The sequence below is a fragment of the Staurois parvus genome, unplaced genomic scaffold, assembly GCF_062004578.1.
Source record: "Staurois parvus isolate SC_StPar_1 unplaced genomic scaffold, SC_StPar_1.0 ptg001358l, whole genome shotgun sequence".
NCBI lineage: Eukaryota > Metazoa > Chordata > Amphibia > Anura > Ranidae > Staurois > Staurois parvus.
The window spans coordinates 1-56447 of NW_028319154.1; the positions used below are offsets into that span (position 1 = coordinate 1).

At 48.7% G+C, this 56447-nt stretch overlaps 1 protein-coding gene across 1 annotated transcript; it reads right to left on the reverse strand.

The window, feature by feature from the left end:
* Positions 1–16422: 16422 nt before the first annotated feature.
* On the reverse strand, positions 16423–55815 carry LOC149436405 (asialoglycoprotein receptor 1-like). Its single transcript, XM_089661640.1, has 8 exons — positions 55708–55815; positions 40245–40335; positions 39937–40050; positions 36981–37052; positions 27263–27331; positions 22968–23131; positions 21410–21516; positions 16423–20491 (listed from the first exon to the last, which is right to left on the reverse strand). The coding sequence occupies exons 2-8, from the start codon at positions 40330–40332 to the stop codon at positions 20347–20349; spliced, it is 759 nt and encodes a 252-aa protein (XP_089517766.1). The 5' UTR covers positions 40333–40335; positions 55708–55815; the 3' UTR covers positions 16423–20346.
* Positions 55816–56447: the final 632 nt, after the last annotated feature.

Consider the following 56447-nt stretch of genomic DNA (forward strand, 5'->3'; position numbering starts at 1 on the left):
GGATTAAAAAAAAAAACATTGTGGAGCCCCCACCTCCATAGTTTTTCTAGGACCATGCAAGGTGAGAGGAATTTCTAATATTCTAGGACCATGGAAGGTGAGAGGAATTTCTAATATTCTAGGACCATGGAAGGTGAGAGGAATGTAGAATATTCTAGGACCATGGAAGGTGAGAGGAATGTAGAATATTCTAGGACCATGGAAGGTGAGAGGAATGTAGAATATTCTAGGACCATGGAAGGTGAGAGGAATGTAGAATATTCTAGGACCATGGAAGGTGAGAGGAATTTCTAATATTCTAGGACCATGGAAGGTGAGAGGAATGTAGAATATTCTAGGACCATGGAAGGTGAGAGGAATGTAGAATATTCTAGGACCATGGAAGGTGAGAGGAGAATTTCTAATATTCTAGGACCATGGAAGGTAGGAATGTAGAATATTCTAGGACCATGGAAGGTGAGAGGAATGTCTAATATTCTAGGACCATGGAAGGTGAGAGGAATGTAGAATATTCTAGGACCATGGAAGGTGAGAGGAATGTAGAATATTCTAGGACCATGGAAGGTGAGAGGAATGTAGAATATTCTAGGACCATGGAAGGTGAGAGGAATGTAGAATATTCTAGGACCATGGAAGGTGAGAGGAATGTAGAATATTCTAGGACCATGGAAGGTGAGAGGAATGTAGAATATTCTAGGACCATGGAAGGTGAGAGGAATGTAGAATATTCTAGGACCATGGAAGGTGAGAGGAATGTAGAATATTCTAGGACCATGGAAGGTGAGAGGAATGTAGAATATTCTAGGACCATGGAAGGTGAGAGGAATGTAGAATATTCTAGGACCATGGAAGGTGAGAGGAATGTAGAATATTCTAGGACCATGGAAGGTGAGAGGAATGTAGAATATTCTAGGACCATGGAAGGTGAGAGGAATGTAGAATATTCTAGGACCATGGAAGGTGAGAGGAATGAAGAATATTCTAGGACCATGGAAGGTGAGAGGAATGTAGAATATTCTAGGACCATGGAAGGTGAGAGGAATGTAGAATATTCTAGGACCATGGAAGGTGAGAGAATGTAGAATATTCTAGGACCATGGAAGGTGAGAGGAATGTAGAATATTCTAGGACCATGGAAGGTGAGAGGAATGTAGAATATTCTAGGACCATGGAGGTGAGAGGAATGTAGAATATTCTAGGACCATGGAAGGTGAGAGGAATGTAGAATATTCTAGGACCATGGAAGGTGAGAGGAATGTAGAATAATCTAGGACCATGGAAGGTGAGAGGAATGTAGAATATTCTAGGACCATGGAAGGTGAGAGGAATGTAGAATATTCTAGGACCATGGAAGGTGAGAGGAATGTAGAATATTCTAGGACCATGGAAGGTGAGAGGAATGTAGAATATTCTAGGACCATGGAAGGTGAGAGGAATGTAGAATATTCTAGGACCATGGAAGGTGAGAGGAATGTAGAATATTCTAGGACCATGGAAGGTGAGAGGAATGTAGAATATTCTAGGACCATGGAAGGTGAGAGGAATGTAGAATATTTAGTGGATCTATGAGGAGAAGACCATGTTAGAGGGAGAGAACAGCAGGAACGGCTGTACATATGCAGACAGCTTCTCCAGTGAAGGTCACTCCCAAACATCTAGAGCTGGAAACCTTAAAAAGAACGGACTGTAGCATAGGACCATGCAGGGTAGGGGGGTCCCCCCAGGGAAACAGGACCCCAAAGGGCCTAAAGCAGCAACATTGGATGATGGAAGTTTGGATTAACTTTCTGGAGAGTCTTGATGTCCATAGATCCGTCCTCTCTGGTGTCAGAGGCTCATACAGAAGGGGATGATGGTGTACGTTCTCTAGGGGAACATCAGACACCAGGGATGCTTTTTAGAGTTTCACTCTTCAGAATATTGGTTGTTACATAGTTAGTCTGGCTGAAAAAAAAACAAAAGTCCATTCAGTTCAGCCATAAAAAAAACAAGAAAAACAAATTATTATTATTATACAGGATTTATGGCGCCAACAGTCTGCGCAGCGCTGTACAATATAAGGGGGGCGGTACAATTACAATACATTTCAGTACAGAAGGAATAGGGGATCCCGGCTCGTGGAGCTTACAATCTAAAGGAAGGGGGAGGGGATACAAAAGGTGATCGCTGCGGGGGATGGTCTGGTGGAGGTGATTCAAGTACAGTTCTTAGGTGGAGGTGGGGTAGGCTTCTCAGAAGAAGTGAGTTTTCAAAGATCGCCTAAAGGCAGACAGGGTGGGGCTGACCGGACATACTGTGGTAGGGAGTTCCAGAGAATGGGAGAGGCTCTGGAGAAGTCCTGGAGGTGAGCATGGGAGGAGGTGATGGGGGAGCTAGAGAGGAGGATATCATGGGAGGAGCGGAGCCGGCGATTTGGGCGGTATCTGTGGGTGAGGTTGGTGATGTAGCCGGGGCAGTGTTGTGGATGGCTTTGTATGCTGTGGTTAGTATTTTGAATTTTATACGTTGGGTTAGTGGAAGCCAGTGAAGGGATTGGCAGAGAGGGGTGGAGGACACTGAGTGGAGGCCAATGGAGGGATTGGCAGAGAGGGGTGGAGGACACTGAGTGGAGGCCAGTGGAGGGATTGGCAGAGGGGTGGAGGACACTCAGGAGGCCAGTGGAGGGATTGGCAGAGGGGGGTGGAGGACACTGAGTGGAGGCCAGTGGAGGGATTGGCAGAGAGGGGTGGAGGACACTGAGTGGAGGCCAGTGGAGGGATTGGCAGAGGGGGGTGGAGGACACTGAGTGGAGGCCAGTGGAGGGATTGGTTGGTAAGGTGTATGAGTCTAGCAGCAGCATTCATGATAGACTGAAGGGGTGTGGCCTGTGTAATGGTAGACCAGTGAGGAGGGAGTTGCAGTAATGGAGGCGGGATATATCCAAGGCGTGGATAAGTTGTTTTGTGGTGTCATTGGTCAGGAAGGGCGGATTTTGGAAATGTTCCAGAGGTTGAGGTGTCAGGATTTAGTCAGTGAGTGGATGTGGGGCCCAAAGAAGAGGTCAGAGTCTAGGATTCCTCCTAGCACCGCGGCATGAGGGGAAGGGCCAATGGTTGTGCTGTTGATCTTAATGGTAAAGTCATGAGTGGGGGATCGGGGGGGGAGGAAATATTACAGCTCAGTTTTTGAAAGATTGAGTTTCCGGTAGTGATATGACATCCATACTGATATGTCGCTTAGTAGATTTGTGATACGTGCGGAGACTGAGGGGAGGAGCCGGGGGGTGGAGAGATAGATCTCGGTGTCATTAGCATAGAGGTGTTATTGGAAGCCATGGGAGGTTATCAGTTGACCCAGGGAGGAGGTATAGAGAGAGAAAAGGAGGGGCCCAAGGACAGAACATTGGGGTACCCCAACAGAAAGAGGAAGCGGAGGGGAGGAGGAGCTGTAATTATAATCCTCCACCCACAGTTGATCCAGAGGAAGGCAAAAACCCAGCAAAGCACGATCCAATCTCCTCCTGCAGGGAAACATTCCTTCCTGATCCTCCGAGAGGCAATCGGATATTCCCTGGATCAATAATCGGATTATTCCCTGGATCAATAATCGGATATTCCCTGGATCAATAATCGGATATTCCCGGGATCAATAATCGGATATTCCCGGGATCAATAATCGGATATTCCCTGGATCAATAATCGGATATTCCCTGGATCAATAATCGGATATTCCCGGGATCAATAATCGGATATTCCCTGGATCAATAATCTGATATTCCCTGGATCAATAATCGGATATTCCCGGGATCAATAATCGGATATTCCCTGGATCAATAATCGGATATTCCCGGGATCAATAATCGGATATTCCCGGGATCTACTTTCCCTATAAATGTTATATCCAGTTATATTCTGTGTATCCAAGAAAGGATCCAGGACTTTCCTACAGCAATCCACTGAGCTGGCCACACCCACCTCTGGAGGGAGTCTATTCCACATTCTCACAGCTCTTACTGTGAAGAAACCTTCCCGTGTTTGGAGATTAAATATCTTTTCCTCCAGATGTAAAGAGCGCCCCCTTGTCCCTCTGTGATGACCTCAGGGGGAATGACTCTACACTCTAGCTCCTCCATGCCTCGTATCAGTTTGGTTGCCCTTCTCTGTACTTCCTCCAGTTCCCCAATGTTCTTTTTGTGAATTGGAGCCCAAAACTGAACTGCATATTCCAGGTGAGGTCTTACTAATGATTTGTACCCGGGGGGGGGAGAGGGGGGGTGATATCTCTCTCTCTGGAGTCTATACCTCTCCTAATACAAGAGAGGATTCTGCTCACTTTAGAAGCCACAGCTTGGCATTGCTGCCATTATTAGGCTTGTGATCTACCAGATCCCCCAGATCCTTCACCATTGACCCCCCCAGATCCTTCTCCACCATTGACACCCCCGGATCCTTCTCCACCATTGACCCCCCCCAGATCCTTCACCATTGTCCCCCCCAGATCCTTCTCCACCATTGACCCCCCCCCCCAGATCCTTCTCCACCATTGACCCCCCCCCGGATCCTTCACCATTGTCCCCCCCAGATCCTCCTCCACCATTGACCTCCCCCAGATCCTTCTCCACCATTGACTCCCCCCAGATCCTTCAACATTGTCCCCCCCAGATCCTCCTCCACCATTGACCCCCCCCCCCAGATCCTTCACCATTGTCCCCCCCAGATCCTCCTCCACCATTGACCTCCCCCAGATCCTTCTCCACCATTGACCCCCCCCCAGATCCTTCAACATTGTCCCCCCCAGATCCTCCTCCACCATTGACCCCCCCAGATCCTTCATCATTGTCCCCCCCAGATCCTTCTCCGCCATTGTTCCCCCCAGATACTTCTCCACCATTGACCCCCCCCAGATCCTTCTCCACCATTGACCCCCCCAAGATCCTTCTCCACCATTGACCCCCCCAAGATCCTTCTCCACCATTGACCCCCCAGCTCCTTCTCCACCATTGACACCCCCACATCCTTCTCCACCATTGACCCCCCCCCCAGATCCTTCACCATTGACCCCCCCCAGATCCTTCTCCACCATTGATTCCCCCAGATCCTTCACCATTGACCCCCCAGTTGTACCCCCCCCCCTAGTATGTATGATGCATGCATATTCTTAGCCCCCAAGTGCAGATCCTTACATTTATCACCATTGGCCCTCATTGGCCCCATAGTCCCCCAATTACACAGAGCATTGAGGTCGGCTTGTAAGTTGGAGACATCCTGTAAGGACTTTACTCTACGGCACAGCTTGGTGTCATCTGCAAACTGAGATCCCCGACACCATATTGTATATATAGATTACAGAGTAAGAGTCCCTGAACTTTGGGGTACACCACTAATCACACTGAACCTTGGGGTCCCTCACTAATAACACTAAACCTTGGGGTACTCCACTAATAACACTGAGCATTGGGGTCCCTCACTAATAACACTGAAACTTGGGGTACCCCACTAATAACACTGAGTCTTGGGGTACCCCACTAATAACACTGACCCTTGGGGTCCCTCACTAATAACACTGAACCTTGGGGTACCCCACTAATAACACTGACCCTTGGGGTCCCTCACTAATAACACTGAACCTTGGGGTACCCCACTAATAACACTGAGCCTTGGGGTCCCTCACTAATAACACTGAAACTTGGGGTACCCTACTAATAACACTGAGCCTTGGGGTACCCCACTAATAACACTGACCCTTGGGGTCCCTCACTAATAACACTGAGCCTTGGGGTACCCCACTAATAACACTGAGCCTTGGGGTCCCTCACTAATAACACTGAACCTTGGGGCACCCCACTAATAACACTGAACCTTGGGGTACCCCACTAATAACACTGAGCCTTGGGGTCCCTCACTAATAACACTGAAACTTGGGGTACCCTACTAATAACACTGAGCCTTGGGGTACCCCACTAATAACACTGACCCTTGGGGTCCCTCACTAATAACACTGAGCCTTGGGGTACCCCACTAATAACACTGAGCCTTGGGGTCCCTCACTAATAACACTGAACCTTGGGGCACCCCACTAATAACACTGAACCTTGTGGTACACCACTAATAACACTGATCCTTGGGGCACCCCACTAATAACACTGAACATTGGAGTACACCACTAATAACACTGATCCTTGGGGTACACCACTAATAACACTGAACCTTGGGGTACACCACTAATAACACTGAACCTTGGGGTACACCACTAATAACACTGATCCTTGGGGTACCCCACTAATAACACTGAACCTTGGGGTACACCACTAATAACACTGAACCTTGGGGTACCCCACTAATAACACTGAGCCTTGGGGTCCCTCACTAATAACACTGAGCCTTGGGGTACCCCACTAATAACACTGAACCTTGGGGTACCCCACTAATAACACTGAGCCTTGGGGTACACCACTAATAGCACTGAGCCTTGGGGTACCCCGCTAATAATACTGAGCCTTGGGGTACCCCACTAATCACACTGAACCTTAGGGTACACCACTAATGACACTGAACCTTGGGGTACCCCACTAATAACACTGATCCTTGGGGTACCCCACTAATCACACTGAACCTTGGGGTACACCACTAATCACACTGAACCTTGGGGTACACCACTAATGACACTGAACCTTGGGGTATCCCCACTAATAACACTGAACCTTGGGGTACCCACTAATAACACTGAGCCTTGGGGTACCCCACTAATAACACTAAGCTTTGGGGTACACCACTAATGACACTGAACCTTGGGGTACCCCACTAATCACACTGAGCCTTGGGGTACACCACTAATGACACTGAACCTTGGGGTACCCCGCTAATTACACTGAGCCTTGGGGTACCCCACTAATCACACTGAGCCTTGGGGTACCCCACTAATCACACTGAACCTTGGGGTACACCACTAATAACACTGAGCCTTGGGGTACACCACTAATCACACTGAACCTTAGGGAACCCCACTAATCACACTGAACCTTGGGGTACACCAGTTTTCTATCCATTTAATTACAGATTTTTTTTTTTTAGACATTACCTTACACACAGCCACCCCTCTGTCCAAATATACCATGTCCACTGCCACCCCTCTGTCCAAGCATACCGTGTCCACCGCCACCCCTCTGTCCAAGTATACCACATCCACCGCCACCCCTCTGTCCAAATATACCATGTCCACTGCCACCCCTCTGTCCAAGTATACCACATCCACAGCCACCCCTCTGTCCAAGTATACCACATCCACAGCCACCCCTCTGTCCAAGTATACCACATCCACAGCCACCCCTCTGTCCAAGTATACCACATCCACAGCCACCCCTCTGTCCAAGTATACCACATCCACAGCCACCCCTCTGTCCAAGTATATCACATCCAGCGCCACCCCTCTGTCCAAGTATACCACGTCCACAGCCACCCCTATGTCCAAGTATACCATGTCCACCGCCACCCCTCTGTCCAAGTATACCAAATCCACAGCCACCCCTCTGTCCAAGTATACCACGTCCAAAGCCACCCCTATGTCCAAGTATACCATGTCCACCGCCACCCCTCTGTCCAAGTATACAGTGTCCACAGCCACCCCTCTGTCCAAGTATACCACGTCCACAGCCACCCCTCTGTCCAAGTATACCGTTTCCACAGCCACCCCTCTGTCCAAGTATACCATGTCCACTGCCATCCCTCTGTCCAAGTATACCACGTCCACCGCCACCCCTCTGTCCAAGTATACCACGTCCACCGCCACCCCTCTGTCCAAGTATACCGCGTCCACAGCCACTCCTCTGTCCAAGTATACCACGTCCACAGCCACCCCTCTGTCCAAGTATACCACGTCCACCGCCACCCCTCTGTCCAAGTATACCACGTCCACCGCCACCCCTCTGTCCAAGTATACCATGTCCACAGCCACCCCTCTGTCCAAGTATACCACGTCCACCGCCACCCCTCTGTCCAAGTATACCATGTCCACAGCCACCCCTCTGTCCAAGTATACCACGTCCACCGCCACCCCTCTGTCCAAGTATACCACGTCCACCGCCACCCCTCTGTCCAAGGTTTTGCTCACCTCCTCCTAAAAAGAAATCAGATTTGTGTGACAACTTCTGTCTTTCATGAATCCATGCTGTCTGTTACAATATTTGTTTCCAGCAAGAACTCCTCTCTGTGGTCTTTTATTAAACTCTCCAGTATCTTCCCAACTATAGAAGTTACACTAACAGGTCTGTAATTACTTGGGAAAGATTTTGTCCCCTTTATAAATATTGGCCCCACATTGGCCTTACACCAATCCAGTGGTACTGGTAATGGCTGTGAGATGACAGAGCTGAATTCTGTAAGGCCCCGTGGGTGTCTGCCATCCGGTCCACGGGCTTTATTCACCTTTATTCTGTTCTATAATATTTCTGGATCATATCAATTGTGAGCCAATGTGGATGATGTGGGGGGTGTCAGTACCACGCCCATTATGGACAAGAGCCCCCTCATGCTCCTTTGTATACACAGAGCTGAAGAAGGGATGTCATACATTGTCCTTCTCTTTGTTCCCCCCCCAGATGGTTCTGTAAAGGGCCTACATGCTGGGACCGGACCTTTCTACTATTCATAGATTGGAGGAATGTTTTGGGGTGGTCCTGATATCTTTCTGTGGTTTTTTTTCAGTTTTTGTGCCTTTATTTCCTTTCTCCATCTTCTGTTCTATTCTCTGTAATGTGTAATCGATGATGGTGTTCCTTCATTGTTATCTGGAATAAAAGCTCTTTGTTAACCTTTTTATTCGGAGTCCCACCCACCTGAACCCCAGAATGACTTTTGTGATAAGACTTTCTATCAGTATTTGAATTATATTTCTCTTTCCTATAAAGAAACAAAGAAAAGAAAGCAAAATGCCTGAGATATGTTCCCTCAGAATGAAGCTGGAAAGGATGGAGATTAGGACTGTCCTATGGTCCTGATAAGAGTGCTAGCTCATGAACCAAAGATATGCTAGCTCTGCATTCCCCGTGATCTGCCTGATCCACGAACCATTGTCTGCTACATACCCCCACTGTCTGATCTCTGCCAATGAAGAGCCACCTCCTGCTCCCCCTATCAGTGCCTGCTCTCCACCAACCCTGTCTGCTCCACGCCCTCACTTCCTCTTTCCACAGAATCACCGCCTGTTCCTCACATCACTACCTGCTTGTTCAACACTACCTGATCCCACCATCAATGCCTGATCCCTACCGTCACTATCACTTCCACAGGGACACCACATGTTTACTACTACCTGCTCCCCACCACTGCTGCCTTCTCCACAGGCCACTACTTGTTCTCCACCACCTGCCCCTCAACACCATTGCCTCCTCCACAGGGCAACTACCTGCTGCTCACCACCACAGCCTCCTCCGCAGGGCCACCACCTGTCACCACTACCTGCTTCTCACCACCACTGCCTCCTCCGCAGGGCCACCACCTGTCACCACTACCTGCTTCTCACCACCACTGCCTCCTCCGCAGGGCCACCACCTGTCACCACTACCTGCTTCTCACCACCACAGCCTCCTCCGCGGGGCCACCACCTGTCACCACTACCTGCTTCTCACCACCACTGCCTCCTCCGCAGGGCCACCACCTGTCACCACTACCTGCTTCTCACCACCACAGCCTCCTCCGCAGGGCCACCACCTGTCACCACTACCTGCTTCTCACCACCACAGCCTCCTCCGCAGGGCCACCACCTGTCACCACTACCTGCTTCTCACCACCACAGCCTCCTCCGCAGGGTCACCACCTGTCACCACTACCTGCTTCTCACCACCACAGCCTCCTCCTCAGGGCCACCACCTGTCACCACTACCTGCTTCTCACCACCACTGCCTCCTCCGCGGGGCCACCACCTGTCATCACTACCTGCTTCTCACCACCACAGCCTCCTCCGCGGGGCCACCACCTGTCACCACTACCTGCTTCTCACCACCACTGCCTCCTCCGCAGGGCCACCACCTGTCACCACTACCTGCTTCTCACCACCACAGCCTCCTCCGCGGGGCCACCACCTGTCACCACTACCTGCTTCTCACCACCACTGCCTCCTCCGCAGGGCCACCACCTGTCACCACTACCTGCTTCTCACCACCACAGCCTCCTCCGCAGGGTCACCACCTGTCACCACTACCTGCTTCTCACCACCACAGCCTCCTCCGCGGGGCCACCACCTGTCACCACTACCTGCTTCTCACCACCACTGCCTCCTCCGCGGGGCCACCACCTGTCACCACTACCTGCTTCTCACCACCACTGCCTCCTCCGCAAGGCCACCACCTGTCACCACTACCTGCTTCTCACCACCACTGCCTCCTCCGCGGGGCCACCACCTGTCACCACTACCTGCTTCTCACCACCACAGCCTCCTCCGCGGGGCCACCACCTGTCACCACTACCTGCTTCTCACCACCACTGCCTCCTCCGCAGGGCCACCACCTGTCACCACTACCTGCTTCTCACCACCACTGCCTCCTCCGCAGGGCCACCACCTGTCACCACTACCTGCTTCTCACCACCACAGCCTCCTCCGCAAGGCCACCACCTGTCACCACTACCTGCTTCTCACCACCACTGCCTCCTCCGCAAGGCCACCACCTGTCACCACTACCTGCTTCTCACCACCACAGCCTCCTCCGCAGGGCCACCACCTGTCACCACTACCTGCTTCTCACCACCACTGCCTCCTCCGCAGGGCCACCACCTGTCACCACTACCTGCTTCTCACCACCACAGCCTCCTCCGCGGGGCCACCACCTGTCACCACTACCTGCTTCTCACCACCACTGCCTCCTCCGCAGGGCCACCACCTGTCACCACTACCTGCTTCTCACCACCACAGCCTCCTCCTCAGGGCCACCACCTGTCACCACTACCTGCTTCTCACCACCACAGCCTCCTCCGCAGGGCTACCACCTGTTTAACACTACCTGCTCCCACCACCTACTCCTCACCATCACTGCCTCCTCCACAGGGCCACTATCTGTTCTCCACCACCTGCTCCCCACCACAGCTGCCTTTTACACAGGACCACAACTTGTTCACCACCATCTTCTCCTACTACCACCTGCTCCCACCACCACTGCCTCCTCCACAGGGCCACACCTGTTTAACACTACCTACTCCCACCACCTGCTCCTCACCACTGCTGCCTCTTCCACAGGGCCATGACCTTTTTAACACTACCTGCTTCCACCACCACTGCCGCCTCTACAGGGCCATGACCTGTTCAACACTACCTGCTTCCACCACCACCTGCCCCTCAACACCATTGCCTCCCCCACAGGGCCACCACCTGTCACCACTACCTGCTTCTCACCACCACTGCCTCCTCCACAGGGCCACACCTGTTTAACACTACCTACAACCAACACCTGCTCCTCACCACTGCTGCCTCTTCCACAGGGCCATGACCTTTTTAACACTACCTGCTTCCACCACCACTGCCTCCTCTACAGGGCCATGACCTGTTCAACACTACCTGCTTCCACCACCACCTGCCCCTCAACACCATTGCCTCCTCCACAGGGCCACCACCTGTTGCTCACCACCATTACCTCCTACACAGGGCCACCACTTGTCACCACTACCTGCTCCTCATCACCACTGCCAATTCCACAGGGCCACCATCTGTTCAACTCTGCTCTCACCACCACTACACAAAAAATGGCAACTGTCCCAACCTATAACCAGCCTTAGCAGTAAGGTGCACATGGAAGGGCAATGCTCATTGAAAACAAACAAAGGATTTCCCAGCAACACTTACCAGGCAGCCTGCGAAACAACCAGGTTTGCCCTGTCTAACAGTATGTGTTAAAAGCAGAGGGATTTGTTTGCACACATTTGCAAATACATGTGTAACAGGGGTGGACTGACCATTCAAGCACTCGGGCACTGCCCGAGGGCCCGGGGTCAGTAGGGGGCCCCATGAGATGCCCCTGGTACCTTTCATTGGCTTTTTCATAGGCTTTTTTGGGTGTGGGTGAGGACACAGGGGCCCCATGATCCCCTATTGCCCAGGGGCCCCATGAGTTGTCAGTCCACCCCTGATGTGTAAGCCACAGTCCCACATCAAGGGTCCTCTGTGGACCTAACTAAAATTTCCCAAGCCTCCATAGTAGGAGCACAGGTATCAATGGATAGGTTAAGGGCAGGTGTGCCTGGAGGACCCCATTCCTCCTTAAAGGTAGAGGGATGCACGTGACACCCAGCTATACCGAAATGTCAGCAAAGTCATCCAGTGGTTCCGTGTCCAAACTAGCCAACGCCACAAAAAATGGCGACCATCTCAACCTATAACCAGCTCTAGCAGGCTGAATACTACTTATGTGATTGTTATGTGGCACTGGAATATTCTCCGATTATCAATCAGTGGAATTCTGGGGGATGAATTGTTCATTTCCAGGGACGCTGTCTTGCTCAATGTGAAGGTTTGTCACCGTAATGCCGTATACCTGAAATATTCAGATTTGTTTGTATTGGGAATATTCATAGAAATCGAGAGATTCTCCTGTGGTTCTGGGAAGGTCTGCGTCTCAAGGACATAATATTCCAGGGACAAATCTTCAGATCCCTTGCAGCCAGTCACATGGGAATCGGAGCTCATAGCTCTACCTTCTGCTATAACCCTGAAAGTTCCACCATCAGCCATGTCAGCGGATTCCTCACAATCTCAGGAAGTCACCAGAGAAAACTGAACAATAAGCAAAATATTCTTCCAAGTTCCCGTTTTGTGTTACTGTGAACAGGACAACAACACTTCTCAGGAATTATTTGTGTTCCTATAGTGCCAACAGTGTACGCAGCACTTTACATATTGTACATTCACAGCAGTCCTGAGCTCAAGGAGCTTACAATCCAGCTCACATTCATACATCCACATACCAGGGCCAATCAACCTCCCAGCATGTGTGTAGAGCACCCTGGGGAAACCCATGCAGGCACAGGGAGAACATGCAAATGGACATAGCTTTGGTTTTGGGGGCCCGTCCTTTAAGGTTTATATTTTTTGGAGTCATATATTTTTATGTTTTAGGCTTGCTCAGACTGCAGCATTCACTTGTCACCAGACTATTCATGGAGCTGCTCTTTGAATTGTTGCACAAAAAAAAAGTGTGCAAAAAAAAAAAAAACACCCAAAAAATAATAAACTTGAAGGAATAACCCCCCAAAACCAAAGTTGAAGGAATAACCCCCAAAACTGTATATAACAGCACAGGGCAACATAATGTTTAGCACTTCTGCCTGGAGTTATCAATTTGAATCCTAACCATGACTCTACTTGCATGGAGTTTGCATGTTCTCCCTGGGTACTGCACGCACTTCAAGGACATGTTGGTAGGTAGGTTGGTAGGGCTCCTGCCTCAATTGTGGGTGCTGTGTTGCTGTGCTGTAAGTAGTGTGCACCAAAAGCAATGCACATTCACCCCCACATTTCCATAAAAAATCTGGGCAATCACCAAAAACAAGGGTGGAGAGGCAGACATTAGTACCCCTTTTGGGGAGAACCTCACTCCTATCCCCGGGTGGATACTGTGTGTGGGGCAATTTTAGTCCCTTATAGTCTAGGGCTAGAAGAATAGAGGTCAGAAGTTGAAAAGGTGGTCTACAGAGGCTAGCATGTAGAGTTACAGCTCCAAATAGAAGACCTTGAAAGTAGGCCCCATAAAGGCCCTACTGGACAACCTACAGTGAGGTCTGGAAGAGCTGGACGGAATCCCTGTGTTGAAGCTGAAGTTGAAGCATGAGGTGCTGCTGATGTTGGATGTGAAGGCACTTCATTACTGCTGCAGTAAAGCATTGAAGGGGCTGAAGGTGTGGACAATCCTTTGTTTCTGGCCTTGGGCCAGGAGAATTTGAGTAACCAAGATGGCGGAGTTCCTCAATGTACGGGTGTATGGTACCCTCTCTCGTTCTTGTTGCAGGAGGATTTGGGGAGGTGCCCTTGGCCAACATGACTGTTGCCAGTGGCAAATCAGGGCCCTGCTTACAGAGGGGCTGCATATGGAGACAGTAGGGGGTGAGCAGGTCAAAGTGATGGTAAGATCGCTCACACAATGGCTGATCAATCCAACCACATAAAGCGCAATTTAGATCAATGTAAGTCCCCAGACAATAATATGCTGCTTTGGGCTGTCCATGAAAATTGTTCTGTATCTCCATGTACAACTTTACGGCGTCACCTAATACTGTTCAAATATGGGCTTTAAAGGATTTGTGGTTTTTCCATGACACCATTGGAAACCATATAAAAAGGCCCTTCCTCCATGCATTTTTTTTTTGCATTGCACAGATCTCCCACAGCACTTCCTGGCACCTGATGCTATTTGTCAGCAATGTATTGTCCAACATCCCCCCTGGAGGCCTAAAAATTCACCTTTGACCTCTATCCGGTTCACAGTGGAAATCACCAAATACCTTAGTGAATGGAAACGTTGGTGGATTCACCCATCCCTACTTTACAGGCAGAATTCTATGAGTAGGAAAAAGGTTATCTGGCTGATAACTAGAACGTCTTTTAGGTCCTCCAAGTTTTGTATGATTCTGGCAGCCAGGACAGATATGAAGTTGGAGCATGGACAGAACAACACTCAGTCGGCCACTTGGTGAGTTCAGGGAGAGATAATAAAAGGCCCGTCGGTGGTCCGATCAGAAAAGGCTCCCATCTACGTATAAGGCGGGTCATCTGCATTAAAGAACATCAAGTGACCAATGATTGGTTTTATGATCCATTGTATCCAGTGGGATTTGTACTCAAAGACATCCATGTATCACCCTGAACCGAGGAAGTGGCAACGAAAACGCATTTGTGTGGTGAAAAAAATCAACCTGATGTTCATCAAACCAGATGACTCCAACCTATTCTTAGATTGACAATAATGGATGCTTCTGTTGATTGGACAACCAATAGGCTTTATTAGTTTCTGGATGACTCCACCAAAGGACTTTATTAGTTCTGGACAGGGGCGGACTGACAACTCATGGGGCCCCTGGGCAATAGGGGATCATGGGGCCCCTGTGTCCTTGCCCAAACTCAAAAAAGTCTATGAAAAAGGTACCAGGGGCATCTCATGGGGCCCCCTACTGACCCCGGGCCCTTGGGCAGTGCCCAAGTTTCCAAATGGTCAGTCCGCCCCTGGTTCTGGATGACTCCACCAATGGGCTTTATTAGTTTTGGATGACTCCACCAATGGGCTTTATTAGTTTTGGATGACTTCACCAATGGGCTTTATTAGTTTTGGATGACTTCACCAATGGGCTTTATTAGTTTTGGATGACTCCACCAATGGACCTTATTAGTTTTGGATGACTCCACCAATGGGATTTATTAGTTTTGGATGACTTCACCAATGGGCTTTATTAGTTTTGGATGACTCCACCAATGGGCCTTATTAGTTTTGGATGACTCCAACCTATTCTTAGATTTACAATAATGGGCGCTTCTGTTGATTGGACAACCAATGGGCTTTATTAGTTTTGGATGACTCCACCAATGGACCTTATTAGTTTTGGATGACTCCACCAATGGGATTTATTAGTTTTGGATGACTCCACCAATGGGCCTTATTAGTTTTGGATGACTCCAACCTATTCTTAGATTTACAATAATGGGTGCTTCTGTTGATTGGACAACCAATGGGCTTTATTAGTTTTGGATGACTCCACCAATAGGCTTTATTAGTTTTGGATGACTCCACCAATGGGCTTTATTAGTTTTGGATGACTTCACCAATGGGCTTTATTAGTTTTGGATGACTTCACCAATGGGCTTTATTAGTTTTGGATGACTCCAACCTATTCTTAGATTTACAATAATGGGAGCTTCTGTTGATTGGACAACCAATGGGCTTTATTAGTTTTGGATGACTCCACCAATGGGCTTTATTAGTTTTGGATGACTCCAACCTATTCTTAGATTTACAATAATGGGCGCTTCTGTTGATTGGACAACCAATGGGCTTTATTAGTTTTGGATGACTCCACCAATAGGCTTTATTAGTTTTGGATGACTCCAACCTATTCTTAGATTGACAATAATGGCCGTTTCTGTTGATTGGACAACCAATGGGCTTTAATAGTTCTGGATGACTCCATCCTATTCTAAGATTGACAACAATGGGCGCCTCTGCTGCTCCCTGAACCCACCTTGTCTTTAACACCTGCATGAGAACCCCTTTGAGGATCCAGGACTCTGACCCCCATGGCATTGAGATACGACCAACCTTCTTCCTGCGTAAAGACAGGGTTTTCTCCACCTGCTCACACACAAGGTTGTATCTACCGCTTAAGTTGACCGCAGCCTCAACAGATGTACGTTGTCTTCCCTTTTTTCTCCCTACAAATCAACCTTTTTGAGACTAATTTCATTACCAGACACTCCGAATATGAATACAGTGCACTTTATTTTCCCACCGTACAGAGTATTTTTATACAATCTTGTGTGATTCTCACTGACCAATCACTGTATGTGAATCAATATTTCTCCTGGAGAACAACAATAAAGGATGAAGCATTGATTTCTGATTGGTTGCTGTAGGTTTCCGCTAATAAAGAATAAGCCGGAAGGGGTCTGTACATATAGGGGGTCCTCCTATCTCCATAGAGCAGGGAATGGCTTTTAAACCCAGATCAGTAGCTGCGATTCATTGTGGTATCAAATAGTTTGTGATTTCTATAGTACGGTGTAGGTTTGTTCTGGTACATGAAGTTCTGAGTTCCTGAACACCAGGATTGTGGAAGTAGGACAGTTAGTTTGGGGGTGTTGGGTTGAGGGTTTGGAAAAGGTGGCAACAGTCCAGGGTGAAATATCAAACTGGTTTAGTTGCTGATGTTTTTTGATGGAACTGGTCTGTACTGGGCCTCCTCTGAGATAAGTCTCCACTGAGACTGTCTCTAGTGTTTACTGGCCTCCCCTGAAATAGGCCTCTATTGGGACTGTCTTTGGTGTGTGCACTGGGCATCCCCGAAATAACCCTTCATTGGGCCTTTAACTGGTGTGTGCACTGGGCATCCCCTGAAATAAGTCTCCATGGGGACTGCCTTTGGTGTGTGTGCAGGGCCTCCCTTGAGATAAGCCTTCATTGGGGCTGTTTCTGGTGTGTGTACTGAGTCTTCTCTGAAATAAGCCACCACTGGGACTGTCTCTGGTGGGTCTCCTGGGCCTTCTCTGACATAAGCCTCCACTGGGATTGTCTCTGGTGTGTGTACTGAGCCTCGCCTGAAATATGCCACCACTGGGACTGTCTCTGGTGGGTTTCCTGGACCTCCCCTGACATAAGCCTCCACTGGAACTGTCTCTGGTGTGTGCACTGAGCCTCACCTGAAATAAGCCTCCACTGGGACTGTCTCTGGTGGGTTTCTTGGACCTCCCCTGACATAAGCCTCCACTGGAACTGTCTCTGGTGTGTGCACTGAGCCTCGCCTGAAATAAGCCTCCACTGGGACTGTCTCTGGTGGGTTTTTTGGACCTCCCCTGACATAAGCCTCCACTGGGATTGTCTCTGGTGTGTGTACTGAGCCTCACCTGAAATAAGCCTCCACTGGGACTGTCTCTGGTGGGTTTCTTGGACCTCCCCTGACATAAGCCTCCACTGGAACTGTCTCTGGTGTGTGCACTGAGCCTCGCCTGAAATAAGCCTGCACTGGGACTGTCTCTGGTGGGTTTCCTGGACCTCCTCTGACATACGCCTCCACTGGAACTGTCTCTGGTGGGTCTCCTGGGCTTCTTCTAGCATATACCTCCATTAGGACTGTCTCTGGTGGGTTTCCTGGGCCTCCTCTGACACAGGTCCCCACTGGGACTGTCTCTGGTGTATGTACTGAGTCTTCTCTGTAATAAGCCACCTCTGGGACTGTCTCTGGTGGGTTTTATGGGCCTCCTCTGACATAGGCCTCCACTGGGACTATTTCTGTTGGGTTTCCTGGGCTTCCACTGGCATACGCCCCCACTGGGACGATCTCTGGTGTGTGCACTTGACCTCCTTTAGACAAGGCTTTATGTGAACTGTCTCTGGTATGTGCACTGGCCCACCCATGAGATTAGCCTCCACTGAGATCCTATGGTTTGTGCACTGGGCCTCCCCTTTTTCACCCATCTGACCTCTTTCACCTTCATAAGTCAGTTCCCAATCTCTAACATTTCTTTTAATGCAAAACATATGCTTTGAAACACTTCCCCTTGTGTTTACAGGTAGAGATGAAAATGTGAACCAATGACAGAATATGGGGACCCCAAGCTGGTCTTGACTCGGGATGTTATTGACCTTTAATCTACCTGATCTGAATGTCCTCCACAGAATGTTCTGTTAGCTTATAAACTCAATGACAGGTGAGTACAAATAAACTCCGGTGTGGAGGGAGCAGTGTGAAGGATGGGAAGGGGTGGAGAAGTGTGGAAATGCAGTGTTAGGAATAAATGGATGGACAATGGAAAGTGACCAAGGTCAAAAGGGAATACAGGGAGAGGGAAATGAGTGTGTGTGTGTGGGGGGGGGGGGGGGGGCTGGAATGGAGAATGGGATTGAGTTGGGGATGGAGAGGAGGGAGGAGAAGGGTGGGGTGGAGTGGTAGGAAAGGATGGATGAATAGCGGAGGGAGACCAAGGTCATATGGACAGAGTGGGAGAGGGAAATGGGTGGGAACTGAAAAGGGGAGCAGGATTGAGTTGGGGATGGAGAGGAGGTGGGGACTGAGTGGGTAATGGAGATGAGGGTGGGGCAGGGTGGAGTGGAGTAGTAAGAAGGGATAGATGAGTAGAGGAGTGGAATCAAGTTCATAGGGACAGAGCCGTAGAGGGAATAGAGTGGGAAATAGAAAGAGAAGCTGGATTGAGTTGGGGATGGAAAGGAGGGTGGAGAAGGGTGGGGTGGGGTGGAGTGGAGTGGAGTGGTAGGAAGGTACAGATGAGTAGAGGAGTGGAACCAAGTTCATAGGGATAGAGAAGGAGAGGGAATAGGGTGGGAAATAGAAAGGGAAGCTGGATTGAGTTGGGGATGGAAAGGAGGGTGGAGCAGGGTGGGGTGGAGTGGTAGGAAGGTACGGAAGAGTACAGGAGTGAAACCAAGTTCATAAGGACAGAGCGGGAGAGGGAATAGAGTGGGGACTGGAACGGGGAGTGGGACTGAGTTGAAGATGGAGAAAAGGGTGAAGAAGGGTGGGGTGGAGTGGTAGGAAGGGATGGATGTGTAGAGGGGTGGAACCAAATTCTTAGAGACAGAGCGGGAGAGGGAATAGAGTGGGGGCTGGAAAGTAGAGCAGGATTGAGTTGGGATGGAGAGGAGGTTGGGACTGAGTTGGGGTGGAGAGGAGGGTGGAGAAGGGTGGGGTGGAGTGGTAGGTAGGGATGGATGGGTACAGGAGTGGAACCAAGTTCATAGAGACAGAGCGGGAAAGGGAATAGAGTGGGGACTGGAAAAAGGAATGGGATTGAGTTGGGGATGGAGAGAAGGGTCGGTGGAGTTAGAAAGGGGGGCAGAGAGAAGAGGGCATTGTCAATCAGGGTTCATCATTTCTGTGGCTAACATTTAGGGTTGGTGTTTATAGTGAGATGAACCCCCGCATGCACTACATGTCTCAGCATCACATATGTTTGGGAAGAGGCAATCGCCTATAACTTACTGCCAGAAAGACTTTGTGCCACAAGTGCGTGTGCCAATATTACAGCACCGGAAATGAGCAGCCCGGATCTAGGAAGCTGCAGGGTAAAGTCTGGGACAGAGAGTCTCATCACCATCAGTCTGGACTCTGGAGGACCTGCTGCACCAACGCAAACCCTTAATGGTACAAAGTCTTGCTGAGCACGTGAAGCTTGAAGTTTGCATCTTCAGACACTTCACATGACTTCACATGACACAGACCAGTATGGGAAGGTGGGAAATCCTTCACACCACACCATTTGGTCATGGTGGAAGATCTGATCAGAGGCACTTTAGGAGCACATGGTTATCATCATTACTTATGATTTTGCAGTGACCACACTCAGGGGTAAGGCTGAAAACACTATACCACCAAGGAGACTGAGGAGGCCAAGACTCAGAAACGAGTTTCTAGGTATACAGATACAGCAATGCCAATATTTGGAAGGAAATACATTGTTTCTAGACATCAGAACATTTTTTTTTGTTGGCAATCTTAGTTGAAGGGGCAGTAAAAGTATATGAAGATTGGAGAAAGTATGTGGACCTTCTCAGATCATCTCTTCCTGAATGAAGCTCAAGTCCCAGAATGCCCTGCGGGATCAATTTTATCCAGTTAGTAGTTTCTTCTTCACAGCAGCATGGTGGAGCAGGATGGTATTTCACAAAGCAGGTCATGATATCTTCTTCTCACAGACGAACGGGAAGCGGAGCGTACAGTGAACATCAGTCCAACCATCTTCTACTAACTGAGCGCAATCTTCCCCACCCTCCAGGCCATGGCCAAACCAATTATCGGGCTGACCTTTGAACCAGAACCTGCGGGAAAAAGAAGACATCAGTGACTGGCCCGTGGCTGATACTGGTCAGAATTGACTCACTACTTCAAATTTTCTAATTCCCCGTTGGATGGTCACAGGAGGTTCCTCTAGGTGTCTACACATAAGCTTGTCATCCCAGCACTCCTCGGGGTTGTCACATATAAAGATGACAAGGATAATGCTCACTACACAAGATATATAATGTCAGGAGATAAAACATTCTACGGTTGGACTTAATAGGTTACGGGTGTGTCAGTTCTAGATGGGTGCACTCTCACTTTTTAATAAAGGGTGGTGGTGGGGGGATTATGGTCAGGAAAGGGGAGTGGTTGAGCGTTGAGAAGGAGGAAATGGTAGGAAGGAGGGAAAAGTAGATGTTGAGGTCACTAGGGTGAGGGTTCATGGAGTGTCCCTCACCTGTGGACACTCCACAATTTTGTCAGGTATAGTATGAGGTCCATATCCCCCATAAAGGCTGGAATAGGGTGAGGAAGCCAGAAGCCAGAGGCCTCAACGACTTCAATACGAGAGTGGGATACACAATCTTTAAATCGTTCTCTTTATATAGGATCCAATCCAACCATATCTTCCTGTAGGCCATCTCTGTCTATTGCTATGCACCATGTCTTATGGACAGGCTGACATTCCCACCACACATGAAGATAGAAGCCCATTGCTGGCTGACAGCACCAAAACAACAGTACATCTGAACTAGGTACCGGGCCGAGCAAAGCTCTGAAGGATCTCTTCAACCTCAAGGAATTAAACCGTGACATGGTGTGAGGAGGCCCCCCTGACCTTCACGGGTTTGTGTGTAAAAGGTCCCACCACAGCCACACATCAAAATGAGACATCTCCCCACAATGGGACTTTATAGGAGCGACGTGAGAAGACATTTTATGTTCGGGTTCCTTACTTTGGATTCTCTTCATATGAAGTTCCATCCACCCATTTCCAAGACCCTTTCTCTGAAAAAAGACCGATCCAAAAGGTTGACGAGTATGTAAGAGAACGCAGGAACGTCTGGTAACAATGAGAGGATTTCTTACAATGTGATTACACTGTGCTGTATATTACATACTCCTGACCACTGTACCCTGTGTTGCATGTTACATACTCCTGACCTCTGTACCCTGTATGTTACATACTCCTGACCTCTGTACCCTGTGCTGTATGTTACATACTCCTGACCTCTGTACCCTGTATGTTACATACTCCTGACCTCTGTACCCTGTGCTGTATGTTACATACTCCTGACCTCTGTACCCTGTGCTGCATGTTACATACTCCTGACCTCTGTACCCTGTGCTGCATGTGACATACTCCTGACCTCTGTACCATGTGCTGCATATTACATACTCCTGACCTCTGTACCCTGTGCTGCATGTTACATACTCCTGACCTCTGTACCCTGTGCTGTATGTTACATACTCCTGACCTCTGTACCCTGTGCTGCATGTGACATACTCCTGACCTCTGTACCATGTGCTGCATATTACATACTCCTGACCTCTGTACCCTGTGCTGTATATTAAATACTTCTGACCTCTGTACCCTGTGTTGTATATTAAATACTCCTGACCTCTGTACCCTGTGTTGTATATTAAATACTCCTGACCTCTGAACCCTGTGCTGTATGTTACATACTCCTGACCACTGTACCCTGTGCTGTATGTTATATACTCCTGACCACTGTATCCTGTGCTGTATGTTATTTATTCCTGACCTCTGTACCCTGTGCTGTATGTTATTTACTCCTGACCACTGTACCCTGTGCTGTATGTTATATACTCCTGACCACTGTACCCTGTGCTGCATGTTACATACTCCTGACCACTGTACCCTGTGCTGTATGTTACATACTCCTGACCACTGTACCCTGTGATGTATGTTATATATTCCTGACCACTGTACCCTGTGCTGTACATTATGTTACATACTCCTGAGCACTATACCCTGTGCTGTATGTTACATGCTTCTGACCACTGCCCTCTATATGCTGTTTTTTAAGTAACATACTTCTGACCCCTGCATTCTGTACACTATACTGCACATTACATTACATACTCCTGACCACTGCACTCTGTGTACCATGTTGTACATGACATACTCCTGACCACTGCACTCTGTACACTGTGTTATACATGCCATAACCCTGACCCCTACACTCTGTATGCTATATTGTACATTACATACAGTACTTCTGACCACCGCACTGTGAATAAGAAGAGGACCTGTCTCCACAGATCTCCCCTCTCTATGACCACCACATAGGGAGAGTATTTAGACAACATTTACTTATCCCAGAGTTCAGCTTTAGGCCCCTCCCAGCCTATCCTGTCCTCTGTGGGCAGAATGGGGGTCCCAGTGATCCCCAGTGACCCCAGGCTAGAAGGTTCTGGTTGACTGAGTATTGGCCATCGGGTGATTGTTGTCCCCTTTACGTCTACAAGTTGCCCCATTCCAATCCTCACCATCTCCTCCTCGCTGTTGATGACCACCAGATGAGCCTTCCGGTGCTCACATTCCTTCATGGCAAACTTCCACGGCTGGGCCATCCAGGAGGAGTAATAGCAGCTGCTGTTCTTCTCTTCCCATGCTTCACCGCAGACCGATGGTGTCAGCATGTGTGATGTCCCTATGGGGGGGGGAGACAGGAGATACAGAAAGAGAAAGTGGAAGAGAAGGAGGGACCAAGATAGAGAAGGAGGAACTGAGATCGAGAAGGAGGAACCAAGATAGAGAAGGAGGAACAAAGACAGCGAAGGAGGAGCCAATATAGAGGAGGAACCAAGATAGAGAAGGAGGAACCGAGATAGAGAAGGAGGAACTGAGATAGAGAAGGAGGAGCCAATATAGAGGAGGAACCAAGATAGAGAAGGAGGAACCGAGATAGAGAAGGAGGAACCGAGATAGAGAAGGAGGAGCCAATATAGAGGAGGAACCAAGATAGAGAAGGAGGAACCGAGATAGAGAAGGAGGAACCGAGATAGAGAAGGAGGAACCGAGATAGACAAGGAGGAACCAAGAGAGAGAAGGAGGAACCGAGATAGAGAAGGAGGAACCGAGATAGAGAAGGAGAAGCTAAGATAGAGAAAGAGGAATCGAGATAGAGAAGAAGGAGCCAAGATAGAGGAGGAACCAAGATAGAGAAGGAGGAACCAAGATAGACAAGGAGGAACCAAGATAGACAAGGAGGAACCAAAATAGAGAAGGAGGAACCGAGATAGAGAAGGAGGAACCGAGATAGAGAAAGAGGAGCCAAGATAGAGAAGGAGGAACCGAGATAGAGAAGGAGGAGCCAAGATAGAGAAGGAGAAACTGAAATAGAGCAGGAGGAACCAAGATAGAGAAGAAACCAAGATAGAGAAGGAGGAACCGAGATAGAGAAGGAGAAACCAAGATAGAGAAGGAGGAACCAAGATAGAGAAGGAGGAACCGAGATAGAGAAGGAGGAACCGAGATAGAGAAGGAGGAACCGAGATAGAGAAGGAGGAACCAAGATAGAGAAGGAGGAGCCAAGATAGAGGAGGAACTGAGATAGAGAAGCAGGAGCCAAGATAGAGGAGGAACCGAGATAGAGAAGGAGGAACCGAGATACAGAAGGAGGAACGAAGATAGAGAAGCAGGAGCCAAGAGAGAGAAGGAGGAACCGAGATAGAGAAGAAGGAACCGAGATAGAGAAGGAGGAACCAAGATAGAGAAGGAGGAACCAAGATAGAGAAGGAGGAGCCAAGATAGAGGAGGAACCAAGATAGAGAAGAAGGAACCGAGATAGAGAAGGAGGAACGAAGATAGAGAAGGAGGAGCCAAGATAGTGGAGGAACCGAGATAGAGAAGGAGGAACCAAGATAGAGAAGGAGGAGCCAAGATAGAGAAGGAACCGAGATAGAGAAGGAGGAACCAAGACAGAGAAGGAGGAGCCAAGATAGAGGAGGAACCGAGATAGAGAAGGAGGAACCAAGATAGAGAAGAAGGAATCGAGATAGAGAAGGAGGAACGGAGATAGAGAAGCAGGAGCCAAGATAGAGAAGGAACCGAGATAGAGAAGGAGGAACCAACATAGAGAAGGAGGAGCCAAGATAGAGGAGGAACCGAGATAGAGAAGGAGGAACCGAGATAGAGAAGGAGGAACCGAGATAGAGAAGGAGGAACCGAGATAGAGAAGAAGGAACCGAGATAGAGAAGAAGGAACCGAGATAGAGAAGGAGGAGCCAAGATAGAGAAGGAGGAGCCAAGATAGAGGAGGAACCGAGATAGAGAAGGAGGAACCAAGATAGAGAAGGAGCAACCGAGATAGAGAAGGAGGAACCGAGATAGAGAAGGAGGAACCAAGATAGAGAAGGAGGAGCCAAGATAGAGGAGGAACCGAGATAGAGAAGGAGGAACCGAGATAGAGAAGGAGGAACCGAGATAGAGAAGAAGGAACCGAGATAGAGAAGGAGGAACCAAGACACCCCTCTCTGCTAATCCCTCCTTTGGCTTCCATTCAGTGTCCTCCACCCCTCTATGCCAATCCCTCCACTGGCCTCCATTCAGTGTCCTCCACCCCTCTATGCCAATCCCTCCACTGGCCTCCCTTCAGTGTCCTCCACCCCTCTATGCCAATCCCTCCACTGGTCTCCATTCAGTGTCCTTTACCCCTCTCTGCCAATCCCTCCACTGACCTCCATTCAGTGTCCTCCACCCCTCTCTGCCAATCCCTCCACTGGTCTCCATTCAGTGTCCTCCACCCCTCTCTGCCAATCCCTCCACTGGTCTCCATTCAGTGTCCTCCACCCCTCTCTGCCAATCCCTCCACTGGCCTCCACTCAGTGTCCTCCACCCCTCTCTGCCAATCCCTCCACTGGCCTCCACTCAGTGTCCTCCACCCCTCTCTGCCAATCCCTCCACTGGTCTCCATTCAGTGTCCTCCGCCCCTCTCTGCCAATCCCTCCTTTGGCTTCCATTCAGTGTCCTCCACCCCTCTGCCAATCCCTCCACTGGCCTCCATTCAGTGTCCTCCATCCCTCTATGCCAATCCCTCCACTGGCCTCCATTCAGTGTCTTCCACCCCTCTATGCCAATCCCTCCACTGGCCTCCATTCAGTGTCCTCCACCCCTCTCTGCCAATCCCTCCACTGGACTCCATTCAGTCTCCTTTACCCCTCTCTGCCAATCCCTCCACTGGCCTCCATTCAGTGTCCTCCACCCCTCTCTGCCAATCCCTCCTCTGACCTCCATTCAGTGTCCTCCACCCCTCTCTGCCAATCCTTCCACTGGTTTCCATTCAGCGTCATCCACCCCTCTCTGCCAATCCCTCCACTGGTCTCCGTTCAGTGTCCTCCACCCCTCTCTGCCAATCCCTCCACTGGCCTCCATTCTGTGTCCTCCACCCCTCTCTGCCAATTCCTCCCCTGGCCTCCATTCCGTGTCCTCCTTTCCTCTCTGCCAATCTCTCCACTGGCCTCCATTCCGTGTCCTCCACCCATCTCTGCCAATCCCTCCACTGGCCTCCATTCCGTGTCCTCCACTCCTCTCTGCCAATCTCTCCACTGGCCTCCATTCCGTGTCCTCCACCCCTCTCTGCCAATCTTTCCACTGGTCCCCATTCAGTGTCCTCCACCCCCTCTGTCAATCCCTCCACTGGCCTCCATTCAGTATCCTCCACCCCTCTCTGCCAATCCTTCATCTGGTCTCCATTCCGTGTCCTCCACCCCTCTCTGCCAATCCCTCCACTGGCCTCCATTCCGTGTCCTCCACTCCTCTATGCCAATCCCTCCACTGGCCTCCACTCAGTGTCCTCCACCCATCTCTGCCAATCCCTCCACTGGTCTCTATTCAGTGTCCTCCAGCCCTCTCTGCCAATTCCTCCACTGGCCTCCATTCAGTGTCCTCCAGCCCTCTCTGCCAATCCCTCCACTGGTCCCCATTCAGTGTCCTCCACCCCTCTCTGCCAATCTCTCCACTGGCCTCCATTCACCTAAAGAAATATAATATAAAATACTAACAATATAATTCAAAGCCATCCACAATTTTCCCCGAGCGACATCACCAACCTCAGCTCACCGTATCACCCAACCTGTCCTCTCCACTCTTCATAATACCTTCTGCTCTCTATTTCCTTCATTGCCTCCTCCCATGCTCACCTCCAAGACTTCTCCAGAGCCTCACCCATCCTCTGGAATCACTTGCCCCAATCTGTCCAGAGCCTCTTCCATCCACTGAAACTCCCTACCCCAATTTGTCCATAGCCTTTCCCATGTTCTGGATCTCCCTACCCCAATCTGTCCAGAGCCCCTCCTTCCTCTGAAACTCCCTACCCCAATCTATCTACAGCCTCTCCCATCCTCTTGAACTCCCTATCCCAATCTGTACACAGCCTTTCCCATCCTCTTAAACTCCTTACCCCAATCTGTCCAGAGCCTCTCCCATCCTCTGGAACTCCGTACCCCAATCTGTCGATAGCTTCTCTCATCCTCTGGAACCTCCTACCTCAATATGCCTAGAGTCTCCCCCATCCTCTGGAACACTTTATCCCAATCTGTCCAGAGCCCCTCCCATCCTCTGGAACTTCCTACCCCAATCTGTCCAGAGCCCCTCCCATCCTCTGGAACTTCCTACACCAATCTGTCCCCATCTCATCTACTCTGCCCCTGACTGGGTGACATAGATTGTGGATGGCCCCAACCCTGACAGATTTATGCCCTGCCCCCCCTTCTGCTGTTACTGCAGCCTTGGGGGGGGGGTCACACCCCCATGTAACATATTCTGGTGGTTGGTGACTTACTGTTCTCTCCTCTCTCCACCTCTGAGAACATAGTTCCTAATATCTTCTGGATGCCATTGGACAGAGAGCCTGGAATAAAAGAACAATGAAGATTGTTGTTGATGGATTTTATTGGACTGGTCAGTAAGGTGATGGAGATGGAGAGGGTCGTCTCCGAGAGCCATCATTCTACCATTCTAGAAGAGGAGAACGATTATAATTCATCATTTCTAGAACATTTATAGATCCAGACACCCTGATACCGAGGATGATCCCTCCACTGGCCTCCACTCAGTGTTCTCCACCCATCTCTGCTAATCCCTCCACTGGCCTCCACTCAGTGTCCTCCACCCCTCTCTGCCAATCCCTCCACTGGCCTCCACTCAGTGTCCTCCACCCCTCTCTGCCAATCCCTCCACTGGTCTCTATTCAGTGTCCTCCAGCCCTCTCTGCCAATTCCTCCACTGGCCTCCATTCAGTGTCCTCCAGCCCTCTGCCAATCCCTCCACTGGTCCCCATTCAGTGTCCTCCACCCCCCTCTGCCAATCCCTCCACTGGTCCCCATTCAGTGTCCTGCACCCCTCCGCCAATCCCTCCACTGGCCTCCATTCAGTGTCCTCCACCCCCCTCTGCCAATCCCTCCACTAGCCTCCATTCACCTAAAGAAATATAATATAAAATACTAACCATATAATTCAAAGCCATCCACAATTTTTCCCCGAGCGACATCACCAACCTCAGCTCACCGTATCACCCAACCTGTCCTCTCCACTCTTCATAATACCTTCTGCTCTCTATTTCCTTCATTGCCTCCTCCCATGCTCACCTCCAAGACTTCTCCAGAGCCTCACCCATCGTCTCTGAGAGCCAACATTCTACCTTCCATGAATGGAGGAGAGGAGAACGCTCATAATTCATCATTTCTAGAACATTTATAGATCCAGAGACCCTGATACTGAGGACGATGTCTTCTTCTACCGCCCGGGTCGTCTCTGAGAGCCGTCATTCTACCTTCCATGGATGGAGGATAGGAGAACAATTATAATTCATCATTTCTAGATCATTTATAGATCCAGAGACCCCGATACTGAGGACAATGTCTTCTTCTACCGCCCAGGTCGTCTCTGAGAGCCAACATTCTACCTTCCATGAATGGAGGAGAGGAGAACGCTCATAATTCATCATTTCTAGAACATTTATAGATCCAGAGACCCCGATACTGAGGACGATGTCTTCTTCTACCGCCCGGGTCGTCTCTGAGAGCTGTCATTCTACCTTCCATGGATGGAGGATAGGAGAACAATTATAATTCATCATTTCTAGATCATTTATAGATCCAGAGACCCCGATACTGAGGACGATGTCTTCTTCTACCACCCGGGTCATCTCTGAGAGCCAACATTCTACCTTCCATGAACGGAGGAGAGGAGAACGATTATAATTCATCATTTCTAGAATATTTATAGCTCCAGAGACCCTAATACCGAGGATGATGTCTTCTTCTACCACCTGGGTCGTCTCTGAGAGCCAACATTCTACCTTCCATGGATGGAGGAGAGCAATTATAATTCATCATTTCTAGAATATTTATAGATCCAGAGACCCCGATACCGAGGACGATGTCTTCTTCTACCACCCGGGTCATCTCTGAGAGCCGACATTCTACCTTCCATGGATGGAGGAGAGGAGAACGATTATAATTCATCATTTCTAGAATATTTATAGATCCAGACACCCCAATACCGAGGACGACGTCTTCTATCACCCGGGTCGTCTCTGAGAGCCGACATTCTACCTTCCATGGACGGAGCAGAGGAGAACGATTATAATTCATCATTTCTACAACATTTATAGATCCAGAAACCCTGATACGAGGATGATGTCTTCTTCTATCACCCGGGTCATCTCTGAGAGCCAACGTTCTACCTTCCATGAACGGAGGAGAGGAGAACGAGTATAATTCATCATTTCTAGAACATTTATAGATCTAGACACCCCGATACCGAGGACGATGTCTTCTTCTACCACCCGGGTCGTCTCTGAGAGCCAACATTCTACCTTCCATGGATGGAGGAGAGGAGAACGATTACAATTCATCATTTCTAGAACATTTATAGATCCAGAGACCCCGATAACGAGCACGATGTCTTCTTCTACCACCCGGGTCGTCTCTGAGAGCCGTCATTCTACCTTCCATGGATCGAGGAGAGGAGAACGAGTATAATTCATAATTTCTAGAACACTTATATATCTAAACACCCTGAAACCGAGGATGATGTCTTCTTCTACCACCCGGGTCGTCTCTGAGAGCTGACATTCTACCTTCCATGGATGGAGGAGAGCAATTATAATTCATCATTTCTAGAATATTTATAGATCCAGAGACCCCGATACCGAGGACGATGTCTTCTTCTACCACCCGGGTCGTCTCTGAGAGCCGACATTCTACCTTCCATGGATGGAGGAGAGGAGAACGATTATAATTCATCATTTCTAGAATATTTATAGATCCAGACACCCCAATACCGAGGACGACGTCTTCTATCACCCGGGTCGTCTCTGAGAGCCGTCATTCTACCTTCCATGGATCGAGGAGAGGAGAACGAGTATAATTCATAATTTCTAGAACACTTATATATCTAAACACCCTGAAACCGAGGATGATGTCTTCTTCTACCACCCCGGTCGTCTCTGAGAGCTGACATTCTACCTTCCATGGATGGAGGAGAGGAGAACGATTATAATTCATCATTTCTAGAACATTTATAGATCCAGAGACCCCGATACCGAGGACGATGTCTTCTTCCAGGGCCCCGGGTCGTCTCTGAGAGCCAACATTCTACCTTCCATGGATGGAGGAGAGGAGAACGATTACAATTCATCATTTCTAGAACATTTATAGATCCAGAGACCCCGATAACGAGCACGATGTCTTCTTCTACCACCCGGGTCGTCTCTGAGAGCCGTCATTCTACCTTCCATGGATCGAGGAGAGGAGAACGAGTATAATTCATAATTTCTAGAACACTTATATATCTAGACACCCCGAAACCGAGGATGATGTCTTCTTCTACCACCCGGGTCGTCTCTGAGAGCTGACATTCTACCTTCCATCGATGGAGGAGAGGAGAACGATTATAATTCATCATTTCTAGAACATTTATAGATCCAGAGACCCCGATACCGAGGACGATGTCTTCTTCTACCACCCGGGTCGTCTCTGAAAGCCAACATTCTACCTTCCATGGATGGAGGAGAACGATTATAATTCATCATTTCTAGAACATTTATAGATCCAGAGACCCCGATACCGAGGACGATGTCTTCTTTTACCACCCGGGTTCAACTGCATCATTTTCAGTTCATTATCTATTTTAATCGATTATTTTTGATTGATTTGTGACTCAGTAGCATTTTTTTTAGCTCCTCTTTCTTTACTAAAATAAATTTGGCTCCTAATTATATCCTATTTATTAGATTCTTCATAATTCAGTAGATAAAGTTGGTCATCAAAGCAGAAAGCCGACCAAAACGGTTCTCCTGGAGTAGAGATGCGCTGGACCCTCGGCTGAGATTTCACCTTCACTTCCTGCTTTGGTGGCAATGGTAATATTTTATATTTCCTCTCGCTGACCAAGGCAGATCTCTCCAAGGAACACAGAAACAAAGACCAGGCAGGGGTTCAGATCCTTGCCCACTCCATTAGAAAGAAGGGTTTTTGGCTGGAGCTCCACTTTAAGGTGATCCCAATCACCTCTGCCAGGCCCAGGACAGAACATTCATGGCCACCCTGCGGCACAGCCAAACCCTAACAGAATATCTATAGAACGTCAGGTGAGGAATGTGATGCCCACCCCTCTCCCTGCTGCATAAGGCTCCACCCAATTCTGAGTGCGACCTTAAAGTGCTACCTTGATGCAACTTTGGATGAGTGAGACTTGGATGTGACTTTGGCTTTGACCAATGATAATGGACAACTGTTGCATGTATAACATTCAGCTGTGACTTTCGTGTGTGTGTGTGGGGGGGGGGTGGTACCCAGCATGACTGAGCAGTCCACACTCTAGTCATTGCATGGTGACTTCCAATGAAGGCGACTCACACGGGTGACCACACAAAGGGGAACCCCAACCACAAAGAGGAACAGATCCAGACCATCACACAATGTAAAAACATAAATCAAACCAGAATATCCCCCACAACTGCTCAGCTACACTGTACATAGAGAAAACGATTCGGGAAGTCTGTACCCCCTTTCATCAATACCACCGACGTCTCCACCTGTATTGAGTGTCCACTTTGGTGGTTCCATGTTGACTAATGTAGCACCCTTATAGATAGCTAGGGGGGTGCTAGAGCCTAATTGTCAGTGAGGAGGGCTGAGTAGCAGCCTGGATGTGATAGCTATCAGGGGTCAAATTTGCATCAGAGCTGAGAGGCTCTGAAGACCAGCTCTCTGAGACATCCGCCTGCACTAGAACTTCGGAGAAAGTTCTAGAAGCAGTGGGTGGAGGTAAGGAGTGGCTAGTCTTAAGGGAGGCTTGGCAAGGGGTCAGGACAGCTCTTAAGAGTGACTGAGACTGCTCAGCAGAAAGGGAGTTTGGGTGGAAAATGGGGAAGTGAGGCTGAGCACAGGAGTCTGGGAGGGGGCCCATATGGGAAGGGGCTCACCTCCAGGCAGGGACGCTGGAAAGAAGGAAAACTCAGCACCTCATTGAACTCCAGAGGAAAGACCACCTATGTAGCAGGGAAGGAGTGGCCCACCTAGAAGTTCTGGTAGCAGCCATCAATCCATCTGCTCACAGACGGAGGACTGAGTGAGTAAACCTACACCCCCTGGGCCAGTAAGGGGAAGGAGCACTCTAGTGGGGAACTGGACTAGCTGCCTCCCAAGGACTGTCTTATGATTAAAGTGACATGCACTGGATCCTTTGTCCAGCGATTCGTCCAGGGAGTATCCAGGGTCTGGGGAGGTACATCCAGAAAGGCTGGCTAGCTCTCTAAGAAGAGAATTTTAGTCTAGAGACTTTTACATGGTTTCAGGAAGTGGTCCTCAGATACTATACCCTTGGGTATCCCGTACACCCCTTACCCCATCCAAGTTCAATCCCCTAATAAAACTTCCAAACAAAGCTGGTTCCTGTCTCCTGGATGCAAGCCTGTGTGGAAACTGTGTGTTGCCTGGCTGTGCGGGACTATAGGGGGACCCAAAACTATAGCAACTCCTAATGGGGTAGTGCTACACTTATAATACTGTTTTTCCTTGTCTCCTCTCTGCCCCTTTGGCCTATACCAGGATCTCTCTAGCCTACCCACAGGGCAATCCGGACCAATATAGAAACACAGCTCCTCAAGAGAGCCCCTTTTGTCTGTCCCTGCCCGTCCACCAGATATGGATGAGCTCCTGGCTACACAAACATATCTTTGAATTGTACCATATTTAGCCTTCCTGGGTTTGTTCTATCGGCCAGTCATGAGCAATTTCTGTGTAAATTGTGCCACCAAGACGTTTCTTTGGGCTTAGCTCATTATCTGCAGTCCCCACGAGCGGGCTATTGGTGGGCCAAAGCTGGGACTGCTAAGCCCTACGACACATCTCTTAGGTTTCCTCTAGCTGAGGCTGTATATGTTGATGCTCTGACATCTTACAGCTCTGAATGTGTATATGAATGTATGCTTTTTATATAGAGTTGACCAAGTCTTGGAGTCTTTCCTGCAATTTCCTATTCATCCTACATGTTCTACTACCAGTCTGCGGCTCTAGAAGACCCTGACCATAACAAGCCCCCTGCAACAAGCCTAAGACAAGTCTTGACCACTGCCATCTGGATCAAGAAGGCCCTAACTATGATAGGCCCCCTGCAATATGTCCAACACAGGTTTTTTACCAGCATCTAGATCCAGACACCCCAGATCATAACAAGCCCCCTGTAACAAGTCTAACACAAGGCTTTACCACTGCCATCTGAACCCAGAAGGACCAACTATAACAGGCCCTGTGCAACATGTGCAGCACAAGTCTTCAGCACCAAAGTTCTGAACGCTATAGATCTTTGCAACATGTCTGGCACAAGTTTTCACTATTGGAATCTAGGTCCAGAAATCCCTAACCATAAACAACAAGTTCATCACAAGTCTTTACCACCAGTATCTGGCACCTAACCATAACAGGCCCCCTGCAACATGTCCAACACAAGTCTCCATCACCAGTGCCTGGATCCAAAAGGTTCTGACTATAATAGGCCCTACAACATGTCCACCACAAGTCTTTACCACCAGTATCTGGCTACAGAAGGCCCTCACCATAACAGGCCCCCTGCAGGATGTCCAACACAAGTCTTCATCATCAGTGTCTGGCTCCAGAAGGCCCTGACCATAACAGGCCGTCTGCAACACAAGTATATTTGTCACCAGTGTTGGGATCCAGAAGGTTCTGACCATAATAAGCTCCCACAACATGTTCAACACAAGTCTTTAGCACCAGTATCTAGATCCAGAAGGACCTGACTATAACAGGCCCACTGCAACATGTCCACCACAAATCTTTACCACCAGTATCTGGCTACAGAAGGCCCTCACCATACCAGACCCCCATCAGGATGTCCAACACAAGTCTTCATCATCAGTGTCTGGATCCAAAAGGTTCTGACCATAATAGGCCCTACAACATGTCCACCACAAGTCTTTACCACCAGTATCTGGCTCCAGAAGGCCCTCACCATAACAGGCCCCCTGCAGGATGTCCAACACAAGTCTGCATCATCAGTGTCTGGCTCCAGAAGGCCCTGACCATAACAGACCACCTGCAACACAAGTATATTTGTCACCAGTGTTGGGATCCAGAAGGTTCTGACCATAATAAGCTCCCACAACATGTTCAACACAAGTCTTTAGCACCAGTATCTAGATCCAGAAGGACCTGACTATAACAGGCCCACTGCAACATGTCCACCACAAATCTTTACCACCAGTATCTGGCTACAGAAGGCCCTCACCATACCAGACCCCCATCAGGATGTCCAACATAAGTCTTCATCATCAGTGCCTGGATCCAAACATTTCTGACCATAATACCCCTGCTGCAACATGTCCAACACAAGTCTTCATCACCAGTGTCTGGATCCAGAAGATTTTGACCATAATAGGCTCCCACAACATGTTCAACACAAGTCTTTAGCACCAGTATCTGGATCCAGAAGGACCTGACTATAACAGGCCCACTGCAACATGTCCACCACAAGTCTTTACCACCAGTATCTGGTTACAGAAGGCCCTCACCATACCAGGCCCCCTTCAGGATGTCCAACACAAGTCTTCGTCACCAGTGCCTGGATTTAGAAGATGCTGACCATAATAGGCCCTACAACATGTCCACCACAAGTCTTTACCATCAGCATCTAAATCCAGAAAGCCCTGACCCTAAAAGACCCCCTGCAACATGTCCACCACAAGTCTTTACCACCAGCATCTAGATCCAGAAAGCCCTGACCCTAAAAGACCCCCTGCAACATGTCCACCACAAGTCTTTACCACCGGTATCTGGTTCCAGAATGCAAGGACCATAACAGACCCCCTGCAACATGTCCAACACAAGTGTATTCATCACCAGTGTCGGGATCCAGAAGGTTCTGACCATAATAGGCTCCCACAACATGTTCAACCCAAGTCTTTAGCACCAGTATCTAGATCCAGAAGGACCTGACTATAACAGGCCCACCACAACATGTCCACCACAAGTCTTTACCACTAGTATCTGGCTACAGAAGGCCCTCACCATACCAGGCCCCCTTCAGGATGTCCAACACAAGTCTTCATCACCAGTGCCTGGATACAAACATTTCTGACCATAATAGTCCCGCTGCAACATGTCCACCACAAGTCTTCATCACCAGTGCCTGGATCCAGAAGATGCTGATCATAACAGGCCCACTGCAACATGTCCACTGCAAGTCTTTAGCACTAGCATCTGGATCTGGAAAGCCCTGACCATAAAAGACCCCCAGCAACAAGTTAACCAGAAATCTTTACCACCAGTATCTGGCTCCAGAAGGCCCTGACCATAACAGGCCCATTCAGAACATCCAACAGAAGTCTTCATAAAATGTGTCTGGCTCCAGAAGACCCTGGCCATAACAGGCCCCCTGCACTGCAACAAGTCCAACACAAGTCTTTACCACCAGCATCTACATCCAGAAAGCCCTGACCATAATAACCCCCCTGCAACATGTCCACCACAAGTCTTCATCACCAGTGTCTAATCCAGAAAGCCATGACCTTAAGAGACCCCCTGCAACATGTCCAATACAAGTATTTACCACCAGCATCTAGATCCAGAAAGCCCTGACCATAATAACCCCCCTGCAACATGTCCACCACAAGTCTTCATCACCAGTGTCTAATCCAGAAAGCCATGACCTTAAGAGACCCCCTGCAACATGTCCAATACAAGTATTTACCACCAGCATCTAGATCCAGAAAGCCCTGACCATAATAACCCCCCTGCAACATGTCCACCACAAGTCTTCATCACCAGTGTCTAATCCAGAAAGCCATGACCTTAAGAGACCCCCTGCAACATGTCCAATACAAGTATTTACCACCAGCATCTAGGTCCAGAAAGCCATGACCAAAACAGACCCCCCCAGCAACAAATTCACCACAAGTCTTCATCGCCAGTGTCTGGCTCCAGAAGACCCTGACTATAACAGGCCCCCTGCACCACCAGCATCTAAATCCTGAAATTCCTGACAATACCAGGCCTACTATAATATGCCCAGTACAAGTCTTTACTACCGGTATCTGGCTCCAGAAGGTCCTGACCATAACAGGCCACTTCAACAGTCACACACAGTTCCCCCTTTGCCATATTTTTCATCCAGAGCTCTTTTTATAAAAAAAAAACCCTGCATGCCTGATAATAAAATATAGGAAGTAAAATTCACGTTGCCTAAGAGTATCCCCCTCCCCCCCCCCCGATATGTGTACAAGTAGTTTCAGAATTTTCCAAACACATCCTGATGTTCAAGATGGAAGATCTCAGGACTCTCTGAAGAAGAAGCCCCCAACCTTTCAGTGTTCTTTGGTAATTCTGTATACAGGGTTGAGGAAAAGATTTCTGTAGGTGTCAGGAATTGGATCACCAGCTGGTGGCACTGTGGCTCCCAGACTTGTAGGCTGCAGTTCCAGTGTCTCAGCAGCCAGCGGTTCCTAGCAATTAGTCATCACCTGATGCTGGCTGCTGGAAGAGTATTTAGTCCCTCCTCTGCTCCTCCATTTTGCCTTGGTGTTCTGCCCGTGTGACCTTGACCCGTGTGCCTCGTGACCTGTTACTCTGGATCCCGATCCTTGCCCGCCTGCTTGGACCTGTTCCCATGTACCGTGTCCCTGTTCCTTCAGCTTGATCTTCAGTGCATGACCGTGGCTCTGATACTGGTGGCACCTCTTTAGTCCCACCCATTCCATCTGTTTATACTTAGCTTACTTAGTTGGTTTCGGTATTTTTGCTGTATTGGATGATCTCGGACATTTCCAGTCACAGACCACTAGGCCTGGCTCCCAATAAAAATCTGATACCACCCAGCAGTGGCCAGACACACCTACATTTCACCAAACCACACCCATTTACAGGTAATTCCCACCCCTTTTTCTGGGTCTCACAATTGGAATGATGCAGATGGATTAGGGATGGTTGGGTTTGTATAATGAAGATGCCACGCCCCTTAGGGGAGTTTGAAGTTACCTATTGTTTCATCCGACAAGATTCGGTTGACGGAGGCCTTCACCTGCGCCACGTCCGTCGTCACCCTGGCATCTGCAGAGAGAAAACCGAATTTTAATGACCCGAAACCCCTTTCATACCCACCTCCTGTGCTCTGTCCTCCCCTTCAATGATCTTCAGTCGGGGGGTTGGGTGAAACCCCTTTCGTACCTACCTCCTGTGCTGTGTCCTCCCCTTCACTCATCTTCAGTCGGGGGGGTTGGGTGAAACCCCTTTCATACCCACCTCCTGTGCTCTGTCCTCCCCTTCAATGATCTTCAGTCGGGGGTGTGGTGAAACCTCTTTCGTACCTACCTCCTGTGCTGTGTCCTCCCCTTCACTCATCTTCAGTCGGGGGTGTGGTGAAACCCCTTTCGTACCCACCTCCTGTGCTCTGTCCTCCCCTTCAATGATCTTCAGTTGGGGGGTTGGGTGAAATCCCTTTCGTACCCACCTCCTGTGCTCTGTCCTCCCCTTCAATGATCTTCAGTTGGGGGGTTGGGTGAAATCCCTTTCGTACCCACCTCCTGTGCTCTGTCCTCCCCTTCAATGATCTTCAGTTGGGGGGTTGGGTGAAATCCCTTTCGTACCTACCTCCTGTGCTCTGTCCTCCCCTTCACTGATCTTCAGTCGGGGGGTTGGGTGAAACCCCTTTTGTACCCACCCCCTGTGCTCTGTCCTCCCCTTCACTGATCTTCAGTCGGGGGGTTGGGTGAAACCCCTTTCGTACCTACCTCCTGTGCTGTGTCCTCCCCTTCACTGATCTTCAGTCGGGGGTTGGGTGAAACCCCTTTTGTACCCACCTCCTGTGCTGTCTCCTCCCCTTCACTGATCTTCAGTCGGGGGGTTGGGTGAAACCCCTTTTGTACCCACCTCCTGTGCTGTCTCCTCCCCTTCACTGATCTTCAGTAGGGGGGTTGGGAGAAACCCCTTTTGTACCCACCTCCTGTGCTGTCTCCTCCCCTTCACTGATCTTCAGTAGGGGGGTTGGGTGAAACCCCTTTCGTACCTACCTCCTGTGCTGTGTCTTCCCCTTCACTCATCTTCAGTCAGGGGGTTGGGTGAAACCCCTTTCGTACCCACCTCCTGTGCTGTGTCCTCCCCTTCACTGATCTTCAGTCGGGGGGTTGGGTGGGTCAGTGGGGTTCCGTGTAATTTATAGAATGCCAGAGCCCACCCATGGTGCCACCTGCTGCCTTATCATACATAGGGAACACCAAGTGGCCCCTTACTTAATGGAAGTCAGTATTGTGGACGTGCGGATCCCTGTGAAATGGAGAAGTTATCCAGCAAGCCTTCCGATGGACCCCTTCACCAGTAAACCATTGAACCTGCCCGCTTGGTGCCGAGTCGGCATTCACCGGAACAGAGGCCAAGGTTGGGTAAGTATTCTCCTCGCCAATGACATACATGCCAACAGTTCCAGCCTGGCCACAACAGCCCCACGTCTTGGACCTCAGTCCCGATGATGCTGTGTCCTGGGCAGGGGCGGACTGACAACTCATGGGGCCCCCCGGGCAATAGGGGATCATGGGGCCCCTGTGTCCTTGCCCAAACTCAAAAAAGCCTATGAAAAAGGTACCAGGGGCATCTCATAGGGCCTCCTACTGACTCCGGACCCTCGGGCAGTGCCCGAGTTTCCAAATGGTCAGTCCACCCCTGGTCCTGGGACACGTCCCGGGGTCATAACGCCACCCCTACGTCAGTGACTGTGACTGTGCGGCAACTCAGTACGGCATTCAATACGGCAATTGGGATTAAATATGCAAATTCATGAGGCTGGGCGGTCTCCTATAATTAGGGGTGGGGTTTGGGTGTGTGCTGCATTGAAAACAACAAAATGTCAGTTTGAGACATCTCAATAAAGTTTAAAAAAAAAAAATAAAGCAATGTAAAAATGAAAGGCACCACCCCCTCCACCCCGACCAGAACAGGCACCACCCATAAAATGAAAAGTTTTTGCATCTGGAAATGGAGAGGAAGAGGATGGAGAAGAGGAGTCCACATAGGGGGTCAGCGGGGGGAGGGGGACTCACGTGTGATGATGATGGTGAGGAAGAGGATGGTGAAGAGGATGGTGAAGAGGATGTTGAAGAGGAGTCCACATAAGAGGGTCAGCAGGGGAGGGGGACTCATGTGTGATGATGATGGTGAGGAAGAGGATGGTGAAGAGGATAGTGAAGAGGAGTCCACATAGGGGGTCAGCGGGGGGAGGGGGACTCACGTGTGATGATGATGGTGAGGAAGAGGATGGTGAAGAGGATGGTGAAGAGGATGTTGAAGAGGAGTCCACATAAGAGGGTCAGCAGGGGAGGGGGACTCATGTGTGATGATGATGGTGAGGAAGAGGATGGTGAAGAGGATAGTGAAGAGGAGTCCACATAAGAGGGTCAGCGGGGGAGGGGGACTCGTGTGATGATGATGTTGAGGAAGAGGATGGTGAAGAGGAGTCCACATAAGAGGGTCAGCGGGGGAGAGGGACTCATGTGTGGTGATGATGGTGAGGAAGAGGATGGTGAAGAGGAGTCCACATAGGAGGGTCAGCGGGGGAGGGGGACTCACGTGTGATGATGATGGTGAGGAAGAGGATGGTGAAGAGGAGTACACATAGGGGGTCAGCGGGGGAGGGGGACTCATGTGATGATGATGGTGAGGAAGATGATGGTAAAGAGGAGTCCACATAGAGGATCATCAGGGGAGGGGGACTCACGTGTGATGATGATGGTGAGGAAGAGGATGGTGAAGAGGAGTCCACATAAGAGGGTCAGCGGGGGAGGGGGACTCACGTGTGATGATGATGGTGAGGAAGAGGATGGTGAAGAGGAGTCCACATAGGAGGGTCAGCGGGGGAGGGGGACTCACGTGTGATGATGATGGTGAGGAAGAGGATGGTGAAGAGGAGCCCACATAGGAGGGTCAGCGGGGGAGGGGGACTCACGTGTGATGATGATGGTGAGGAAGAGGATGGTGAAGAGGAGTCCACATAAGAGGGTCAGCGGGGAGCAGTTCAGTCTGGAGAGGGGATGAGGGATCCATTTCTTCACGAGGAGTCCTGAGGAGGACAAAGAGAACAATTAAGATTGCCAAAAACCAAGCTCACATGACTCACCGAGGACTGATATCACATGACTCACTGAGGACTGAGATCACTCCTCCCCCACCTACACCCACCCTCACTGCTCAGTCCCCCCTCCCTTGTCCTGTAATTCTCCTCATCGGATTGGCTATCTCCACCATGATCTGTACCTTTTGGAATCCAGCTGTTGGCTCCGCCTCCATCATTGGTTGTCCCGTCCCCATGGAGTCCCTCTAAGTCCTCGTATTTGGTGGACATAACCTGGCAGAGAAGACGATGAAATCAGAATCCTACGATTTAGTCTTTTCATTTCTACTAACTGTTGAAACCAATGGCCACTACTCCATACTGAACCCAACCAATGGCCACTACTCCATACTGAACCCAACCAATGGCCACTACTCCATACTGAACCCAACCAATGGCCACTACTCCATACTGAACCCAACCAATGGTCACTACTCCGTACTCATCCCAACCAATGGCCACTACTCCGTACTCATCCCAACCAATGGCCACTACTCCATACTGAACCCAACCAATGGCCACTACTCCGTACTCATCCCAACCAATGGCCACTAATCCATACTGAACCCAACCAATGGCCACTACTCCATACTCATCCCAACCAATGGCCACTATTCCGTACTCATCCCAACCAATGGCCACTAATCCATACTGAACCCAACCAATGGTCACTACTCCGTACTCATCCCAACCAATGGTCACTACTCCGTACTCATCCCAACCAATGGCCACTACTCCGTTCTCATCCCAAACAATGGTCACTACTCCGTACTCATCCCAACCAATGGCCACTACTCCATACTCATCCCAACCAATGGTCACTACTCCATACTCATCCCAAACAATGGTCACTACTCCGTACTCATCTCAACCAATGGTCACTACTCCATACTCATCCCAATCAATGGCCACTACTCCATATTGAACCCAACCAATGGTCACTACTCCGTACTCCCACCAACCAATGGCCACTACTCCGTACTCATCCCAACCAATGGTCACTACTCCGTACTCATCCCAACCAATGGCCACTAATCCGTACTGAACCCAACCAATGGTCACTACACCGTACTCATCCCAACCAATGGCCACTACTCCATACTCATCCCAACCAATGGTCACTACGCCGTACTTATCCCAACCAATGGCCACTACTCCGTACTCATTCCACCCAATGGCCACCACTCCGTACTCATCCCAACCAATGGCCACTACTCCGTACTCCTCCCAACCAATGGTCACTACTCCGTACTCATCCCAACCAATGGTCACTACTCCGTACTCATCCCAACCAATGGTCACTACTCCGTACTCATTCCAACCAATGGTCACTACTCCGTACTTTTTTTTTTTCAATTTAAATATTTATTCATTTTCAAATAAACCGATACAAAATACAAAATTTCACAGTGGAAAATACAACATACCAAAATCTCATAAAACCCTTTTTTCGTATCTTTTTCTCCCCCTAATACCCTTCCTTTCAACTCACCCTCCACCCCCTTCCACTGCTTTAAACCCATGACATCTATCTGATCGACTTATATCTCACTTCTTCTAGATGCAAAGAATTGAAAGAAAGAAAGAAAGAAAGAAAGACAAATTACTATATTTTCTCCTTTTTCTTTTCCTTTCCCCTTTCTCTTTTCTCGTTCTATCTTTCCCCTTTCTTTACTCTTACTTATTCAGTACCTTCTTTTACCTTTACCTTAAACTCCTCCCATTTCTCCCATTTCATATAGTATGCTACCGTCCTATCTTCCTGTATATAATAAAGTTTTTCCAATCTCGCGATCTGGTCGACTCTATTTATCCAATCCTCTTCTCTCGGTGCCTCAAAACCTAGGGATCAAACTTTTTGCTGCATTTAGGTAACTCCCTATACCCAGTTCTTTATATTTATTCTCAGATATTATTGAGTTATGAAAAAGACAAGTTTCAGGGTCCAGTCCGATCTCTGTTCCAGTAATGATCCTAATTTGATTTATAACTTTTTTTCCAGTATACTTGTATTTTTAAACATTCCCACCATATGTGGTAGATTGTGCCCAACCCTCCGCATCCTCGCCAACACCAAGGTTGTTTTTCCCCACTCATCTTGTGCTCAATCATCGGTGTAACATACCACCTTGTCAAACATTTGAAATTCATTTCCACCTCACGCATGCTTATATTTTCGTGTACCCTTTTATAAATTTTTCTCTGTGTGTGCTCTTCCCACTCCTAAGTCCCTTTCCCATTTTCCTATGTACTTTAGTTTTGACTTACTATCTAAATCCATGAGTGCTTTGTATGCTTTGGCAGTGCTGTGTTTCCCATCTCCTCGAGCTTCTAAGTATTTCTCAAATACATTCCAGTCTTTCCTAGTTCTAAGGGGCTTCGTCAGTTTCTCTACAAATTGTTTCAGTTGATTATATCTCCATATATCTATCTTAGTGAAAATCTTTCCCTCTTCCCTTTTCAAATCCTCCAATGTTCTTAGATTTACCCCCTCCATTACATCTCTCAACTGGACGTCTTCCTTTTTAATCCATCTGCCTGCGATTTCCTCTTTACCTGGGGGAAAGAACTCTGAGTTTCTTAGTGGCATTAACAATGAATTAAAATCCCATTTCCTCTGTCTGTGCATTTTATCCCACTCCCCCGTTACAATCCTCGTGTATATACTCATGGTCTCCCCTAATTCTCTAAACTGTGCTGGCACCCAAACACTCCTACTGAAATCCTTTCTACTAAGTGTATTTTCTATTGTGACCCAATGTTTGCTCTTTGAGATGTGCGTCCAATCAAAAATTCTTGCTAAAATAACTGCTCTGTGGTATCTTTTAAAATCCGGTACCCCCAACCCCCCTTTTTCTTTATTTCTACTTAGCACTTCATATGATATCCTAGGTTTTTTATTTTTCCATATATATTTTGTTACCATTCGCTTAATTGTTCTAAAATACACCTCTGGAAGATTAATGGGAATCATCTGGAATTTATACAGTATCTTAGGGACAATTACCATTTTTTTCAGGTTAATATGACCCAGCCAGGAAGGATTTCCACTACCAATTTTCTTCAATTCCTCCCTAATCTCGTTTAACAATGGGAAATAGTTAGTTTTATAAAGGTTTTTCTGTGAAGGAGTGAGTTTTACTCCCAGGTACTTTATTTCTCTATCTTTCCATATAAAGGGAAATTCTCTCTGTATTTTTTCTTTTTCACTCTTTGGAAGATTTATATTTAATATCTCTGTTTTGCTTAATTTTTAGATTTGACATTTCCCCATATTCCTTCAGTGCTTTCATTAGGTTAGGGAGTGTTATCCTCGGGTTTCCAACATAGAACAATAGGTCATTCGCTGCTATCTTATGTTCTGTCTTTCCTACATTGATTCCCCTTATATCTATGTTTTTCCTAATTGTTGATAGCAGGGGTTCCAGGGATAGGACAAACAACAGTGGGGAAAGTGGGCAGCTGGTTCCGTTTGACATCGAAAAAGTCTCTGATCTCTCTCCATTTACCATTACCATCGCAGCCGGTCCTTCATACAACCTTCCAATCCACTTTCTCATCCTAGTACCCAATCCCAGGGCCTCTAGTGTATCCATCATAAAATTCCAGTTGACCCTGTCAAACGCCTTCTCCGCATCTATCGAGAGCAGCACCACTGGATTTTTTTCCGTTTTACTTTTCTGTATTAACAGCAGGGATCTCAACCCATTGTCTCGCCCCTCTCTTCCTCTAACAAAGCCCACCTGATCTCCATGTATCCAATCTGGCATCAGATCTTTTAACCTATTCGCCAATACCTTTGCGTACAGCTTCGTGTCTATGTTCAATAATGATATCGATCTATAACTTGAGCACTGGGTGATGTCTTTACCTTCCTTATGTATTAGAACCACCTGTGCCAGTAGGGATTCCTGCCTCATCTCCATCTCTCCCCCCAGTGAGTCCATATATATCTTTAACTTGGGTAGCAGTAAGTCACTGTATTTTTTATAATACCACACGGTGTACCCGCCTGGGCCGGGGTTTTTTCCCATCATAAAGCTTTTTAGTGCTATTTTTAATTCTTCCTGTGTAATTTCAGATTCTAAGGAGTTTAATAGTTCTTCACTTAATTTTGGTAATCCTGCATTTCTTAAATATTCCCTTCTTTTTTCAGTATTTACCATTTTATCCTTATTTATATCATCCTTGTGGGCAATATTATATAATTTACTATAGTAGTCCTTAAATACCTTTGCAATATCTTTGGTTGAATGGACTAACTCTCCCTTGGAGTTTTTTATTTTATCTATGTAGTTCCTATTCTTCTTTCTCCTCAGGGTTCTCATCAGATATTTTCCCGATCAATCTCCCCATCTATATCTTTCCCCAATGATCTTATTAAAAGTTCTCATTTTTTCTTCTTCCATTAGTTTCTCTAGTTCTTCCCTCTTTTTTATCACTCTTTGCTCTATCTCTTTCCTTATGTTATTTTTATGTAGGAGTTCCATCTCAGCTATTTCCTTCAGAAGCCCACTAATCTTCTCTCGCCTTTCCCTTTTTTTCTTTGCCCCAATCGCAATAAGGATTCCTCTTATATATACTTTATGTAGCTAGTGATACATCTCCCGTTTCATTTTCCTCAAAGAACCTCTCTATCTCCTTCCTGATCTTCCGGTCGGTATCTTGGTCCATGAGGAGTGCCTCATTCAACCTCCATGACATGCCTCCTGACAACTTTCCTCCCCATCTTAATTGCATTACTACAGGTGCATGGTCCGAGAAAGTTATTGCTTCTATTTTTACCCTAACCAAATCCTCAACGAGTCGATGGTCCACCAATATATAGTCCAATCTAGAGTATGTCCTATGTACACTAGAGAAAAAAGTGTAGTCTCTATCTCTCGTGTTGACAATTCTCCAGCTATCCACCAGTTGGCACTCTTTTATCGCCCTTTTCAGTAATCCCATGGACCTGTTTTCCCCTCTCTGCACTACAGATGTTGTATCTATTTGTGGATCCATACATATGTTAAAGTCTCCCGCCACTATTAGATATCCCTTTCCAAAGTCCATCAATCTTCTCATGACCCCTTTCAAAAACATCTCCAGCTTCCTATTGGGGCAATATATGTTTGCGAACGTACATTCTATGTCTTGTAGTTTACCTTTCAAGAACAGAAACCTCCCCTCCGGGTCCGTCTTTCTATCTTCCAATTCAAACCTAACGTTTTTTGCGAATCCTATAGCCACACCCTTCGCTCTCTTAACTGGGGAATCTGCATAATACCATGTCGGGTGTTGTCTAGTGTTCAACTTAATATTTTTTTTTAACTCTAGATGTGTTTCCTGAAATAAAACAACTGAGGCCTCTCTATGTTGTAATTCTCTATATAGTCTAAATCTTTTACCCGGGCAATTTAATCCATTTACATTGTGGGTTACAAACCGTATTTCCTCCATATTTTATTTGTCTTCTTCCTATTTTACCATTTCCTTTCTTCTTCCCCTTCCTTATACCTTTTCTCTCCTACAAGATGTCAGTTTTAAAACCCCCTTTCCCCGCTCCCACCCCAATTCTCTCCCTCCCATCCACCCCCCTCTCCCCCCCTCCCCTCCCTCCTCCCCCCCGTCCAGGCCCCCCACCCGCCCGCCCATCCCCCGAGGGCCCCACCCCTCCACAGACCCCCCTCCCCCCCACCCCCTCTCCCCTGTTAGGCTTTTTGTTTGCCTATGAATCATTTGTGGAAAGAGTCCCACTTTTGATTCCGACCTGGGGGCTCAGCTCCATCCATGCACCGCTCACCTTCCCCCCCTCCTCCCCAGTGTCCCTCTATCTATATGCTCTCTATTTTCTCTTCTAACTAGCTGCCATTCCTCTTTTCCCAACATATATGACTCTCCCTCCTCCTCTTCCCATCCCGGGATCTCTATTCTTTGCAGTTCAAATTTATTACAGAAGTCTTTCATATTTTCAGGGGATCTCAAAAATGCTGTGACTCCATCTCTCCAACCGATTAAACATGCTGAACGACCCCATGTATATTGCACATTCTGTTTCTTCAACAATTCCAATAATGGTTTCAATGACCTCTTTCTTCTCAATGTCTCGGCTGCTATGTCTGCAAAGATTTGAATATTTTTCCCTCCATATTTGATATTTGTTCTTCCTTTGATCTTCTTCCATATCTCATCTTTATCTCTATAATTATGGAATTGAACGATTATATCTCTTGATTTTTCTGGGCCTTTTTCTTGTTGGATCTTTCCTATCCTGTACACTCCATCCAATTTAAACATCTCCGCACCAGATCTATCCATTATGGAGTTCAAAATGTTTCCTGTGGTCTCCTTTAATTCTTCCTCCTGTAGCAGCCATGGGACTCCTCTTATTCTAATATTATTTCTCCTGTCCCTATTTTCTTGATCCTCCATCATATAAAGCAATCTTTTTTGTTCCTTCCGAGTATCTATTATCAATTTCTCTAGTTTTGGGATATTTTGGGTGTGGTATTTAACTGTTTCCTCCGTTTCTTCCACTCTAGTTAACAACTGTCCCATTTCTTTCCGAATTATCCCCATCTCTTGCTTTATGGATTTTTCCAAGTTTTTAAACATCTCCGCCATTTCCTTTTTATTTGGTATTTGCAGTTCTTTTTCAGTTTCTCCCATCTCCATACCTTCCAGTGTTTGTTGGCTGTTGTTAACTGATCCCAGGGAAGATCTTAGACTATTATCTAAGGTTATTTCCAGTTCACTCCTATCACTTATTTCCTGGGATTTTACTGGGGTCAATTTCCCCTGCGACGTGTATTTTTTTATCGTTCCAGTTTGGGAGTTCTTGGACGTACTTCCTTTACTATTTTTTCCTTTTATGTCACATATAAGATTTTAATGCTTTTTGAGACTCTGGGATATATACTTAAACTGTCACTTCTTTCTTCCAGTCCTTCAGACCCTTTCTGGGAACCCCCTTCTTGTTTCTTATGCTGGATATCAGGTGGCCTATAACACAGTCTGAAAAGCTATCATATCATATAGGGAGACCAACAGCTCTCACTCACCCTCCTCTATGGAGCAGCTTCCGAATTGCAGTCCTGGATTGCCCTGTCTCCTGCAGCCGTATCCTCCTCTTCCAGGGGATTCCCTTGGGTCTCTTGTTCCTCTTCTGTTTGTGCTCTGAGATATCCCTGGGGACAGCTTTGCAATCGCTGTCAGCGCTTCCCCTGCCTCCTAGGACGCCGGCCGGTTTCTTCCTCTCCCAGCTGTCCACCGCGGCTGCCCACGTGTCGACGCCGCACCTCCTCGCCGCCCGGCAACTCCACACTCTCTCCGGGACTACTGCAGGCAGACCTCAGGAGGATGGCAGGCTCAACTCTCCGCTCCCAGACAGACCACCGCACCACCGCCGGGATCTCCCCCTTCTCCAGGTTGGTCTCCAGCAGCCCTCCAACACAGCAAGTTAGACCCTCGGGACACTTTAGGGAGGGTAGGTGGGGGAGGCTATCGGAGAGTTCCTATTCCCCGCTCTCCTGTGCTGCCATGTTCAGGCTCCACCCCCTATCCCCACTACTCCGTACTTATCCCAACCAATGGCCACTACTCCGTACTCATCCCAACCAATGGTCACTACTCCGTACTCATCCCAACCAATGGCCACTACTCCGTACTCATCCCAGCCAATGGCCACTACTCCATACTCATCCCAACCAATGGCCACTACTCCATACTGAACCCAACCAATGGCCACTACTCCGTACTCATCCCAACCAATGGCCACTACTCCATACTGAACCCAACCAATGGCCACTACTGCATACTCATCCCAAACAATGGCCACTGATCCTTACTCATCCCAACCAATGGCCACTACTCCATACTGAACCCAACCAATGGTCACTACTCCGTACTCCCCCCAACCAATGGCCACTACTCTGTACTCATCCCAACCAATGGCCACTACTCCGTACTCATCCCAACCAATGGCCACTAATCCATACTGAACCCAACCAATGGTCACTACTCCGTACTCCCCCCAACCAATGGCCACTACTCCATACTCATCCCAACCAATGGCCACTAATCCATACTGAACCCAACCAATGGTCACTACTCCGTACTCCCCCCACCCAATGGTCACTACTCCGTAGTTATCCCAACCAATGGCCACTACTCCATACTCATCCCAACCATTGGTCACTACTCCGTACTCATCCCAACCAATGGCCACTACTCCGTACTCCTCCCAACCAATGGTCACTATTCCGTACTTATCCCAACCAATGGCCACTACTCCGTACTTATCCCAACCAATGGCCACTACTCCGTACTCATCCCAACCAATGGCCACTACTCCGTACTTATCCCAACCAATGGCCACTACTCCGTACTCATCCCAACCAATGGCCACTACTCCGTACTCATCCCAACCAATGGTCACTATTCCGTACTTATCCCAACCAATGGCCACTACTCCGTACTTATCCCAACCAATGGCCACTACTCCGTACTCATCCCAACCAATGGCCACTACTCCGTACTTATCCCAACCAATGGCCACTACTCCGTACTCATCCCAACCAATGGACACTACTCCGTACTCCTCCCAACCAATGGCCACTACACCGTACTCATCCCAACCAATGGCCACTACTCCATACTCATCCCAACCAACAGCCACTACTCCATACTCATTTCAACCAATGACCACTACTCCGTACTCATCCCAACCAATGGTCACTACTCCGTACTTATCCCAACCAATGGCCACTACTCCGTACTTATCCCAACCAATGGCCACTACTCCGTACTCATCCCAACCAATGGCCACTACTCCGTACTTATCCCAACCAATGGCCACTACTCCGTACTCATCCCAACCAATGGACACTACTCCGTACTCCTCCCAACCAATGGCCACTACTCCGTACTCATCCCAACCAATGGCCACTACTCCATACTCATCCCAACCAACAGCCACTACTCCATACTCATTTCAACCAATGACCACTACTCCGTACTCATCCCAACCAATGACCACTACTCCGTACTCCTCCCAACCAATGACCACTACAACATACTCATCCCAACCAATGGCCACTACTCCATACCAATCCCAACCAATGACCATTACTCGTTACTCATCCCAACCAATGGTCACTACTCTGTACTCATCCCAACCAATGGCCACTACTCCGTACTCATCCCAACCAATGGCCACTACTCCGTACTCATCCCAACCACTGGTCACTACTCCGTACTCATCCCAACCAATGGTCACTACTCCGTACTCCTCCCAACCAATGGCCACTACTCCGTACTCATCCCAACCAATGGCCACTACTCCGTACTCATCCCAACCAATGACCACTACTCCATACTCATCCCAACCAATGGCCACTACTCCATACTCTTACTACTTGATCTCTCTCTGCCAATCCCTCCACTGGCCTCCATTCAGTGTCCTTCACCCTTCTCTGCCAATCCCTCCACTGGCCTCCATTCAGTGTCCACCTCCCCTCTCCCCGCAACATAGAAGTCAGCATTCTCCCTGCAGCATAGAAGTCAGCCCTCTCTCTGCAGCATAGAAGTCAGCGCTCTCCCTGCAGCATAGAAGTCAGCGCTCTCCCTGCAGCATAGAAGTCAGCGCTCTCCCTGCAGCATAGAAGTCAGTGCGCTCCCTGCAGCATAGAAGCCAGTGCTCTCCCTGCAGCATAGAAGTCAGCGCTCTCCCTGCAGCATTAAAGTCGGCGCTCTCCCTGCAGCATAGAAGTCTGCGCTCTCCCTGCAGCATTAAAGTCGGCGCTCTCCCTGCAGCATAGAAGCCAGTGCTCTCCCTGCAGCATAGAAGTCAGCGCTCTCCCTGCAGCATTAAAGTCGGCGCTCTCCCTGCAGCATAGAAGTCGGCGCTCTCCCCCACAGCATAGAAGTCAGCGCTCTCCCTGCAGCATAGAAGTCAGCGCTCTCCCTGCAGCATAGAAGTCAGCGCTCTCCCTGCTGCATTAAAGTCAGCACTCTCCCTGCAGCATAGAAGTCAGCGCTCTCCCCCGCAGCATAGAAGTCGGCGCTCTCCCTGCAGCATAGAAGTCGGCGCTCTCCCCCGCAGCATAGAAGTCGGCACTCTCCCCCGCAGCATAGAAGTCATCTCTCTCCCCGCAGCACAGAAGTCAGCGCTCTCCCCGCAGCATAGAAGTCAGCGCTCTCCCTGCAGCACAGATGTTAGCGCTCTCCCTGCAGCATAGTAGTCAGCGCTCTCCCTGCAGCACAGAAGTCAGCGCTCTCCCCGCAGCATAGAAGTCAGCGCTCTCCCTGCAGCATAGAAGTCAGAGCTCTCCCTGCAGCATAGAAGTCAGCGCTGTCCCTGCAGCATAGAAGTCAGCGCTCTCCCTGCAGCATAGAAGTCAGCGCTGTCGCTGCAGCATAGAAGTCAGAGCTCTCCCTGCAGCATAGAAGTCAGCGCTCTCCCTGCAGCATAGAAGTCAGAGCTCTCCCTGCAGCACAGAAGTTAGCGCTCTCCCTGCAGCACAGAAATCAGCGCTGTCCCTGCAGCATAGAAGTCAGCGCTCTCCCTGCAGCATAGAGGTCGGCACTCTCCCTGCAGCATAGAAGTCGGTGCGCTCCCTGCAGCATAGAAGCCGGCGCTCTCCCTGCAGCATAGAAGTCGGCGCTCTCCCTGCAGCATAGAAGCCGGCGCTCTCCCTGCAGCATAGAAGCCGGCGCTCTCCCTGCAGCATAGAAGTCGGCGCTCTCCCTGCAGCATAGAAGTCGGCGCTCTCCCTGCAGCATAGAAGTCGGCGCTCTCCCTGCAGCATAGAAGTCGGCGCTCTCCCTGCAGCATAGAAGTCTGCGCTCTCCCTGCAGCATAGAAGTCCGCGCTCTCCCTGCAGCATAGAAGTCCGCGCTCTCCCTGCAGCATAGAAGTCGGCGCTCTCCCTGCAGCATAGAAGTCGGCGCTCTCCCTGCAGCATAGAAGTCAGCGCTCTCCCTGCAGCATAGAAGTCAGCGCTCTCCCTGCAGCATAGAAGTCGGCGCTCTCCCTGCAGCATAGAAGTCAGCGCTCTCCCTGCAGCATAGAAGTCAGCGCTCTCCCTGCAGCATAGAAGTCAGCGCTCTCCCTGCAGCATAGAAGTCAGCGCTCTCCCTGCAGCATAGAAGTCAGCGCTCTCCCTGCAGCATAGAAGTCAGAGCTCTCCCTTCTTCCACCAATAAAAGACAATGACAAGACGTCATTGTGGGAGATTTCCCTTCACTTCCTGTCCCATCACTAAGCAGGAAGTGAGAGGAAATCCCTGTAAATGAAAGGAAACATTTCTGTATGTGTATAGAGGAGCCTCATGTCAGTGTCATATGAGAAGACCATTTCCTGCCTCCAGCTTCCCATCCTCACTCCTCGTGTTCCAGCTCCGTGCCTGCTCTCCTTCCCAATGCTCCCCCCTCCCCCCCTCACCTCCCCTAGGTTGGGGGATCACCTGCTTCCTCCTAGCAGTACTGAAACCTTCCCGAGCACATTACATGTTATATCCTCCTCATATGCTCCCCTCCCCCCATTGTCACATGTCCCTCCTGTGTGTCCACCCCCCCCCACACACACACCCCGGGAGGGGACACATACATACTCCCAGCACCAATACAGTCATAGCAGACAGAGAAGTCACGCTAAGCTGCAGCAAACACGGCCATGGAACAGACATGTGCTCAGAGCACGGAGGGCAGGCAAAGACAGACCACACGGGTACACCATGCAGGGGTCAGACGTATGTAATGTGCAGAGTATAGAGGCCAGGAGTATGTAATGTACAGAGTACAGGGGTCAGGAGTATGTAATGTACAGAGGTAAGCTAGTATGTCATGTGCAGAGTATAGAGGTCAGGAGTATGTAATGTACAGAGTATAGAGGTAAGCTAGTATGTAATATGCAGAGTATAGAGGCCAGGAGTATGTAATGTACAGAGTACAGGGGTCAGCTAGTATGTCATGTGCAGAGTATAGAGGTCAGGAGTATGTAATGTGCAGAGTACATGGGTCAGGAGTATGTAATGCACACAGTATAGTGGTCAGGAGTAATGTGCAGGGTATAGGGGTCAGAAGTATGTAATGTACAGAGTATAGAGGTCAGGAGTATGTAATGTGCAGAGTACATGGGTCAGGAGTATGTAATGTACAGAGTATAGAGGTAAGCTAGTATGTAATATGCAGAGTATAGAGGCCAGGAGTATGTAATGTACAGAGTACAGGGGTCAGCTAGTATGTCATGTGCAGAGTATAGAGGTCAGGAGTATGTAATGTGCAGAGTACATGGGTCAGGAGTATGTAATGCACACAGTATAGTGGTCAGGAGTAATGTGCAGGGTATAGGGGTCAGAAGTATGTAATGTACAGAGTATAGAGGCCAAGAGTATGTAATGTACAGAGTACAGGGGTCAGGAGTATGTAATGTACAGAGTATAGGGGTCAGGAGTGTGTAATGTACAGAGTATAGGGGTCAGGAGTATGTAATGTACAGAGTACAGGGGTCAGGAGTATGTATTGTACAGAATACAGGGGTCAGGAGTATGTAATGTACAGAGTATAGGGGTCAGGAGTGTGTAATGTACAGAGCATAGGGGTCAGGAGTATGTAATGTACAGAGTATAGGGGTCAAGAGTGTGTAATGTACAGAGCATAGGGATCAGGAGTGTGTAATGTACAGAGTACAGGGGTCAGGAATATGTAATGCACACAGTATAGTGGTCAGCAGTATGTAATGTACAGAGTACAGGGGTCAGGAGTATGTAATGCACACAGTATAGTGGTCAGCAGTATGTAATGTACAGAGTACAGAGGTCAGTTGGTATGTAATGTACAGAGTACAGGGGTCAGGAGTATGTAATGTACAGAATATAGAGGCCAGGAGTATGTAATGTACAGAGTATAGAGCTCAGCTAGTATGTAATGTACAGAGGTCAGCTAGTATGTAATGTACAGAGTATAGAGGTCAGGAGTATGTAATGTACAGAGTACAGGGGGTCAGGAGTATGTAATGTACAAAGTATAGGGGTCAGGAGTATGTAATGTACAGAGTGCAGGGGTCAGGAGTATGTAATGTACAGAGTACAGGGGGTCAGGAGTATGTAATGTACAGAGTATAGGGGTCAGGAGTATGTAATGTACAGAGCACATGAGCCTGGAGTATGTAATATTCATAGTGCAGGGGTCAGGAGTATGCAATGTACAGAGTACAGAAGTCAGCTAATATGTAATGTACAGAGCACATGAGCCTGGAGTATGTAATATTCATAGTGCAGGGGTCAGGAGTATGCAATGTACAGAGTACAGAAGTCAGCTAATATGTAATGTACAGAGTATAGGGGTCAGGAGTATGTAATGTACAGAGTATAGAGGTCAGCTAGTATGTAATGTACAGAGTACAGAGGTCAGGAGTATGTAATGTAGAGAGCAAAGGGGTCAGCTAGTATGTAATGTGCAGAGCATAGGGGTCAGGAGTCTGTAATGTATAGAGTATAGAGGTCAGCTAGTATGTAATGTACAGAGTACAGGGGTCAGGAGTATGTAATGTACAGAGTACAGGGGTCAAGAGTATGTAATGTACAGAGTATAGGGGTCAGGAGTATGTAATGTACAGAGTACAGGGGTAAGCTAGCATGTAATGTGCAGAGTATAGTGGTCAGGAGTATGTAATGTACAGAGTACAGGGGTCAGGAGTATGTTATGTACAGAGTATAGGGGTCAGGGGTATGTAATGTACAGAGCACAGGAGTCCGGAGTATGTAATATTCATAGTACAGAGGTCAGGAGTATGTAATGTGCAGAGTATTTGGGTCAGGAGTGTGTAATGTGCATAGTGCAAAGGTAAGGATCGTGTAATAAGCAGAGTGCAGGGGTCAGGAGTATGTAATGTACAGAGTACAGGGGTAAGCTAGTATGTAATGTGCAGAGTATAGGGGTCAGGAGTATGTAATGTACAGAGTATAGGGGTCAGGAGTATGTAATGTACAGAGTATAGGGGTCAGCTTGTATGTAATGTACAGAGTACAGGGGTCAGCTAGTATGTAATGTACAGAGTACAGGGGTCAGGAGTATGTAATGTACAGAGTATAGGGGTCAGGAGTATGTAATGTACAGAGTATAGGGGTCAGGAGTGTGTAATGTACAGAGTACAGGGGTCAGGAGTATGTAATGTACAGAGTACAGGGGTCAGGAGTATGTAATGTACAGAGTACAGAGTACAGGGGTAAGGAGTGTGTAATGTACAGAGTACAGAGGTCAGGAGTATGTAATGTACAGAGTACAGGGGGTCAGGAGTATGTAATGTACAGAGTACAGAGGTCAGGAGTATGTAATGTACAGAGTACAGGGGTCAGGAGTGTGTAATGTACAGAGTACAGGGGTCAGGAGTATGTAATATACAGAGTACAGGGGTCAGGAGTATGTAATGTGTACAGTTCAAAGGTAAGGAGCATGTAATAAGCAGAGAGCAGGGGTCAGACATGTGTAAAAACATAGCACAGTCATCCCTCTCCTTTATGGCCAGTGGTGTGGTTGCCCAGTAGTCATCCCTCTCCTTCATGGTCAGTGGTGTGGTCGCCCAGTAGTCATCCCTCTCCTTTATGGCCAGTGGTGTGGTCGCCCAGTAGTCATCCCTCTCCTTTATGGCCAGTGGTGTGGTCGCCCAGTAGTCATCCCTCTCCTTTATGGCCAGTGGTGTGGTCGCCCAGTAGTCATCCCTCTCCTTTATGGCCAGTGGTGTGGTCGCCCAGTAGTCATCCCTCTCCTTTATGACCAGTGGTGTGGTCGCCCAGTAGTCATCCCTCTCCTTTATGGCCAGTGGTGTGGTCGCCCAGTAGTCATCCCTCTCCTTTATGGCCAGTGGTGTGGTCGCCCAGTAGTCATCCCTCTCCTTTATGGCCAGTGGTGTGGTCGCCCAGTAGTCATCCCTCTCCTTTATGGCCAGTGGTGTGGTCGCCCAGTAGTCATCCCTCTCCTTTATGGCCAGTGGTGTGGTCGCCCAGTAGTCATCCCTCTCCTTTATGGTCAGTGGTGTGGTTGCCCAGTAGTCATCCCTCTCCTTTATGGCCAGTGGTGTGGTTGCCCAGTAGTCATCCCTCTCCTTTATGGCCAGTGGTGTGGTTACCCAGTAGTCATCCCTCTCCTTTATGGTCAGTGGTGTGGTTGCCCAGTAGTCATCCCTCTCCTTTATGACCAGTGGTGTGGTTGCCCAGTAGTCATCCCTCTCCTTTATGACCAGTGGTGTGGTTGCCCAGTAGTCATCCCTCTCCTTTATGACCAGTGGTGTGGTTGCCCAGTAGTCATCCCTCTCCTTTATGGCCAGTGGTGTGGTTGTCCAGTAGTCATCCCTCTCCTTTATGACCAGTGATGTGGTTGCCCAGTAGTCATCCCTCTCCTTTATGACCAGTGATGTGGTTGCCCAGTAGTCATCCCTCTCCTTTATGACCAGTGGTGTGGTTGCCCAGTAGTCATCCCTCTCCTTTATGACCAGTGATGTGGTTGCCCAGTAGTCATCCCTCTCCTTTATGGCCAGTGGTGTGGTTGCCCAGTAGTCACCCTGATATTAGTCACATCACCTCTATCACTCAGGAAACATAGAAGGAAGATAGGTAGGTTTCTCACCTGGCAGTGTCCCGGCAGTCTATCTCCGGCTGGATTGGTGCTCTCTGGTTCTGATGGAAGAGTTTTGTTTTTCTATTATAGTTCTCTGTGTCCCCTCCCCCCTTCCTATTATTCTTTCCAGAAAACATTTCCTCATCCCGGAGGACAGACCACTGTGAGGTAATGACCGCTCTCCTGGTCACTTCACATATCACAATAACAGATGTAATCCTATACTAGATAATATATCAAATATTCTGACCAGAACTTCCCATCGAAATACAAAGGAACTCAGTAAGTGTTTTTGGTTTAACCCCCTGCACTGTAAGAAGTTCTGTTTGACCCTCACCCCCCTCCGCTACACCCTCCGCCAAAGCTACACCCTCTCTAGCCAACCCCTGCACTGTAAGAAGTTCTGTTTGACCCTCACCCCCCACCACTACACCCTCCGCCAAAGCTACACCCTCTCTAGCCAACCCCTGCACTGTAAGAAGTTCTATTTGACCCTCACCCCCCTCCGCTACACCCTCCGCCAAAGCTACACCCTCTCTAGCCAACCCCTGCACTGTAAGAAGTTCTATTTGACCCTCACCCCCCACCACTACACCCTCCGCCAAAGCTACACCCTCTCTAGCCAACCCCCTGCACTATAAGAAGTTCTATTTGACCCTCTCCCCCCTCCGCTATACCCTCCGCCAAAGCTACACCCTCTCTAGCCAACCCCCTGCACTGTAAGAAGTTCTATTTGACCCTCACCCCCC

What these genes read in the sequence shown, in the direction of transcription:
- LOC149436405 (XM_089661640.1), bottom strand. Translation starts at nt 40,332, where the DNA reads ATGTCCACCAAATACGAGGACTTAGAGGGACTCCATGGGGACGGGACA. An exon ending in GGTGGAGAGAGGAGAGAACA is followed by an intron (nt 23,132 to 27,262) that starts GTAAGTCACCAA and finishes CCCCCCCCATAG; the next exon opens with GGACATCACACATGCTGACA. An exon ending in TCATATGAAGAGAATCCAAA is followed by an intron (nt 20,492 to 21,409) that starts GTAAGGAACCCG and finishes TTTTTCCCGCAG; the next exon opens with GTTCTGGTTCAAAGGTCAGC.